Raw genomic sequence first — 60,495 nt, 5'->3', positions numbered from 1 at the left:
TACTTTATTATGTCACATTCTTATAATGTTTTAAACTGTCTTGAACTGTGTAACGTATAAGTTCAATGTCCTATGAATATCATATATTTTGTACAGCATCATGATGCAATTGCATGGTGATGTTTTTTTAGTAGTTAGATTTTGGTTAGAGGAGTGGCTGATTTATATCTTTGCATAATCCCTTGAAATAATAAATCACACAATGCTATATACATTGCCTTGCAAATGTATTCCTATTACCTTCTTCTTGTTTTTTGCTTTGAATATGTGGAGTAGGTTGTGTACAGTATAATATAACAATAACAAATATTAACTACTAGTTCAAACCATAAGGAATGCAAACATTAAAAGGAACTAAATGTGAAAACTTTGAAAGATCAGAATATTTTTTCAAGGCTATATGGTTTAAAATGAAAAAATAGGAGTATTTTTTAGGTATATCAGTTTCTAAAACAAAGGATTAGATAGATTTGCTGTTGTGTCTTATAAATAAATTTTATTAAAATATATAGATATCTAGATAAAACACTATCTATATATAATAGATAAAACACTATAATCAAAATGAAAACAAAATGCTTTTCAATTACACAGTGAAGAACATTCTAAAACACAGCAAATGTATTTCAGAAATGGTTTCAACTATACTTTAACCCTGCAGGCACAGCTTTCCTTAAACTAGATTTTTAGGAATTCAAAGAAATTGAATTTCATATTTCTAATATGAACTCAAAACTTCACATGACATAACGTAAGAAAGAATTAAATATTTAACATTTAATGAGAAATTAAATGTTTAAATAAGAGCTTTAAATATTTTCTTATGTTTTGATTGGATTGGAATTCAAAAGCAACCACAGTAACCCAAATACGTCATTTATTTTTAATAAATTAGTGAAATGTATAATTGATTGCATCTGAGTTCTTCAAATTAGTATTTGAAAGGGCTTGTTACCTTAAAAAAAACTAAAGGGCCTGTCACAATTATATATGAGAAACCTTTTTCAAGTTGTATGCATTGCAACAGCAGAAAAGGACTACTATTTCTAAACATTCCTTAGACCTATTATTCTACAGACCTTATTAGCAGTTGCTCACTGTAAAGTTCCTCTATGCTGTGTAATCTTTCCTTTTAAGTGTTTTCTGTATTCTTTAGAAATGAAATGTTATGGCAGCAATAAATAGAAGAATTTAGATGCCATGAAATATTTTTAAAATAAAGCTTCTGGTTCCATTGTCTATCATATCCACAATTTGCACAATATTTGCAGAATATAGGCCTATAAACTAATAAAAAATGGTTTGAGATGACTGGACAATACTGTCAGTTTACAAACCAAATCTTTGTATGAGTATAGAAAACGATGTCAGATAATTTTGATTCACATTAAATATCATGAAATAATCTGTACCCAAGAGGAATTTTGTTTAGAAAAGCAAAAAAGCTAAAACCCAAAACTGACAAAAATGAAAAAAGAAAGACTTTATGATTCTGTGGTTTTGGAAAGGACCTGCATAAATTGGCTTCCTTGTACTACAAAAGGGGTTCAAATATTCATCCACTATTTATCCACTATTCATCCTTGTATTTGTAGAAGTAAAAACTTCTACAAAAGGTATACAGGCTGAAGGCTGAAGAGGATGAAGTTTCACTTTTAGGCACAAATTAACTTTACTTTCAATATAGAGCTTGAACAAATATCAAATTTTAATAATAATAATAATAATAATTTAATAATAACACCCCAAAGTACTGTTTTTTTATGAACTGGAGATGTCTTGAGTTTTTGTAATGTGGCAATGTCTAACAGAACTAAACTACAATCTTATCTTAAATTAAACACCTTGTTTTGTCTCTAATGTATCCAAATTACTTTCTAAGAAAACATTTTGTTTTCAACATTATGTGTTTGTGTTAGCTAGGATAAGAACACAGTTGTTGACTACTGTACAGTATATTTCTGGAAGGTGTTCATATTTTTACTAATTTATCTTTCTACTTTTACCAGTTTTCAATTACTTAATTACTTTTTCGGAAAGCCCTGTGTGTATTGTGATATTAACGGGCTGATCAAAGCCTGCACACAATGATTCTGAAATAAAAATTGTGTGTGGGGTGAAAATTACAGTACAGTACACAGATTCCAAAAATTCTACAAATAAAGTGCCACAAATTTGCTGGGAAAAAAGGAAAAGTACTGGAGCAGCTCTCATGCAGTTATGTTCCAATTTGTCAATTTTCTATATCTTATACAGTATGTAAGTATGGTATAGTAATTATTTATATATAATTTACTATATAAATAATTAATTTGTATTAATATAAACTTATACAACATAACAATTAAAATAACACACTACTATGGATATAGTTCTTTAAATGACAGTGACAGTTTACTGTTTTGTCATTTTACTGTTTTGTCATTTAAGTGTTCAGCATTAGTAGCATCATTGTCTCACGGCGTGGCAATCCAGATCATCTCTTTGTCAGATTTTGGTTTAGACCGTGCACAAAATAATATATCACAGCATCTTTCTTTGCGCAAGAACATTGAATGGCCATTGTCTTCAAACATTCGCAGGAAACATGATTTTGCATCTAAGTCTGTCAATATGGTACCCTTGTTACTTATCTATAAATCATAACAATTTTAGAATCTTGCATATTATTTTCTGTATTTTTTTATTATTTCCTATATTTTGTCTTTTTCTTTGTTATAGATGTACATCTATATAGATGTACTTAGATTTATAGACGTATCGATGGAATTCATTATTTAGCCTAATTATCTAAGGCTAAAGTGCAAAAGCTTCCAGTGTTTGTGCACACAAGGAAGTAATGTATATGTGGATGCACATGAAATTTTGTTGTAAATGTTACTGTATTTATTCTGTCCCAATATAACTTCCTTGTGCAGTTTAGACATCTTTTAAGGTTCTTCCTAGGACCATTGATGTTTTGCAATTGAGAACTTTCAACTTGGTATTAGAGAAGTATATCCTTTTCTTCTTTTTTCTGCTGAAGCCGTTTTCAAATTTAGCCAGACTGTCTACTGCAGACATTTTTTAATCAGCTGCAGACATTCGGGTTGCAGTCATTTCCTGTGCATTTCTTTGTACATGGTTTACAAACTTCCACTGAAGTCAAAACAGCTACAGTCTGGGTGCACTGAAAAGTTAAGACTGCATTGTTCCATCCTTAAAGTATGTGCCACCACTTCATTCACAAAGTTTGGAAATTAACTGCTTCATTTAGCAACTCTGGAACATTAACTAGAGAAGGTCCTGTTCAATCCACACTGTCTTCTTCTGTTCATCCAGGATTTTGTCCTTGATAACTTTCAAGAGGTCCTCAACTCCACTCCAAGATTCAGCCTCTACTGTAGCATAGAGACAAGGGAGGGACTCTAGTTCCTTTTCCTTTGAGCGACACTTTCTCAGAAACTCGTCCTCAGAATCTAGCTTTAATGGCAGTCTCCTGGAAAAAAAATGATTGAATGATATTTAAGTTACATTTCCCTGTGTGGAATGGTCAATTCAAACTTGACAGATTTTCCCACATCTTTTTAAAAATGAAACCCCAAAAATGCCCATATATGCGTCATTTGGTTCGATCAAAAAATGTGGGATGCATCTTATTCATGCTTATAATGTTCTCTTATCAAAATGACAGCATCTTCTAGAGAGTTTTCTGTTACTTTCCAAAGCTTTGACCTTTAACTATTGGGCTTGTATTTACTGTTATCCTTTTTCCTATAACAAGCTGCTTTTAAACACTGTTTGAGGAAGGATTAATTGACTCATAAGAGAAAAAAGTCCAAAATGAATATCAAACAGATATATTTTTAGTTAAAAAAATAAAAATGAAAAATGTTTTGGGATATCTACAATAAAACAATTGAAGACAGAGAACCTCACTGGAAAAATCTGAAAGAATGCAGGACTTAACCTGAAATGTGTTACAAAACATATGATATGCACCTTTGCTTTACAATTTGTCTACAGTTTAGAAAATGTAACCTTCTGAGGTTTTATTAACATGATGCAGGACTATGCAAGCAGCACTGGCATACAGTATAATTCGTAAACCACAATAGTAACTGGGTTTTTTACTCATGGATTTTTCTCCCATGTTTATAAATGAAATTATTCAAACAGCACAAAATACCTGAATTTCTTGATGTTCTTTTCACAGACTTTGATGTAGATGATGATGGGATAGATTTCCCTTCGGATCAAATCTTTTGTGCAGCTGAGTTCAGCTTCCAACAAGCAATGCTTATTCTATGGAACAAGAATTCAAATCCATTCTTTAGGTCTTTTTTTAAAAAGTGCAAAATCAACTGAGGTAACCACAATCTCCTCACAAGGACTAAATTGAGTGTCAAATGTACATGAGGATACTTGTTGTTAGACACAGGTGCAGCAGCAATCAGTTTTAAAGAATCTGTTTATGTATTGTACAGCACTAGCTGTTGGCCCAAAAGAAGCTACATTGGCAGTAATGCCCTCCTGATGACCACTGGATCACTGGATGTTAAAAGATTTTGGCAATACCTTGGCAGCAACAGCTTCAATGTTTTCTGTTGTGATACATTCATATGTATTGGCATGCTTCTCTTTTGAATATATGATAGGCTCTATCTTTTGCTTCTGAAGAAACTCTTCCTTTGTCAGAATATCTAAAAGGAAAGTAAGGGGACAGACTTGACTGTAAAATAGCAGCAGAAGTACAATAACATCATTGCAAAATACATGAGGACATTATCCCTTTGGAATGTTTATGAAAATCCAAATTAAAGTACCACTATTTTTGAATAACAGTAATAATAATAGTAAGGCATATCCTGGAAACAAATAATGTTAAACATTAAACCACGTTAAACCTAATTAGCCATGCTGGTTCAGACTATTTCTCCACTGGTGTTTAAGGTTGAAGCTTTAATGTCATTTCACATTATGCTATATAAGGGTGGTCCAGCAGTATTTTTTAATGCTTTTATACCACATAACTTCACACCCATCATATAATCATACATAAATCTTTATCCTTTATATTCAGGATTAATACACCATCACATACAGTACTGATGCACATTCTTACATTATTCATTTGATAGTCCCTTTGTGTCTTTTTTAGGCATGTGTATTATTTTGTTATTACCTGGCTTGCATATGTTAAATTCCATGGCTCCTCCTAAATTGAGGAACTTCTGTACAATAGTCTTGGCAAGACTGTTTGGTGCAAAAAGGACAGGTCGTTTACGCTGACAATGATGGGGAGTCACCAAGCTGTATGGAATCAAGTTTAAACTCTTGTTCAGGTCATTCTCTGTGTCCAAGTCTGAAAGTTCAAAACACACCACAAATGAAAACCATTTCTAGGTTGCAAAAGGTAATATCAGGCTGCAGTCTATGAGGCAATAACCTTTGCTAACAATGTACTGAAATTAAAAACTCAGAATTAAATTACAACTCTTTTCAGCTATGCAATTATTCAGATACAAATCTGTTGTTTTTGCATTCAGTAAAAATAAGTAATATAGGAGAAAGTACTTAAAGTGTAAATGTTTTAATATCTGATTTTCTCTGTGTTTTATGGTAAAATTATTTACCAGTTATAATTCAGACACAAGAATAGGCATTGATGTTTCAAAATTAGATTACAGGAGAAAGGTGCATTGTGCTTGAAATCAATACTGTACTGTATGTCCAATAGTCCTCTCTATAGCATTCTCTTTATTTTAAAACCCTTTTGAAATAACCATTTTGAAGCATAATAGGTACAGTCATGCCTTAGTTTGAACTTTATTTGTCACTGTACCTTAATTAAATTTTTAAGAAGTATTTTAAGTAATATATCTTTGATTTAGGACTCTCATATTATTATAAAGGAAGACATTACTCTACAGAAACCTCGGTGTCATTATTCGTACAAAGAATAGTGTTCACAAGGTGCCCAAATATATCTCATCGCTGGGATCGTGTAAGGTAAGGAAAGATTACCATCTGTCTTCACTGATTCAAAACTGGGCCGTGGAAGTGAGGAGGTCCCAGCGCTAACGATCCTCACTCTCTCTGTGCTGTTCATCCTCTTATACTTGTTCTCTGTCCTGCTTACAAACTGAGGGAAGAAAGATTTTTGTAATTCAATTGAAATTGTAATTAGATGTAATTAAAAATTGTAAGCATACTTAATTAAAGAGGGCAACCCTTCCAAACCCCTTCTCCAAGAGAAACAATCTAAGTTTGGTGTTTCCCAAAATTCAGGACAAAACAAAGCTCAGCATAAGTTACCACTCAGACAACTGCATATGAGGCAGCGTCGATTAAAATTCAAGCTATGACTACCAGATCATCTCAACACAGTCCACCACACCAAAAGGGTACCTGCATCAACTGTGAAGTTTTAAAAAAAATGCAGCCCACCTTCACTTTAAGAAGGTGACAGCAGGAATCTCTGAAGATCTATTCTGTGGCTTCGTAAACGGAGATCTAGATTACATGGTGCTCTTACTTGTAAGATCTGACCGATGAAAAAGCTTGCCCTAGACAGACGTGGGCTGGATTTTGGATCTGGGGGAGGTGGAGACTCCTCTGGCTGCAACGTATTCTGAAACAAAAGCAGGGCCATTTAAAAAAAAATTCCACTCTATTATTTAGAGTATATATGAGGACATATAATGTAAGTCTTTAATATGTAGGCACCAGGGAAAGAAATCACCAAGAGAAATACTTCTGATAGTTCTGACTGACTTTTTACTTTTTTAAGTTCCTGTTAAGGATACTTAACATGTTACATCTATTTCTGTACTGACTAAATGGTGATGTATCTAAAGACAGTGAATGTTTTTCCACTTTGCATTAAAAACCCAGGGTGTAAAGATTTCTGATAACTGCATTGAGTTCTTCCATTTTTGTAAAATTGCTTTAAATTTGCTTGTAACATAGTCCCTGTCGTCAGGCTGACCAATAGCAGCAGGAAATTCCCTTACTGAGATCCTGTGACAAAGGATTGAGCTATTGTCAAACTCTCAGCTTGCTAAGAGCTAGGCAAAGTTAACAAACTTACCCTGAGTGTACGCAGATTTTCTGTCTCATCTCTGCTCCCTCTGCACATTAGCTTCTGAATTTTTACAAGAAGCAGCTGCTGAGCCCTGAGGAATTAGGATTAAGTAAAACCTCATTATAGAACATTCTTCTCAATGGTTTTGAGTGTCATACAAAAAATATGATACTAAAAAAACATTTTGGCACATATGCGTTTTTTTCTGTGAAGAAAAAGCTTGTTGGGAAAATATTGTTTTTTAAAAAAGGAAAAATAATTACTTAGTCAATATAGTAATATTATTCTGTCTGATAAACACAGAACACAAAAGCATTTTAACGATATCCAAAGCACTATGGACAAGGCGTTTGTTGAGAGAGACACAGGGAGCTCCAGTGGAAGTCTCGGGAAGAGACCGGACTGTAGTAGAAAATGGTTAAACTCCCTTAATCCTAAATCTCAGGTTAGGATTAAGACATCTAGGAATAGAGGACAGCTAGAAATTGATGATTCAGATTGCCAAGAGCAGGGAAGTTCTCATCAGAGTAATGGCCTTAGTTGTTCCCATGTCTGCTAACTGGTAAAAAGAAGACAGGTGTGGAATGAGACTGGCCAAATGGAATCAACCAAGATTAAATACTTGTCATCACTACTCTAAAAACAGGAAACTACTTGCTTACCTACAAAGGTTAAATTGTGGGTTACTGTGGCAGATTTCCTCCCACACTTGGCTACCATACAGGAGGCTCTGTTACATTCTGTTGGCAATTCAAGGTTACCTCAGCTTGCTTGAACCCAACTCACTCAATAGTATCAGGACAAATGTACACTGCCATATGGGCAGTTCTATTCATAACTATGTGCTCAAGATCCACACCAAATAAACACTTCTACGGGTTGAGCCACCTGGAACTTTTTAGCATCTTATCAATTTAAAAGCAAAGGTCTTTGTGACACACTACCTGGAAAAGCTTGGGATAGTGCCTTTCTCCAGATCCTTGTCTGTAAAGGGGTCGACTCGTGCGCACAGCCATTCACACTTGTCTTGGTACATGGTATCCAGCACATGTACAATCTCGTCGCACTTCATACACATAGAGCAGCTGTCAGACTGTCCTGAGATATTCAGGTTCAGTCGAATGTAGAAGGAGTCTCCAGATACCAGGGACCCATCTTCCAGATCTTTCATCAGCTTCCTGTAAGCTAAGAGGAGAACAGTTTGCTTTAGGCCATCTGAAGTAAAATCAGTAACAGGGGCACTGAAATTGAACAGAAAAGCCTTAACACAAATATTAACCATGTTATTGTGATAGTATAACTTTATTGACTAATTGATGTACAGTACTTAACCAGTTAATTTACTCCTACAGTGGACTCCAGAAGTATTGGTACAGAACAGTCAAAATAGTTTTTTTTATATTTATGCATTTTGCATTTGTGATCATGAGATTAGTATGAATGGTAAGTAAAGTAATCAACATTTTTGATAACAGATGTGAAATTTAAAAAGACATTTTTGTATTCTGTTTCTTTCAACCATTAGGAACACAATTTAATTTTGTGCTATTTTTGCATTTAGGCTGGGTTTTAGGCCATTTTATTTTGGTTGAATTAACTGGATCTTGCTGCTCTTACTTGCTGCTCTTACATCTTACATCTGGATCTTACATTCCTGTCTCTGCTTTCATTCTCATGCATGCAGTACTTAAGAGATTTTGTATCATAGAACATTACATCCCAGAATTTAATCCAAGCAGGTAGCACAGAATATCTGTGTCATCAATCATACAGAGTGCTTTCCAAAAGAACTAGTCAAAACTGTTAAACAGCTTAATACAAATAAAGATACACTGCGTCTTACCATCAAAGTTGGATCTGAAATGCAGTTTGATTGTTCCATTGCACCTCTGCAGTGTCCAGCGAGCCTCTTCTTTAGTACAAGCATCAAGAGGGACCTTCTGGTTTTCTCCTCTTATACAACCTTCAAGCTACATTGCAAGAAACAAAATGAGTCCAAAGGTTTGTAGCTAATACCATAAAACTACTGTACCTAGACTGATATATATACAGTGATCATTAAGAAGAAATTAGTTTTGACTTTGGATAATTATTTACAAAATTCAAAAGACTACAGCACTGTAGTAAATGTGTATGCATCATTATTAGAACAATAATTAAATATAAATTAAGTTTGATAATTCTGGTCCTCTGTACACCTGACAGGTCTGTAGTAATACTTACCAGCAGGAGATGATGGCCCTCTCTCAGCCCAGCCATCTCTGCATTAGAGCCTGGCTGGACAGAGGAGACAAAAATCCCACTGTCGTTTCCTCCAACTAGAGTGATCTCTGACAACAGAGAGTCCCCAGGAAGAGAAAGATCCTGCACAGGCCTCAGGGTATTGCTGACACGGCTGAATGAGGTAACTGAGGGCCTAAAGGGCCTGAAACAAGAAAACATTCAGATAGTTTTGAGACATAACAGGGATTCGCTAAGCATACAGTATGGACTGCATGAATATTTTTTAAATTATTGACAATTTCAGATATTTGATAGAAAATCATTATAAAGCATTTCTTGTGAGGGAGATTATGGAGAGAAAAGTTTAATGTTAGTAGTTTATAATATTTTTTGTATTAACCTGAATTATAGGTGGAAAACAATTCTTTTTTCCAGTACTTCACCTTCATTATTAATACTACAAATAACTACTAACACTATTTCTGATATAGATAACAGTTCTAACAAAAATATTACTATGTAAATGGTTGTTTCATGAACCCTATACCCCATTTCAACACCCAACACTCGAGAATAACAAGGTTTTTCTATACCCATTCTGACTTTGTTCCATATACACATTTTTGTTAATCTGTGTATTCTTCAATTAAATAATTTTATATGAATATTAAAAAATATTGTTCTAAGTTTTAGAATGTTGTAATTGTTTACACCTTTAAGCTTATATTCTCTGACAGGAATAGTTTTAAGAAGGACCTCCACGAAATAAAGTGTTGACTCATACATTTCTTCTTTCCAAAAAAGATAGGAGAGTTTTCTTTCAAAGTGTGCGTGACTCAGTTGAACTTTAAAAACATGTACTACAGTGTTCTTCCATCCTTGTCTGTTGATGTAATTAGAACACAAAAGTTGACAATTACAGCTAAAAGGCTTTTAGTTTTGATGTGAAATTTTAAAACAGGATAAAAATTGATTTAATTTTTAGAAATGCAGGACAGCTGTAAAGAAACAGCTTTTCATAACAAAAACCATTATTCAAAGTATGAATGACAAAACAGTTGAATTAATACAAATTTCAGGCACAGCAATTCAAAATGCTTTCACTTTTACAGTTATTAGACAAGAATTTCTTCTGCTTTTTAATGCAACCTAGCTTGAGAAATAATGATATTCAACATGGCATTTCACAAAGTATGTTATGTTGATTTGTAGATGTCTTTAAAAGTTTCATTTAAGGTTAAAAAGACTTCATTTCTTTTGTCATTTGTTGAGATAAATGACTGTTCTAGTTCTTCATGTATGAAAGCTTACTCAGTTTCACACCTACACATTATGATAATGACTCATACAGATGGTACTGGATTATATCACAAAAAAAGCATATTAAATGTAAAGCATATTAAAAATGATTGTAAAGTGATCATTTTCTTTTTAAAATGATTTAAAAAGAAAAAAAATAAAGCTAAGAATACATATTCTGTTAGAATTGTTAAATAAGGATTATAAAGTTCATTACAGAATCCAATATTTTTAGTTAAAGACAGTATTGTACATGAATTAATTTAAGCCCCAGCTGAAACTACTTTCGGTATGTGCAAACAGAAAATAAACAGATAGCAGTGACTGGTCATGAAAACTGACAATACATATTTGCTGTTAAAATTTATCCTGGCATTTAAGCATATATTGAAGTACATTTTTATCTCCTGATAATATATTAGGAATATATACCAGTGAAACTGGTATAAATAAATACTAATTACTTTTGTTAGATTTTCATGTAAAGTTTCAGAGATAAAGTATATAGCACTTTTTTGAACAAGTGACCTGGCAGGAACAGAACCAAATTGCCAGATTCTGTTAAGGGTAATAATAGGAACCATTCTCTAAGGTTTACATAAAACATACAAAATTAGTACAATGAATAAGTAAATGAGAACAAACTATCTGTGATGCCTTCATACCGTTCAAGTGAAAACTTCCTGAAAATGTTGTTGACTTGCTCTAGGTCATATGAGTCCAGGCCCTCAGATTGATGAGAAGATGAAGAAGAGTGGACAGATGGAGGTCCATGGGAAAATGTGTCAGTGTCTTCATCTGTAACAAAGATGTGGAGAAGAAGCCTGAGACACAGCCTGAGAAATGTCTGTGCATTGTTTGACTACTGTCCTAGAAGTCATGGGAATTTGCATTCTTAGTTTTTCAGTTTAGAACCATTCCCAGTATATGCATTGTGCAGTTGTAAGCTTTTACAACTGTCTTTTAACTATCATTTATACTTCCCTTAAACCATTTATAATAAACACAAATTAATACATGTGTTTCACGATAAACTTACCAAAATAAAATTACCAAATTACCAAAGTAATAGTTCTTAAAATATATACAGATGCAGCCATTTAAAATGAGCGGGGTATGCTGGGGTACAACACGGTGGGCGTGTTGCATCCAAACGCGTCATAATGCATCATTCCACGTCATACCGCGCCCTACTGTATGCAAATTAGATCATGTTAATAGTATCCAGAATTACCTTGTAAAACTGCCAGGTGGAGCTAATAAAGTTTAACTTCTCATGAACAGCATTTGAGCTTTCACCAGAAAACACTCGGTTCTGAATCCCGATCACTGCTGAGGGACAATCTATTCAATTAAGAATTTAAGTTGTATACTCTTTAGACTTTTAAATTTAAACTGTGTATTACAGCATTTTAATCATTATACATTAAAAAGTTGGTATATTTTATGAAAGCAAGATTGCTCAGTTGGACGAAAGTACACAACCTACCACCTTTATCATAAATATTCTAATTATGCAGAAATATTTTATGCATCAAAGTCTTTAGCGAAGATATTACTAACAGTATTAATAATGAATGACCTTGGACAAGCTGTAAACTCAAAGTATTGCCCTGGTCCACATTCTTTGTAACCGTCTTTGTAAACGAAAAGACTTTATTTTTTCATTGACAATAAGTAACACCACAGGATTTTGTTAATCCAATCACGCATTCGTTTCCAATCATACAAAGTAAGTCTTGAGAATCTCCGATTCACCATACCTCACATGCTCATAAAAGATATTAATTTAGGAACATAAACATTACTGTATGTAAACTGTACTGTATATGGCTGGTCGTGGTAGTTTAAAGAAAAAATACACACCAGTATTCCATTTCTACCTAAACATTTTAAGCATCAAAGTCTTACATGTGGTTATTTTGGAAACGTTTTTACGTGCTCCTTCAGACCATATTATTGAACGTTTATATACTTTGTGAAAAGTGATCGTTTTAACCTTTTTTGAGAATATGCTCGTTATCGGAGTAAACAAAAGCATACTTTTAGAATTTGATTAATAGGAAATATAATATGGATTCGTGTATCTAAATAAATTAATAATGTTATAACTATATTCATGTACTGTTGCACAAACAGTAGTATAAGACTTTCCATTGATATATGTATTGCTGTTTCAGTGGTTGTCACATGACTTGCCTTGGTGGCGTGACAGCTTAAGTGACTGATTTATAACCCTGAGGTTGGGTGTCCAAACCCAGCTGTCGCCATGAGTTTTCTTTTAACAAATAAACATTTCTTTGAAAAACTAAAATAACAAATATTATTGGCATTATATTGACATTTTTTATATTTCTAAATATCACAACATGTTGGTACTGTATGTACACAGTGGTACCGCAGGGTGTAGGGCGCAAATCCACGTGAGCCCGAAAGCCCTACATTAATATTGTGCATTCGCCTGGCGCTGCACGGTTTTCGCACTCTCTCTCTCTGCGGGAGTATTGGCTGTGCTGAATTTCACTCCACTGTCAGAGTCTCTGTGTGTACATTGTTTGTAAACAAACTGGTTTCACAGGTATTTTCAAAGTAGAACAGGGCAAGTCTTCCAATGAAAGACACACACTCCACCTTCCCCCACAGACACGTTTTCTTAGAAAAACAGATTCACAACGCGAAGCTGTGTCAGTCTTCTGTGTAAAAAATATCAGTTTGAACACCACGGGTGCTGTTTTTAAGACACTGCTGAGTAAAGTATAGGAATTTTCCTGCTGTCAGCAGTATCTTGTATATAGTTGACCTTACCTGAATGAAAACAGGACATAAAGAAAGGGTTTCAGAAATCAAACAAAGCTTTATTCCTGTGCTTACAGTCTGGGTAATTGGAGGCTACGCTGTTATGCTTCCTATGGTGATATACAGGTTTTTCTTACGATCCCAGCGATCCCCTCGGGTTCCAGTTAGTGCGTAATTACGCATTGATGAAAAACCGGAGGTTTAAAAAAAGAGAATGAGCTTATTGATAGTTTTATGTGCAAACTGTGAACATTTTCACAAGTCATGGTCTTTAAAATGCATTTGGTTTGAAGGCTTTCTTTGTTTCCCTTCCAAAGATATGAACAAAAGAATATGCGAGCGTGGTAAAAAATAAATGGCTTAAAAATGGCATAGTGAAGGCTGTGAAAAAAGTCACAATGTACTTTGTACACACAGCAAGTGTTTTCGTAACTCTAGGAGGTTTAGTGAAAAAGCTACAGGCGTGCCAATATCATTTTTGAACTTCAAGCTAACTTTACCCCAGTGTGGGCACCGCATTGTTATCTCAATCACCTTCTAATTCGTTTTACACCTGGGAAGACAGGAGAATGTGATTGTACTGTATCTGTACGGAATGTGTGTTCCATTTTCAAAATTAAAGTGTTTAAAATGCCTAATTAAAAATTATAAAAAACTTGGAGCTCAAAGATTCCAAGATGATCACGAGGAAGTTGACTGCATGTCTAATGGTCTAACAAAAACTAAAGTATGCTTAAGATTTGTTAAACCAGTTTTTATTTTTTGGCACAGCCAGCTGGCACGAACCACACAGACACCAGCTAGCCTGCTAGAGTGCCACAATTCACACTCAACCACATCACAGATCACAGATCAGTCCCAGTGTATGAGATATTGCTGTTTGGTCTTTGATCTGAGCTTTAATAGAGAGCTTATCTCTATTAATATAAGTATCGAGTGGTATTAAATGCAACTTTTTTGTATAAATGACACTTTTCTAAAATTTATTTAAAAAATAAAAATGATTACACTTTAATCTTTCCACGTTTGATCCCATGAGGAAGTAGTATACGCTCCTGCTTTGTTTAACAATGGTATGAAAAATAAATCTAAATAGTGAGAAAGCTATGCTTAAAGTGAATTAAGGGACTTAGAATGCAAAGATAACGATTTACATTGCATTGTCAGATTGTGAATCAATAAAGGCATTTAATTAAACAAGCGTTAGCAATTTTAATCAAAATGGGGAAAATGGGGTTAGACCATGAGACATGCAATACACTTCCTCCTGATCATCTCAGAATCGTTGAGTAAACTGCAAGGTTTTTTTATACATAGAATTCAGAAATACAATCGAGAATAGTTTTATGGTGTATGCATAGATGAAACTTTTCTAAAATGTATAACAAAATTAAAGACTATTAAAATCTGCAATCTGTAATCTTTCCACGTGTAATGTCATTAGAAAGTACAATAAGTTCCTGCTTTGTCTAACGATGGTATCAAAAAAGAAACCTGTGCTTAATGATAATTAAGGGACTTAGAAGTCAAAGAAAATGATTTACATTGTTTAATTTTAAACACTTAGTTATGAACGCAGACGCAATTGGTGCCATTGTGCAATACTGAGCCCCGCGCTTCCTCCTTCCTGGTGCTACCGCCCCCTCTGACACAGTGAGTGGGCGGCACGCTGTTTTCAGAGCCTCTGATTGGGGAAAAAAGACCTGCTGATCTGTTCTACATACTAGGAAGACAACAGAATATGATTTTTTCTATTCAAAACATGTGTTGTTTTTATTAAATTCGTGTATTTTAAACATTTAATTAAGAAGTAAAAACCTTACAGCGTACACGGTGATTCTAAGCTGATAACGAGGAAGAAAAATTCCCCGTTTTTCGCACATAAAAAGTGGTTATTAACTATCGAAACCTATTTTTATAGCTTTTAAAGTTGTGCAATGTCTAAGCAGGAACACATAATTATATCTCGTTTTTTATTTTTTTTTTAAGAATTAAAAAAAGTGTTTGCCCAGCCTAATTTTAAAGACCTCTACTTCTGAAACTTCATACATAAAACTATATACAAAATACTGCCGACAGCAGGAAAATTCCTATACTTTACTCAGCAGCATCTTAAAAACAGCACCCATGGTGTTCAAACCGATTTTTTTACACAGAAGACTGACAGCTTCGCGTTGTGAATCTGTTTTTCTAAGAAAACATGTGTCCGTGGGGGAAGGTGGAATGTGTGTCTTTTATTGGAAGACTTGCCCTGTTCTGCTTTGAAAATACCTGTGAAACCGGTTTGTTTACAAACAATGTACACACAGAGACTCTGACAGTGGAGTGAAATACGGCACAGCCAGCACTCCCGCAGAGAGAGAGAGATGCAAAAACCACACGGCGCCAGGGGAATGCACAATATTAATGGAGGGCTTTTGGGCTCACGTGGATTTGCGCTCTACACCCTGCGGTACCACTGTGTACATACAGTACGAACATGTTGTGATATTTAGAAATATAAAAAATGTCAATATAATGCCAATAATATTTGCTATTTTAGTTTTTGAAGAAATGTTTATTTGTTAAAAGAAAATTCATGGCGACAGCTCGGTTTGAACACCCGACCTCAGGGTTATAAATCAGTCACTTAAGCTGTCACGCCACCAAGGCAAGTCATGTGACAACTGCTGAAACAGCCATACATATATCAATGGAAAGTCTTATACTACTGTTTGTGAAACAGTACATGAATATAGTTATACCGTTATTAATTTATTTAGATACGCAAATCCATGTTATATTCCCTATTAATCCAATTCTAAAATTATGCTTTTGTTTACTCCGATAATGAGCGTATTCGCAGAAAAGGTTAAAACGATCAGTTTTCACAAAGTATATAAACGTACAGTAATATGGTCAGAAGGAGCACGTAAAAACATTTAGAAATAATCACGTTAGACTTTGATGCTTAAAATGTTTAGCGAGAAATGGAATACTAGTGTGTATTTTTTCTTTAAAACACCAATATCAGCCATATACAGTTTACATAATATGTTTATGTTCCTAAATTAATATCGTTTATGACCTTCAGATGCATTATGCTCCTATTCTTTTTATGCTCAGCTACTAAAATCACTACCGACCAATGCACCAGGAGTGTCCCTGTCAGACATTTTGGCCAGCCAATCACGTACCACGGTATGGCGCGGTGCCTCACACGTAGTTGCGTGTGGTACAGGTTCGTACCGTGCATTTTGAATGGCTGCATCTGTATGTGATTTTTAAAATATTTTGCATCAAATACTCTAGTGCTTTCTTCCTTATGAAGATAAATTAGGGTCTTATTTGATATCTTTTACTGCTTCATTAGCTAGTTTATATACAGTATGTGTACAGTCCTTTCCTGTCTTTCAGCAGTAGTTCGGTCAAAACCTTAATTAAGATGAAGCAGAGGTCCAATATGTCCAATTAGAACAGCGTGTTTTATTGGGGTAACTTGCCTGGCTGAGGAAAATGACAACCCATTCTTAAGAATGTGACTGTCAGAATCCACAAAAGAAACATGAGAGACCACATAACGCCATGTAGAAGAAACTGAATAAGAGCAAGGATAAAGAAAGCCTAAAATGAAAGGTCAAAAGAAAGCTTTATTAGCATTATTAGCTTGATTTCCGAATCAAAGAGAGAGAAAAGTTCAGGACATACTCCGGGGAATACAGTTTGAGCAGAATGCAAAAGGGGAACAAATAAGCATCCTATGATCCTGCTTCTCCACAATAATAATAATAATAATAATAATAATAATAATAATAACTATAATAATTGCTTACAATTATATAGCGCTTTTCTGGACACTCCACTCAAAGCGCTTTTACAGGTAATAGGGATCCCCTCCACCACCTCCAATACTCAGTTGTGGTACAAGGTGAGCATGATTAAAGAGGATTACATTCAAATTTGATGTAAACTTTAAGTATATCAGAGGACCAGCACACAAGGAATCAAAACATGGCAATTGGGATTCCGTGATGAACAGTGATGGCTGCTGCACTGATAAAGAAATGGCAATAAAGAATGTGGTGCTAAAGCATATTAACAATTGGTTACAAATAGAACGCAGTAATACAGACTTCTGCAAATTCATGATATGCCAAGCCTAGGAATAGGGGCGATGACAAAAGGTTACAGATTACAAATCTCTACAGGGAAATCTGAGGAGATTCATGAGGTCAAAAGGACCTGAACTATTTTCCTCTGTAAGAAACCAATGCCTAGGACAGTGCAGTACCTGGGAAATGCTAGAGGTCTTAGGGAGCAGAATTGTTAATGCCACAAGTGGGGAAGTTATAAAAAGGGGAGATCAATAATGAAGCACATTTAACCAGAATACACGTGAGTGGCTATACCTAGGAGGCTAATCCTAAAGTGAGCAAAGTGTGGAAAAGGGGGACAGGAAAAGCGGGCATCTATGGATCCTGTGGAATGGGGAACAATCAATCTTCCACTGATTATCACAATATAGCCAGCCTGGGCTACAAAGGCAGGCAGTCTAAGGTGAAGATTGTGGGAGCACAGCAGGAGTCAGGCAGAAGAGCTGCTGTAGGGATGCTGTTACCATAGTCTTAGAAATATTTCTGAGACAAGTGCAAAAACAAAACACAAGTGAAAACAAAAGTAAATAGGAAGTGGGATATTGATACCTAGGTAGTCAGAAATGAGTGATATTAAGTTTGACCAACTCCTGAACTTTTGTTTAGAACTGTACTAGTCATGCTGACTTGCCCTTTTAAAAAGTGTCAACCTTGAAATAGCAAAAAGTTTGAACAAACAGTTACTTTACCACAAAGATCCACACTGTCAGAATCATAATCCATTAAGCTAAAAAAGAGAAACATTTAGTTAGAATAAGGAATACAAGAAAATATTAACTAAATAAAAACACTAACCAGTCAATTACAGACTCCAAATCCAATGGTTTATAGAGTACATACTATGCATTATACTTAGCATATACAATGTCTGATGAGAATAAAAAGCAGGATTTGTAGTCTTTAGTGCCTAGGACTTTTACAGGGCAAAATGTCACTCACTACAGAGCTCTCTGTTCTGTCTTATGGAAAAAACAAAAGGTCTTTCAGCAGCACAGAGTAATGCAAATTCACCCAGAAACATCAACAAAGAAGCCAAGGAAAATCCCTGCAGATAGAGTGGCACTGGAATAAAGTGTCTCCTGATTTACCTTCTTGGTTGAGTTTCATGATCCCCTTCTTTATTACGTCTGACAATGGAGTCATTCCCTGGTGGCTCTGCGGTTGTGGACATTATACTGTCATTTCGACACCGTAAGAGCTTTTTAGAGAAACAGACGAAAAGAAAACTAGATTAACACTTTTGTATGGTACAACAGGTACATAACCTGTTTTACATTTCTCCTAAAATAATTCTAAACACTTACCAAAAATCTGCTTTCATATTATATGCTGAGTCAAGACTGGAAGCACAATTAATTTCACAATTATGTTCCTGTATGTTCCTGAAAGTTGTGACTAAATTAGTACACAAAGAAATACTGTATATGTGTTTTGATGAGATAGAATGTAGAATCAGACTTCTGAACATTAAAAACAAACCCATAAATAAACCAATTAGAACTCACATGTTTATTCAACACTTCAGATGTGTTCATGTTTGTGGTTGTAGAGGCGGTGTCTGTCCCTGTGCTAGCCCCATCAGACAGTTCCCCAGGAGTTAATGCAGCTAATGCGGCTGAAAGGGATGAGGCATAAAGAAAAGTGCAGCAAAAGTATTATTAATTTTCTTAAAAGACCCCAAAATAACAAAGAAAATTACTTTCTGCAAAACAAAATTTAACAATGTAATGTTTAGTCAAAATGTAATTTCCCATGAATCATTAACTGTGAGAACTTGCAGTGAACTGTAGCTAATTACCTTGAAAATCTGGTGGCTTACTAACAGTGATTGGCGACTTCACTCTTACATTCTGTAAATAAAAAATAAAAGATACATTATATTATACATAATCTTTGAGTATACAATTACAGAAGAAAGGTATTGTTCAAACCATATAAAATATCAAGTAGTGCATCTCACTGATACTCTTAACATTGAAAGGTTACTGAAACAAAAAAAACTACAGTACAATATGCTAAAGTTTATAATGCAAGGAAAAATATTATTGACTCTTTAAATCAAATTTAGACACTTTTTAAGCAGTATAAAGCTGTTGAGATTAAATGGTAATGATAAACATCTCAGACAATACTTTTTTCAAAGTGCAGTTCTATGCACAGGAATCTTACTGTCAGTCCTTTGAGGTTAGGCCTGCGTTTTAGCCGAGGTTCAGGCTGAAAGAACTTATTGTCTTCAGGAGATTCCTCATCAGATTCCTCTTCTTGGCCGTTGGGTTTTGGGTCTTGAGGTCCAAAGGTCTGCGACATGATTGTTATGGGAATGTCTCGGGGTAAACTCTGTGGAAGGAAAAGTGTTTTAAACAAAAAGATTCTGCAACTCACAATTACATCCAGCATTGCTTTTACTATGAGAAAATTTGGTAGGAAAAATTAGAACAGGAAATAGATTATAAGACATAGATTTATTAAACTAACACACCAAAGTCACAACATGTAGAAACTATTACAAATTAAAATGTACAACAGGATAGAGATCACCCAAACTCTTCTGCTAGACCGCTAAAATTGATTAGCTAATGCTCAGAAGAGCATAAATCAATTGGGCTTCAATATACATTGTTAAATATAGTATAAGCCTGCCCTCTAAATTAATGACATTAAAATTAAAGGGAGATGCCCTTTGGTTCCTAGCAAAGGTACATCCAAATAGCGACAAACTATACTTCTTTACTTTAGTCTACGTTATGTCCCTTCAGTGCCAAATACCCGATAGGTTTCTGTTCATCAAGGAGGAATCCAGTGGAGAAAATGTGTTATAAAGCTATAACTCATTGTCTCCTGTTTTGTTGCTTCTACTTTCTTTCTATATTTACCCCTTCTTGTCCTATATTCTCTTTTTATACCACAAAGGCACATTAGCTGCCGGTCATTACATTTCCAGCCTGGTTAAGTGGGCCAGCCATGTGGTTTCTATTTGATGTTTTCTAGTTAAATACTCCAGCATGCAAACAACTCAATACACCCTTTATCAACCACTTTCATTACACTGGTACTTGGGGTAGGAGAAGTCCCTTTTTAAAATAAGGACATTAATACATTCATCCCTTGCTAAATGAGCACTTTACTTACAAGACCTTGTTAAAGAGAGCAATACGTTTACATATGTATTTTTGTTATCGTCAATGTATTATACTAAATAAGGTGCAGAACATTTTTTTAATGCAAAATTCAAAATGAATGTTTATTGATGAATTTGAACATTTTAAATGTGCACTATGAATGCATGGTATCAATATCACCAGACAGTTTGATGCTTTGATCTTATGGATTTTGCTCTGTCTTTGACTGCACAAAATGTATTAACTAAGTAATAAACAATTTTTATTTAGTAAGAATTTTTTTTTAGATCATGTCATTTATTGTTCATGTGTACTATAGAGATCATGCAAATTGTATTTTTTCACATGACTGCTTCATAATACATTTAAACATACTATAGCAGCTTGCATAAAAAATGCTGTAACATATACTTTGCAAATATTCAAATACATCACATACACCTAAGCTCCTAAGCTCATGTATTTTATGTCCAGTTATGAGAACCTGGTAAGAATCAGAGGCTTCTACATGTATTTTAATGGGAATAGTGTAGCTTTTAGGAACTGTTGCCTTCAAGCAGAAGTTTTGGAACTGATTCTGCTTATTTATAAATATATTGGATGAGTATACAGGTATAGGCATTTTAAGACTGAAATTAAATTACATGATATTAAAAAGTGAAAATCTTAGACCACAGTATACTCCTTTATTCTTGCTAACCTGATCCAAGCAATTGGCATCCTTGTAAAGGCGTCGGAGTTTAGACTCTAGGTTGACGATTCTGGCCTCCTTCCGCACAATCTCAATATGCAGCTCATCACTCTTCTCCTCCAGTTCACGGATCTGCTTCCTGTACTTGTCTTTATCAATGAGGCACTGAGAGAACTGGTTCTGGGCTTCATCACGGGCACGGAAGGCCTGAGATTCCAAAGGCAAACAAAAAAAAATATTAGGCTACTTCTCCCAGGAAAATACTTTTATGTTAGTTTCTATTCCATAAAACTCCAAAAAGTCTATTTTTTTTCTCAAATTGCAAATGCATCAGTTAAGACTTTTATGGAACACAGTTTCACATTTGGCAATCTTAGTGATCAGAAGGATCAAATTCTACATTTTAGTGGGACATGGAAGCAGATTCTAAAACATTTATTGATTTATTATGGTGCTCTAGTATTCAGTGAGTCAGGACACATAGCTGAGGATAATGGAAACTTTTAGACACACTATTAAAAAACTAAATATCACAATGGAAAAACCAGATGAGGTGATGAATGGATAGTTTCCTATCAATCACTGCTATATTTATAGATTCCTCTAAAGGACACTCATGACCTAAGCTGTTTATCAAGGTATGTTCAAATATGGTCTGCGCCTTAACCAGTTCCAAAACACCTGGACAGTATTTTCTATGCTTACTTGCTATATACAGTAGCATTGCTAGATTGAAAACATTGAAAAGATCTGAGACCACCTATCCAAAAAAATATCTTGTGATATTTCTGAGGAACACGAAGGGGTTCAGCAAAAGCAGAGATTTTGTACATAACATTCAGTTTTTAAGCTTATATGAGAACTCTCCGGCATTTTTCAGGAATACTTAATGTGTTTGACTCTTTGGCAACCTCATACTTATTATGGTTAGAACCTACATGTTTTTCCTATCAAGCATGGCTTTTGAAAACGTATAATTGTCTGCCCAGCTATCTACATTGGTGAAACAGGAAGGAGACTGGGAGACCGCTTTAGGGAACATGTCAGGGCTGTAAGGATCAAAGATCTCTCCAAGCCCATGGTTTCCCATTTCCCATACTGATCTCTCCGTCTGCATTCCCAAAGAGGGTTTTCAGAACTCCTATTGCAGAAAGACACCTGAAACCAAAATTATCCTGAAACTAGGATCACACCTTCTCCCTTCTCTGAACAACAGACTCATTTCCTTCTATTCCTCCCTATTCATTTGCAGCTTTTGACTTTACACCTCTGTTCACCTCTCTCGCTCTCTCGACTTCACACCACCTGAGAGTCGACTCTGCTTCTCTCCTGCTCCCACCCCCTCTCCACTCCCGGCTTTTGTTCTCCCATGCTTTATCAGCTGTCAATTTTCCTCTCTCTCTCACCTCTGATGAAAGCTCTATAGCCGTTGTGTTCCTTTGCATCCTACACATGTTGACGCAGCTACCTACTTGAAATAATTTTCTGAATTCATCCTCACAGTATCTGTGTATTTCACAGGTGAGCCAAATCACTAAAATCTCCCATTTACGATAATCCAAAAGCAGACCTGATCCCGCTCCCTCTCCACCTCTTCCAGTTGGATCATGATGGTATTCATGCGGTTCTTGTACATTTCGCAGTCCTTTACCAGTGTGGAACATTTCAGCTCCAGATCCTCTTTTTCTTCCAAGTACTGCAGGAATATTGTAAAACACAAACGAGTTGTAACATAGGTAAGACTTTAGATTGACTATGGAGATGGAATATTGACATTATGGATTCCTCATGATATTTCCTGTAATGCACTGCCCACAGTGATGCTTCTTAGTCTGCAACTTCAAGAGGGAGATACACCTGGGTTTGAACCACAGATAGAGAGAACCTGTTAGAATTCCACATCAGGGCCATTTATAAGTCAATGAGGAACGTGCCACATGAACCCTACATCTGATGACAACATGACCAATTGTCACTCATAACAACACAACATAAAAGGATTTGCCCAACAAATTCAACAAATTCTTCAAGACCCCTGACCATTTGAGAGCAAGAAAAATTAATGTGAATGCAACCAGCACTATCGAACTTACAACTGACCTGACCTAGCTGAAAGCATCTGTTTGGCCGAGAGACCATATGCAAAACAGAATTCTGCCCAAGACTTCCTCTACCAAAATAAAAGTTTTGTGGCAAGATCCAAATTGTAGTTTTGCCTGATCAATGAAGTAATACTGTGGAACTTCAGTCGATACCATTGAATATCAGTGAATAATCAGTATAAGCAGCTACAAAATACAGGTGAGCAGTCTTTCTCAGTTTTTCCCCATTTAAGTCTTGACTTGCACAATTTTCCTTATTCTGACATTTCAGGAAAGCCAACATCAATGTAAGGTGGAACTCTCTCTTTTTTCTACTGCACCAGCTTGTCCACCTTAGGCTTAGTGTCAGGATCAACTCTGACACAAACAAGGACTGGATGCTGCGACTAAATCCACCATATTTCTCCCTGTGGGACTTTAAAAAAATCTCATCAGAACAGCCTGGCCAAACATTCTTTGGATCAGTATAAATTCAATTTTTTACATAATCACACTTGAGAATTATTAAGGAACAAGTAAAGGTTTATACCATGCAGAAAAGAGAAAAAAGGAAACACAACATCATTGCCGAAACATTGTGTTTCCTTTCTTCCCTTTTCAGCATGGAATAAACCTTTACTTGTTCCTTTGCAGCCTACGCATGCTGACGCAGCTACCTACTTGAAGTACTTGAGAATTATAATTTTATTACAAAAAATTTAAGAAAGTAACTTAATATTTACTTTTCTTTCGACCACATGATTGTTGAAGTTATTATATGAGACTTACTAAATTATGAGGTTGGATAAAATTATAACAGTCAGCATATTTTAACTCTGTTCTGATATACTGATATACTGTACATCCCTAAATGAGTGATCAGCCAAATTTAGCATGGCAGAGTGATTCATATACTGTATATTTATACCCTATCTTGGCATTTTTTGCATATTTTATTATTGTATTAATAAAATTGGAATATACTGTATTCCTTTAAGTCCTTAGCATTCCTAGTAGCCATAAAGGTACTATTGAGTTCACTCAACAGTATTTAGTAAACTTGTTTATTTAGGATTGCAAAAACCACCTGTACTTCACAGATCAATAAAAAAGCAATAATCTACTGCAATGCTGCTACAGTAACTTTACTTGAAAATGTGACTATATTTGACTGTCTATATACTATGTGAAAGTCTCTTGTTGGCTTTTAGGAGAAAAAAAGCCTGAGGAAGCAAAACAAATATGATGACAACATGGAGAAAAATCTTCATAATGAATGTTTCAGAAGCAAAGATGATTTTTTAGTTTATTTTAATTAAATTTGAGAAAAACACAAAACTAAAAGAGATTATTAAAGAATTATGAACAAGCATAAAACCCAAACAAAAATAAACAAAACCCCTCCTTCCTCTGGGATCTTTGCTTTCAAAGCTTGTTCTATGTTCTATTATTGTAGTTTCAATCAAGTCCAAAAACAATTTAGATATAATTTTTTCCTCTGTGTTCAACAATTAGAACATGTACTTTAACTGTGTCATCCTCAAATCACGTACTCACTTGTTTCACCTCTAAATACAAATGCTCCACAGTGTAACCATACATGGTGAGTGTCCTTATGACAGAGCTCAGAAAGTGTACCTATATGCATTCTCACCTTGTCCCTAAGCTCTTCCGCCTGGCGTACTTCTTCATGTAGGTTATACAGCCTGTTAACAAGTTCCTGTCGATCCTCCAGAGCCTCCTGCCTGTCATGCTCTAGGATATCCAGTATAGCCTTCTCTGAGTCTGGCAAGACCTGCTTTCCAGGCTATTGGGAAAAATAGATAAAAACAAAGAGTTAGGTTAATGTTTAGTGTTTGTCTTCAACTGTCTTTAAGCCTTGTTTGACCTAGAGCCTAAGAAACTCCATAAAAACACACAATGTACCAGAGAGTAAGATTTCTAAATGAAGAAAGCAATTTCCTACTGATATTTTCACTGTGGAGTGTATGACAAATATCCACACCAAGTAATGCAAAATAAAAATATCACAATATTTAAAAAATATTTTAAAAAAATGTATGAATATCACCATTATTGACTCAATAAATGTGAAGAGATAGAAGCTGAAGGTCTATACACTTCATTGTTATTTGTACATTCCATATTTTCACTGAAATGTATAGATATAGTTAGTTGATTTAAAAAACAATTGCAACTTTGAAGCTGCTGTAAATCCATGAACATCACAGCTTTATCTGTAGCTGCTGAACTGGAACTAATCTGGTAAACATACATCAAAGTAGCAAACAAGCAGCAAAAATAGCTTTCAGTTCAACTTCTGTTATAATAATGAATCAGGAATGAATACTGATAACACATAGAAACTTCTCGCATACAACTGGAACAAATTAACAAAATTCATTGTGAGGAAAGTGATCAAATCTTTTAAGTATACAGTAAGGGGCACTGACCTTTTATTCAACAGAAATGACAAAGATAAATTAATTATCTTAATTAACATTTATCGTGTACAGGGTTGATCAACAGGGGGTTACACTGAATGTCACAGGCTATCGGTGTGCATGACTACTGTTGGAAGTAAAACAAGCTGTGTAACTATGGCTCATGCTTTGAACCAGGTGTCTTGTGGGATTCTATTCCATTCATCTTGTTAATCATGGACAAGTATGTGCCTGTTCACTGACCTCTGAGTTCTTTTACTGGTCAATGAACATGTCATCCTAGTTCACTACACACATATTCGATGGGTCTCATGATGTAGGACTTCATGAATGTAGCACTGTGCAATCCATTTGCTATCAATCATCTAGACATTCCTGCCTGGACCATCGTATTTGGACTTCCTCATCACCTGAACTGTTGCACCCAACAATAATTCTCCACATCTTCATTACTAAAAAGGACTTGGCTCCCCTGTTGGAGAGTTCATCTGAGGTTACTTTCTTTTTGTTTTTTTCTCAGTTCTTACCAGACATGACTTTCAGCAGGTTAAATCACCTCATTACCTTAACTTTTAGCTCATCTCTCCTATATCTGGTAAGTCCTATATCTGAATTGAGGTTACGTTTTCATCATCTTGTCTTCTTATTCCTTCAAAGTTTGTTTTCTGGCTGAAAAAACAGCTGCTTAGCATTTTACAACTGCTTCCGCAGCTACAGGCATCTACCCAGAAAAATCTGTTAGTATTAAAAGGCAACATACCAATTTTAAATGGTCACAATGCATGATTTTGGGTTCTTGCTTTCAGGGACTATGCTTTTCAATGTGCCTTTCTGCACTGACACAGACTGAATACCTGTAGAATGGACTGCAGCTCCTGAACCTTCATCTTCAGCACCTCATTCTCCCTCTCCAGCTCCAGGACCTGCTCTTTGCGAGGTCGATTCTCAATGTCATTCTTTAGCTTCAGTGACTGCTTCCTTTCTAGCTTACACTCCTCTTCCACCTTGTTCAGCTTGTGCTTTAACTGGTCAATCTGAAATTAAAACAATTTGCCAGCCTTTGTTAATGGCAGGTACAGACTTTGCATTTTACTGCATGAACATCCTGGAAAAATAACATTATACACTTTGACTCCTAGCTGAATCAAACTAAATATCATAAACTAAATGACAGTGATCAGGGGCAGTTCATTTTCTGGGGCTAGTGGAGCACAGTTCCACCACAGGAAAGTAAAAGATAATGTAAAATAAATTTAGCTTACATCCACAGAAGAGTGATGAAAAGCTGTCTTGGCATATATTTTTCATTTTAAGAAATCCTGGAAATTAAATATTCAGAATCTCATCAGCCAGTCAATTGTGTAATTAGTCAAATGTTTCCTGCATAAAAAATAGTCTATTCATTAAAAAAAGTTTATGTATACTTATCTTCTTATAATTTGGAAATGAATAGTCTGTGGCAACTGTGAAATTTACTTTCATTTAAATATTTCTGTTGAGTATTTAAAATAAGCCAATTAACTCATAGACATTTTCAGCACTCTTTTCATTCTATGAATGACATACAGTAAGATAGTGCACAATTATTCTATACTCCCAATCATAATTTAAACTGCATATTTTCATACAGGTACTGAATTAATCATGCTTCTTGGTAATTAGCTTAGTACAATTATTGATTACTATGGCCTGTGTGTCTACAAAAAGTGTTTTTCTATGTGAAGCAAGCAAAAGTAATATTAAATAGCTCCGTATAATGCAGGGTTAGTCAAAGGTAAGATTGATACTAAAAAATTTGGCCATTAATTATTGCGTGACTTATACCAAATAGTTCCCTTCCATATAGACCTTTCCCCCCCACCTTCCCTATACTAAATACAGCATAGTCCAGGTTTTCTTAAAGCGCTGCACTGCTGCCCTTTCAATTCACTCTGTTGCAGTACTTTATTATAACAAGAGGATAAACTGCTATATTAATCCAACTAGTTAACAATTTAGGAACTGAAAAACTGGTTGCAATGAAGTACTTACTGCAATTGAGTTCACTGGAATTGCTGCAGTTTGAGATGCTCTCATATACACTGATATACTGTATATATACTGTAAATTGTCTATTTATATTATCTGTATAATGTTCCAAAGCGAAAAAAGGAACAACAGCCCGACAGTAAAGCCAATAAAATGTCAGGAGAAGAATTTGTCATTTAATAAAAGAACGCTTTTCAATGAAACAGCATGAGAAACTAATTCTGAAAATGTATTAATTTAAGAATAATCATCTTGGTGTTCTACTGTTTTTCTCAAGCACAGCCTTGATAATTTGCAGGCACTCCTGAGCTTTAGTTATCCAACTCACTGAGGAGTCAGGAATCAACAGGAAGAAGCACAAACCTCACCTCAAGCTGGAGGTCACGGCTCCTCATGACAGCCATGTTCTTCTCCTCACTGAGTTGGGCATAGCGCATAGCCAGGTTGTAATTGTCATCCTTGACTTTCATGAGCTCGTCCATGCAGTTATTCCTCTCCTCTTTCATCTTGTTGTAGCGCTCCTGGAAGGTGAGCAGCTCTTGATTGACTAGACGCAGTTTCTTGTGCTCATCTTCCAGAGTCTGGTGCTTTCCTAAGATTTCCACACGCTGCACATCCTTGGCCTTGGCCTGCTGCTGAAGTTTGATCACTTCGTTCATGAGGAACTGTGTCAGCCCCTCATGACCTTCCTCCACTGAAAATAGTACAGTTAATTATATGACGGCTTTTAAAGTTCTTCTTCTGACCTACAAAGACCTAGTTCTCTCATTTTATGCCTTATGCCATACCATCTGCACACTGATGGGTAGTCTCAAAGAGTCTGAGACTTAAAACCACAAAAAACTAAGTTGGCAGTGTCAGGAGTGTATTGTGAATTGTGAAGTGTATTGTGAGCTGGTGTTTGTTGCATGAGAAAATTCCCTCAGATGGCAAACTGATTGTGCCATTTTAACACTTTACAATACCTAGACTGGAGGACTCCATCCCTGGTCCTGGAGAACTCCAGTCCAGGTATTCCTATAGGTCACATTAATTTATTATTTAAATTTAGAAACAAAAAGTTTAAGCCTTTGACCTATTAAGCAAGCAATTTGTTTAAAGAATGAAACTCTTGCCAGTGAGGACAGAGGGGTAATAAAGTTTTTTTCAAAATAATCTCTAAATTACTTAACTGAACACATTACTTGCTTAATTGACCATTGATCAATTGTAACTGGTCTTTAGAAATTGATTACTTAATGGTTACCTATAAAAATGCTGGACTGGGGCTCTCCAGGACCAGGTTTGGACAACCCTGACTAGACTTACTAAGTGTAGTGTCGTTTAGTAGGCGTTACGTGATGGAGCGTAACATTTAATCTAGACTACATGAAACCACAAGGTCAACATAACTGTTGGCCAAACCCAAGTGACTGACCTTCACTTCTTTCTGAACATCAGCATGTAATGCTATTTTTGTAAATTTTCCTTGCTGAAGGGAGGTTTGTGTTAAATAGCTTACCAACAATAGTAGAAAATCTGCGAGTGGGTTCCTTCCCAGTAACCAGTCTGTAAAGGTCAGGATAGTAAAACTCCAGGCTTTCCAGAAACACCACATAGCCCCGCTGACCCTTGGTGTGCAATATATCCAATAGCCGGCCTTTAAAGAAAAACAATTTTTATTGGTCCTAAATATAATGTGAGGGTTTATAGTAAACATAAGTGTTCAATTACACTATTCAAAACATTCAACATATTCAGTACATTCTTACTAGGGTAATGATGAGTGCACGTAAATTTGCTGAGTGTAGGAAAAAAATCCTCCAAATGATATTTGGTGACTTTATTTATCATTGACCTTAACACCATTAGTATTGTAGCTAAAACGAATACTTTTTTTTAGAAATCACTCTAGTTTCAGAGAATGGATATAGTATTTGTAATTAGTATTCTAATATAGTATATATGATATTTATATGAGATATTCACATTGACATTCAAGTGCACATCTTGGTGAAGAATTTTACATTAGTGTCCATTTTGTATTCTCTTTTTTGAGTGGTAGCTAAGAAAGATACTTGCAAACAGATTGTTAGGATTACCTTTTTATTATGTTAATATGGCTCTCATAATGGCTTACTCTACCGGTCATCGCTTTACAAAGCCAAACAGTAGTCTAAGAAAACTCTAAAATAATCTTTTGCCGAGATACTTCTGTATACTTCTGAATACTTCCCATTCAAGCTCAATGTCTAAATAGATAAAAGCTAATAAATAATAGTAATAGAAAATGGAATAAGTAAAGGTTAATTCCATGCTGAAAAGAATAAAGAGGAAGCACAAAGCTTTTGCTGTCAAGCCTTCATCAGGTATGAACTGCAAAAGTAAAAGTAAAGAATGAAATAACAGAAAAATAATAACAGGAAATGATAAAGAAGTAGTACTGTAAATTCGCTAGGATAATGATAATAGAAGATGTCAATAATACACCATATGTTACAGAACAGGGGTTGGAACCTATGGCACACATGCCATTATTGGGGCGTAATGGGATTTTTAACAGCATGTGCAATAAAAGTCAAATAAGCCATAAAAAAAACAAGTTAAAAAAACAATAAAAACAACATGCTTGACTCTTTACAACATACTACATACTACACATGAATGAACTCGAACTTTGGAGTACACATGCAAGAATTGGCATCAGGATTTTCTGTCAGATTTCAGGATTTCCAGTGTTTTGGCCTGATGTTTTCTTTTCTGATTAAACCTGACGGCTTTGATACCAGTGACATGGATTTTTCAGTATTTTGGTGGATGGGTGTTGAAGATTTTGAAATGCACCACAGTTAAGTTAGCTTGAAGTTCAATATTCGTTCAATCTTTATTTTTGGTACTTCAACAGTATCTTAACAACACCACTAAGAGATGTCAAACGTCTTGCATTTTATTAAAAGCAATTTTAATTTTTTTTTCACAAATTGTCACTTTATCATTTAAACACCTATTTATTTTTGAGACACAATGTTTCAGATGCCAATTTTATAAGGCAAATACACAGAGATTTCAAAGCACTAATGTTTAAAATATTGAGAATTGGGATTTTTCAGCATTTGGATCAACATACCTCTTTAAACATGTATTTTCACATAACACATAAAGTCAGTTCCCCAACCCCACCCCCCACCCCCTTAGCCAGTTCACAATTAAACTCAGCAAAGGAAAGCAAGGATAATGGGCAAGGATCATCAATGGCATGCAAAAATCCATAAAAACAAGGCATGAGCTAACTCCTGGCATGCCACTTCTGAAAGGTTGCCACCCACAAACTCCATCAGTATTCAGTAATTTTAGCATAACTGGGAACAGAGGTTCTAAAGGACTTAAGACAACTTAAATAAATCACCTTTTCCAGGCATACTTAAGGAGTGGGAGATGTTATTCATAAACTCTTAGCTAGAATAGTTCAGTTGTTAATTAATAATGGGAGCAATACACAGACTGGAGAATTGCAAATATACCCCCAATCATAAACAAATGGGAACATAACTGAACCAGGAAACAATAGACCTGTCTGTTCTGTAAATGAAATCCTAGCTAAATTATAAGAGACAACCAACATGTATTTAGAGAGAAATGGTATTCTACAAACAAGCAAACAGGACATTAGGTTTTGAGCTAGGTAGTGACAGGTAAACACAGATGTTTACAGGGTTGCTTACTCTGATCAATTAAGTTCATGGTAAATCATTGGAGCATTAAACAGGCATATATAACACAGAATAGATGACAAAGACAGCCTACAAAAATAAGAAGGAAGAAACAAGGGCAGGAACACAGAGAAACAGAGAGAAAGTGCTTGCTGTCATATTTTATATTAGGAAATTGTGATTTCTTGTATTGTGGAATCCTCAGATTAAAAATGTTTTCTCTAGGCTGGTGTTACATTTTTAGAAAATGGATATTGATTTCCATCCAAAATTTTATTATGACACAGGCCTTTCTCTTTGTGACCTCTTTAAGATAATTTATAGTTACAGGGCATTAATTTTCAAGTTACAGGGCTAGAATACTGGTCTATAGACTTGTGTGTATGTGTTACAGTGCACCTAGTTTAGGTAAAGTAACATTTTGTGTTGTTTATAATTGTTGTTAATAAATATTTGTTTAATTGTCCAAGTTTTAACTCTGATTTATTACTCTTTCACCAAAATTGTGCCATAGAATATGAAGAACACAGGAGCAATTTCTCAGATTTAATATCAAATTAAAGCTATAGAAAATCAAGGAGATATGCACATGGATCAGGAACCAGTGTACAAGCAGGAAACAGTGCACCATTTAAAGATGCATAACCTCCAATTGAGCACATGTAAGCGGTGCACAGCAGTTCTCTATCCTTAAACAAAAACTTTTGTTTACAAAATATATAAAAACATTCTGACAAATTCAACATTCATCACAACACCCTATAAATTTAAATCCTGAATCAAAGCAAACACATACCATGTAACATTTTTCATCCTTTTAACATTTTCCTTCAGTGAGAAGATTCAAAGATGCAATGGTGTTTGAGATTTTAAAATTTCCATTTTAAATTGTTACTTAGAAATGAATGTTATGACAAATTTGGTATACCAGACAATAACATGTTTTGCAATCTTCATGTGTGTTTCACTGAAAAGTATAACTTTGTAGATGTGTATATACACTATTAAACATCAGAACTGCCCTATAAAAATACTGTTCTGTCACAAGATAAAATAAATCTAAAGTATATCTAGAGAAAATAAGTCATTTTTTGTTTAACTGGCTTTCATTTAAGTCAAAGAAATTAAAGGAGCAGGTGCAATTAAATTAATAACAGCATATCAATCTTTTTTGCTATATAAACTTTTGGACCTCCAAAAAAATCTATAGTCTTTACTTCCAATCTTACAATTATTCTTATTCTTATTATTATACTTATTTCAGTATACTTTAGTTTTAAAATATTCGCAGTACTGTATGTAGGGATATTTGTCTTTTTCAATTTAGTTGTCTCAACAAATGCACTCATAATAACTTATTTTCACTACATACTGAATATGTTATTTAATTTATCCTCTTTGTATGTATGTTTTGTTTTTGAATACTGATAACACAAATATTATTTTTTAAATGGCATACCTATGTAAAGTATACTTATATAGTATTAACCAGGCAAAGAGAGATGGGGAATCATCCTGAACAGTTAAATTTTAATTGTATTCACAGTTGTATTAATTATTTAATTAATTAACTAACCACAGATAACCATTTTCTGGATGTATAGATAAAGATAAATGTCATTCACCCAGAAGAATCTACATATCATGGGTTCAGAGGTTCAGTTGCTACAGAAAAATACCCTTTTTTGGTTTCATTGGAATGTTGAGCTTTATTTTGTAGCTTTTCTGCATTAGACTGTTTTGCTGTTTTGTTATGGAACTTGTTAGTGGTACCGTATGTTAGTTGTTATGTACAGTAAGAACTTCCAGGAAGGCATTATGTAAATAATTATGTACACTATGTCCCACAGGCTTAAAAGCCAGAACCCCTGAAGGTGGAACCAATCTGAAGGATACCTTTGGATGATGGCTCAAGCTCATAAATAGAAGCTATTGGGATGGTGCAATAATGAGGCCATTTGCACTAGCTACAGCTCTTAAATAAGCAATAACATCTTGAGGGAAGCCAAGGTAAAAACCCAGCATCCTTGGTGGTTAGGCAAAGTACTGTATGTGGCCAGAATCTATATCCTAAAGAGATTATTTAAAGCTTGGCTATTTTATTCATTATCCTTACCAGTTTCTGATTATCCCTTTGCACAGCTAATAAAGTTTTTACATTTTCTTCCAGTCTTTGTCTGTCATGTCTTCATCTCAATCTTAACTGAGCAAGAAAAAACACCCACGTATAAGCTGGTATTTGAAATATGATTCAAAAGAACTGAAGGACACACAAGATGGCTGATAACAAAGAACAGCCTGTTTGGAAAAGATATGATTATATGTCCCTTCTTAGGTATAATACAACACAACACAAATAGCTTTTTGCTGTGTTTGTGCAGGAATGGTCACCAGATGGATAGATATTGAAGATAGACCGCTAGATATTGAAGTGCTTGAAGTGCAGTATTGGTTCCTTCTGGGATGAATTATTGCAACTGGAGCTGGCTAAGAGCATCAAACACCTTTGTCCGTTTATACCAAATCCTAACATTTTAGAAGAAGGAGACCAGTTTGCATCTGCCTGATGACAGAAGCAGCACCAGACCCTATGTGCAGCTTTAGATCTTGAGTCTTTCTAACAGTAGCCAGCAAACATTATATACCAGGATCTACTATACAGTCTGGAGCTCTCACCTCAGAAATACTGAAGATCCCAGAATCACTACTACTAGTGTTTGAAAGCTCTAAGCTCAGAACCAAAACTAAAGTAATATCAACTACAATATCTGAAAGGATTTTGGAAGTGTGGGAAGAAAGGCCATGAAACATGCAATTGTCATTTTAAAAACCCTCAGAAGTACCCTGAGAATCATACTTCTTAGGAGGAAAGGAACCAAAAGAGAAAAGGAAAAGGTTTGTAGTCAGTTTTGTAGGTCAAAACCCAGCTATGATAATTCAAGATAATGCTCGTAGCAGCATCACCATGAACACCAAATGTTCAAGTAATTTAAGCAAACTCACAATGGAAGGAACCAGGACAACGTGGCAATATTATTATGATTATACAATGATAGACCCTGGTTTGAAAGTCAGAATTATTTACATATAGGTAATTGAGGCTACCCAGTAGAGGTCGCAGCTGTCATGCCCTCTGCAGCCAGAGGGCGCTCCCACTCTGTCCCGTTTCCTGTCCCGTTGTCCCCTAGTTTCCTGTGCTTTGCTCTCCTTGGGGTGTCTCTCTCTGGAGCTATATATTTCCGGGTCACTCATTCCCCTTTGCTCAGCACTGACGTTCGGATGTCCTGAGACCCGCCTAGCACCAGGTCGCCCCACGTCCGCTGCCTGAGGGCATTGGTTTCTACAAGACTCCTGAACTGCTAACCCACATCACGCCGCTACACATAGGGTCTTTTTCCACTCTTCTGCCATTCCACGGTTCGTCCCTTCTGACATCCGTGACAGCAGCCATCACTAGTGTACAAATGTTTACAAGGGAATATGCTCTGGTATGCGGGAGGAGGAAGCTCAAAGTATGAAATGGTCTTGTGGAGATAGCCCATGAGTCCTGGGTAGCGGACATCATCAGTTTGTGACTTTGTGATTCAAAAGGAACACACACTACACGCTACATAGAGGTGACCGATGGTGGCAAGTAAACAGGTGCTGCTCGTGAAGCATATGGCCATGGGGGACCTAAAAAGCTGTCATGTCATAGCAAAACTATATATTATTCCACTCGAGTGAGACATTATTCCCTACAATGTTGGATTGTAGCCTAGATGGAAATGGAACTGCAACTGCTGAAGGCAGCCAGTAGTGACCCATTGTAGATGGCAAATGTGGTCGCACAACCCATCAGAGTATGCAGGGGGTGCCAGTTTGCACCGTGCAAGCCTTTCAATAGTGCCATTTCTGTGGTAAGCAAGCCTGATTATAAGAAAGAAAATGGATGTCTTTACATGCAGGTGTACAGGAACACCAAAAACACCAGAGCAACACAAAGCGAATTACCCCACACAGAAAAGGAAGAGCTGCAGGCAATGAGATATTTTTTTCTATCACTTAGGACCATCTGCCATGTGACAGTAGTTACATGTTACAAGTACAGGATCATTTAAGGGAGGGGATTCCATTTGGTTACATAATTCGATCTGAAGGAATGATGCAGCACAAAGATGGACAAGTCATGGGAAAATCCCACGATTCACCACCTAAACTGAATCAAGAATTATTCGCTGACAGATGTCCATAAAAACCAAAGATACAAAGGATTTGAGCGCATGGACCAGCAACCAGAAGATACACAGCAGGATAACCCCTGTGTCAAGCTGAGGTGAGACAACTGTCCCTTCCAGAGAGGACCATTCACTTGCTAGCAAAGTGAACAAAGGAGAAGATATATGTGTGCCTGGCTTCTACCGCACTATCCAAAAGTGTTCAGAACAGTGGTTCTCAAACTGTGGTACGCATACCAGTTGTGGTATGCGGAGCGCCGCCAGGCGGTATGCCATATGACCCTGGAACATTATTGTGTGCACTGAAAAATTGGGATGGGTTTTCATATTTTCTATTTTAATAAAATTAGTTTGTGTCGAATACGCAGCCTATGTACTACAATACAGCACGCGCTAATACTTGAGTGGACACAAGAGCTACAGTGTAATTCTATACCATTCTATAGGAATGCGTGCTACAAAGTAAGTGACCAATTGTATTTAAAAAAATATATCTCCAGCAAATAGGGAGGTAGGAGAATGTGCGTGATTTTGGAACAATGCCAATGTTGTAAGCACAGGAAAGCATAGAAATGTGTACTACGAACGCTGGGAATCTTGTGAGCACAGGAAAGCGTGATAGATAACAGAATAATATTTAAGAACTGTTCTAGGTTAATATGAGAAAAATACACCAAGTGTCTCTGTGTTTCTCTCCCATGCGCATGAAATAAAAACTTATTTTAACTAACCCTACACTACTTGTGAAGAACTTTGTTTACCAAAAGAGCTGCCACATATTACAGTATGTGTGGAGAGAAAGCTGCTGAACAGCTTGACCTGCTGCCCCCTCCAAAAGACACAGTCACTCACAGAATTATTGATATGGCGGATGATGTAAAAAGTACGCTGATAGAGCACGTTAAGAGTAGAGCACATATTTCAGCTTCTGAATGAACTGTTTGTACAGACAGTGCTAGAGCAATGACAAGCCAACACAGCGATGTAGTCGCATGAATTAGAGAGGTTGCTCCAGATATGAACTGCAGCATCCACCGTGAGGCCTTGGCCGTCAAGAAAATGCCTGATGATTTAAAATCTGTTAGACTCTGTTGTGAATTGTATCAAGGCTCGACCAATGAATTCCCATCTGCTTTGTTCGACTACACAGGCTCACCACTCTCACTGTAATGGTGCTTTTTTATTGTTTATTTTTAATTGTTGTTGTTCCTTTTGTCATTCTGTAAAGCGCTTTGAGAAGCCACCTTTAAAGGCGCTATATCAAATAAAGTTTATTATTATTATATTTATTATATGTGTGAGTGTGTGCACACACGCGCACTCATGTTGGTCATTGAGATTTTCTGGGGTTCCTATGAGAAGATGACTTGTAGGTGGTACTTGGATGCTCTGGTTTGATCAGGGCTGGTACTTGGTCCAAAAAGTTTGTGAACTACTTGCCTATAACATAGAGGACTATTTGTCTGTTTGTGTAAAGTCTGTACTCATGTTCCCCTGTAAAAGTAAACTTTGGAAGGGGGCAGGGTGGCATATGGAGGAAATGGTGTTTATTAATGGTTTTTATAAAACACAAATGTTTCTACAATGTTCTGTTTAATAACACAGCTTTGTTTCTTTGCTTTGTTTCCCTGTTTCAGAGTAGAATGCTCTTGTGTTGCAGTTAGTAACTGCCCTTGGTTAGACATACTCAGTGATGGCAGTGATGGAGGACACACATGAGGAAGGGAAGTTAATTTTTGTTCCATTTGTTGTCTAGTAAAATAAAAAAAGTAGAGAAGTTTTACTCTAAGGCCTCATAATGCCTTGTGCATGGTAGAACTGATGTTTTTAAAAGAATGTCTGCTATTGCTTGGAATGGTCCTGACACCTGTTCTAGGATGTTATGGAAGTAGTCATGTAAATTATTACTGTTAAGTTATGTATGAACATTCAGAAGCCATTAATTCCATAATTCAATTTCATAAGTCCCACAGACTTAAATAAGGATGGAGTTGAAACCCAAGTGGTCAAAACCAAACAAAATGGATCTTCCAGGCTCTTCTGGAAACTGCCCCAAGCTTAAAAATTGCAGGGAAGCATGCTATTGTTGTTTGTAACTATTTGTGGCTGCTACAGCGCTTACATCAGGAAAACAGGCTCAATTGAAGCCAACACCATACTTCACAAAAGGTTAAACATTTTAATTTAGATGTTTGTTTGCCTTTTTAATCAGTTCTCTACTAAAGCACACTTTACACACCAGTACAATATGACCAGATTAATCACTATGAATCTTACTGTGCTAATGCTATTTGCAATACTGGGCATAGCAATTATTCTAGACAAGTTATGAGCAAATTCAAAAAAATTTACAAAAAAACAAACAATTTAATGCAATGCTTACATACAAAAATATAAATTCTAGAAACAAAACATTGTTTTCTTCCTTTCCCATGCATTTTTGGTTGTAGTGTATAATTTCTAGAGCGTGCATGTTTGGGGTACCAGTTTCAAAAGGAATACACTAAACTGGCCTGTTCTGTCTCTGATAGTGAATTTCTCTGCAGATTCTCAGAGCACACCAACAGGCCACTGAGAGTGATAGATGGATCACATGGCAATATCTGATACTTTACCTGTCCGGTTGATTTTGGACACCAGCATGTGCGAGTGCAGCACCTCATCTTCATCCTGCTCATCGATGACTTTGCACTGGCGCAGGTAGGGGGTTAACTTGTTGGGGCTGATATAGCGAGCAAGGATATAACGATTGTTCTCCACATTTTCCCACAATGCCTCTTCATCTTCCTTCACTGTCTCTGTGCACCCACTCTCCATCCTCTGGCACCTTCGCAACCTACTGGAAAAATAAATTACCTTATATTTGCTGCAGCAACACACTGATCTTTATTGTATTAATATTTCACGATATGTCTGTTTCAACTGGATCTTAAAATACCACATCTCTTAACACTGGCTGACGAACTTCATTTTATTATTCAGTATTTGCACCTGAATTAAAGATTTTCTCATTTAATTCCAATTAATAAAAATAATAAATTAAAAACATATTTTGTTCCAAATTTAACTGAACAATCTGTATTCTTATCTTATTTGCCAAAGTCAAATACAACTAAACAGCACACTGTACATCTTTCTCTGAAGACAATATATTTTCTAAAAGGAAATAATGTACCCAGAAAATACAGAAGGCAACCTTATATCTGCTGCTTAAGCACCTCAACAGTTGTTCCTTGATCACAGGGTAGGGATAATATCATGCTTAGTTCCCCAGTTTAGAAAGCTAGTCAGGGCCTGTTTTTAACTTATAACCTTCAATCTGAAGACAAATAAATGACAGTATTTGTTGTATTCCCTTTATTCTTTGTCAATATAATAAGCCGTTTTAAAACTGGCCATGTCTGATATCAGATACACCAGGATTTCAAAATCATCCAGGAGTCTCCTGGATCTGATTAACACTCCCCTGCCAGCTGAGAGTGTGAGCAGGCCTCCTGGATGTGAGTGTGAAGTCTGCAGAGGGGAAGCGGATGTGCGTAAACCCAACCCTCCACCACATCTATCTCTGCCAGTAAGCAGCATATGCGCAGAAGAGACCCCCCACCCCCACTCCCACTGGTGGTGAGCAGAACACCGTCAAGGGATGGGGTGAATCCAGTAGAAATCTAGGTTTTAAACTTGAACTGTCTATGATACTGCAATCAATATCAGAAACCTTTTTTTTCTAGGGGGACCTGCACAAAAATACTTGACCTTAAATCACATTAGGGGAAGTAAGGAAAAAAGGGAAAAAAAGCAAGCTGAGTGGGGGACAACAATGTCACGGCAACAGTTAACAACCTAGCAAATGTTCTGGCATCCCCAAGTGATGAACGTCTTTTTTGTTTCAAATCTGGGTGAAATTAAAAACATGAGCAGGAAACACCAGAGCAAGCACTCCTCCACATGACGTTAAAAGGTAAACCACAGGCAACTGCACATGCATGCTTTATCACAAGTACAGTAGAGACTTTTTGTAAAAAAGCATTGTCCCTTGACAACTGGGAAAATTTATTTCCTATATTTGCGTTTCAATCTTCCTAGCTGTTGCAGAGTTAGACTAGAAGTGTTACTCCACTTTAAGTGGTATTCCAACCACATTCTGAAGATTAAAAAATATAGCATGTTACACAGAAAAACAAAATATAAAACTAAACTCAAATATGAGTCTTCATAGTTCATGCAAATACTCAATGTTGTTATTGGTAAGGTTATTTGATTTAAAAAGTAGTCCTGTCACTTACTGGCATTAAACTACACATAAATGAGAGGTTCTACTTTTCCCCATTAACTACACACATGGAAAAATGTAAACATAGTATGAGTAAGATAAAAAAAACATTCTTAATGATTCTATTTTTTTTCAATGAACTTTACAGCTTGTGAATGTGAAAAATTATGTGTATAGGCAGATTTTATTAGGAGAGTCAATTCATACATGTATCATATGTCAGAAAAAATCAACAAATAACAGCCTCTGAGCAGAAAGAGAAAGCAGAAAGAGCAGAAAAGCCTCTTTTGCATATTCTACACCTCACCTACAAAGATGTACATAGCCACAGTTTGTGGTTCATCACCTTTGCAGGCACAGTCCCTGCTTTGTTTTTTTTACTTATTGCAACTTTGCAAATAAAAAGATATCTGATATCACCCAAGTTCCTACAATGGCATTTGCATATGACTTTCATCTTTCATTATCTTGTTTTACCAACTTTAAAAATCGAATGCTAGCTGATGAAGTTTGCTAATTATGTGGAGACAAGTGCACCTTTTTCCATCCTCAGAGCCTGGCTGTGAATGGCTGTTAGTTAACTGCAGTCTTGCTCACTTCAGGTATGTTCCTTTTCAGGCCATAAAGGCCCATGGGGAATGGGGGGCAAGGGCCTTCTTTGACCACCCGACACTGGACATAGGGCCTATTACCCCTGGAAAGATTAAGCCCCCGGTACTCACTTGGAAAGCAGGCTGAGTGGACCTGGGAGCCGTCTGGAAGGAATTAGAGCAAGCTACATCGCTTGCCTGTACCTGAGATTGAACCTAAGACCTCCAGTCAGGAGCTAGACAGCCTTGCTGTCTCAGCTACCATGGCTCCCTTGCTCACTTTAGGAGGTGTATATTTATAAATATAGCCTGCACACTAGGGTGGAACTCTAAAATCTGAAAAAAAGCACATTAAAAAAATCCCAAACTGAAGATTAAAGATGTGCAATGCAGAAATTGTGGCCTTACACAGCCCTGTGGGGGAATTCTCACAAGGTGACACAATGCTGGTCCTTAAATTGGATTTTACCTGTTCGTCACCTTTGTCAAACATACAAGAGTTTGTTTAGCTACATGTGGTGGTCTGAGGTAAAAAATAAATTTTACAGTTGCATTTAAAGAACAAGTGTTAAATTTAAGCAAATAGACCAAATTGTCACTGCTGTTACTTCATGTGCATCTACAGCACATTTTTTTTTGGTAAAAAACATTTATGTATGCTGAGTGTCTTGTGGTATGCGATGTTATAGCCATTGTTAATCATATTTGGTACCATGCTAATGATGTCCTTGATGAAGCCACAAAAAAGTTTGGGCATCTCCTTTTATTCCTTATGCAACACAGTAATTACAATGTGATAAGAGAACAATACTTTGAAGATTCAATATTTATTTTCATCTGGATGTGAAAACATTTTTCATAATAAGGGTTTTTAACTTTTCACGAGATTTCAAACAATATTTCACCTAACATACTGTATTAATAACATGCCCTGTGATTCACTTTTTGTGACAAATATTTTTACCAAAAGAAGCCTATTGGGCAGTCTACATGTAGCCATTAAGCATAAATCTGTATTGAATTAATCTTCCTTTTACAAAATATTTTTTCAGTAAAATAATTTCTTATGGTATGATCTGCAAATTTTACATTGATATTGCTATATGTCAAATTCTATTGCAAAACATGAGTTTTACATAAGGCAACTTTATGTAGAAATGTTTTATTTGTACAAGCTCAGTTTTCATTAGCATTGCAAAAACAGTAATAGATGATGTTTCAGACAAATCAAAGATCAAAATTTCAAGCTTCATGTTAGATTTCTGGTTTCATCATGCATACTCTTGCCCTTAATAACAGTATTTTCCCAGTGGAGGTGAAAAAGCACTGATAGAGTAAAATAAATTGATAAATTGACATTATGATAAATCTATTTTACATCTAAAGCAATTCACAGACCACCGAAACAGATTATTAGTTTCAGTATCCGATTTTATATACATATAATTTTTGGTATAAAGCTCAGTTGGCTCAAGGGTACAGCAACAGTGTCTCGACATTGGATATCCATCCTTAACCCTTTTGGAGACGTCTAGTGCAATAACCATTTTTCTACACTGTAGCTCATCATAAATAGCATACTGTGGCAAAATAAGTGTAAATCAATTTCTTAAATTAAATTCAAAGAAAAAAGTGAAACTACATGCAGTAGCCCTGATTTTTGTGCAAATTATGTAACAATAAATAAATACTGTAGCTCATCAGTGTAAGAAATGAGAGCACTAACTAATTTCAAGAATGCTCTGTGTCCTTTGAGGTAGAAAAGAAAGCTAATAGACCACAATTAGGTGGTAATCCCAGCACCTTTTCATTCATAAGATAAAACTGCTCTTGAGCATTTTAACACTTTCATACAGAGCCATATAGTACAATGATCTAACTTAATTAATTTCCATATGCATCTGGCTTTGAAGAAAAAGTATTCAATAAGCAGAAGAAGCATGCATAAAAGCAGTAGAAAACAGTTTTAATAACAACTAATTATTATTTATATCTGAGTAATCACAGCCTATCTTAAATATCAATTAAATTGATGGAAAAACAAGAAATTATGTCTGCAGTATTCTTTAACTAGATTTAATTTAGCGTTTTCTCTAGTAACACATGAAAAATACATGTAAATTTAGGCAGATTTTAAAGGAGCTTTGTGTAGCTAATTCCTAAATGTGCATGTCACAAAGGAGTGTAGTGGTTGCCACAAAATCCTGTCTCCACAATAGGTCCAATTTATGCCAGGTTTGCAAGTGTTCACTTGCCCTGCCATGCAGCTGCAAGGGCTCATGGTAAGATGTTATCTGCTCTTATTTTGGAATAAGTGACTAATGAAGCCGTCTTTAGTTCCTCATTTCTTTAACAGATGTGTTGGCCTGTCTTAGCCAGCAAAGATTTTGCAGCCCACAAATATGGCATCCTGTGTGACATAGTGAATCAGAGTTCCAAAGAAAGAATAAGAATAAAACATCTATTCATCTGATACATATAAATATTAAGTGCTATTTTATACCAAATGAAGAATATTATCTAAAAATCTATCAAAATCAAAAACAAATCATGCTTAACCAAGCATAGCAATGTGAATGAATAGTGACAGATCCAACAGGATAACAAGTCAAGGCAGCACTACCATTGCATAATACAAAGCATAACTCAAAATTAAATATAGTTTATCACATAAAGTGAATTGCACCTAATTAGATCTCATTAAAGATTCTGGGTGCAAGTGCTAAGAAGAATTCTTTAAAATAAGAAGACATGGTTTGAAGTGTTTCTATATCTCTTCCAAAATCTTCCATTGCACACAATGAATAAAAGTCTAAACAACTCTTCTGTGTAATGACCGGGTTGTATAAACACAGCGACAAAGGAACACAGAGAGTAAGGCTGCCGGAAGTACCTACCATGTGCTCTGTCAGCCTGATCTGATTATAGAACAACCACAAACCAACAGCAAGTCTGCAGCCAATCAACTTTGACTTTGCTCTATCTGTGACTTAAGAGGAACAGCATAGAGCCTTGGTTTTATGCAAAAATAAAATATCAGTGTATATGAACTAGGAGTCCATGTTCCAATCTGAGGTTTACAACAGTGATCTATTGTAGCTGTTACGTTATACATAATAAATTAAAACAGAAGATAAAAGTCATAAATATAGTCTTGAACTAATTAACTAATTTAACTAAACTTAAATTAATTCAAGTCTGTCTTTTATATTTCTACATTTTCTATTGAATATAGTAGAAAATATCTAAACATGAGAACTTGCAAAACATGAAATGAGTGCCACCAAAAGTGTTAAACAATTAAATCAAATCAAATCTAATGTAATTTCCTTTCAATTTGCAATTACAGAAAATTATGCAGTATTTAAAAAATTAAATGGCAAAATAACTTTAATAAATTTAAAAATAAGTACATGGTGGAAATTATATACAGCAATACTGAAATTAATATTATGTTTGTAAAATGTGTAGTCCTTTAAAGTTTGGTTCAGTATTATAATACAGACAGTTTATAGTAATGAATGTACATCACATTAGCAGATTTTATAGTAAAATTTAAATTTAGAAAGGTCATAGTCCTCTATATGTATTTCAGTTGGTCTGGTATCTGCAGTTAATCAATTTATTCACAAGAAATTTATAGTTTGTAGTACTAATGGCAGCATGGCCCTATATCTATTTTGATGCCACTTAGATCTTGGTACACTTCCACTTTGCAGGGAACTATGCAGAAAATCAAAAACATAAAACTTAAACTAAAACATATTCACAAAATCATGATCAGGAAAAAGTCCAAATCTTTTTTGGCACATTTACTGACATTTAACTGAACAGAAATGACAAGGTAAATTAACTACAATGACAACAAATCAAGTGATTAATAGGGGGTCAACTGTGAAAATCACAGACTGCAAATGTGTGTGGTCACTGTAGGAAGCAACACAAGAAGCACAGCTATAGTGCATACTATGAGATTCTGTTCCATTCCTCTTGTAAAGTCCGGACACACCTGTGCATGTTCAATGGCCTCTGAGCTCTAGATTATTTCGTATAGCTCATGCCATGCAAGTTCATTCAAGTATGACGAGTTCAAATTCCAAACCTGAATGTGGATGCCCTGGCGAGGAGGGCATTCACTGTGTAACCTTTCACATTTTTCATCTTGCAAGAAAGCTGTTATTACACAAACAGGAAAACGACATATGATGTCCTGCTAGATTGTTGTAATGCCAGGGTAACCTTTCAGAAAGGGCAGCAAATGAGCTTCCAGGACTTGATCAATGCCATCAATCACTGCAAGTAGACACTCTTGCCCTGACCAAATTTGAAGACCATGTGCCAAATTTGAAGATCTTTATCAGGGTGATGTACACAACTGTGATTTATTGCTTAAGAGAACTTGGCTTGGCTACTGTCGAGTCCACTTCATGTGTTGCTCACACCACCTTATTCTGATGCATTGATTAACATTGGTAAGAACTGAACCCATATGTAGACATCTACACTGCAAAAGATGACTCTTTAGCAACCTCCACACAGTAGACCTGCTGATGCACAGGTTGTTGCAACCTGGCGTGTATATGACAGTGGAATTGGTAGTGCAAAAATGATCATAAAGATGGAACATGATAATGAGTGACCTATCATTTGATTGGCTGTAACATCTTGCCCTATTAGAAACTGTTGATTGTGAACACTTCAGTCAGTATCCAGTAGTCACTGACTTAGTTCAGCTTCCAACATATTGATAGCACAAAGGCATTATTTTCTTGATAAGAATATTGGTTCCTTTCTCTGTCCTGCATTATTTGATTGTCACCATGTTTGATATCCAACAGGTTAAATCACCTCATCCCCTCATTTCCCCACTAATGAGATGATCTAGTGGTTATGGACTTAATAACTTGAGTGAACGATCAATTAATCAAAACATATGCATTAGGAAAGAGATATGTTCAAATAATGTGTATATTATGTACAGGGAGATGGATCAATTCCATATGCTTCAAACGTTTGGAAACACCACAGAACAGGAAAATTGTTTTAGCAGATTCCATAATAATTTTTCACCCCTGAACAGGCCACTATATTATTTAACAGCCTGCTCGATAATATATTATAGATATTGATATATATGTCCTCAGTTTGTCCTCCTTTTACTAAACAACTTGTAATCTGGGAGGATAAACAAGGATCTTCTATCATCTGAGAGCCTTTGCATGTTTAATAAGCCTGTTTCTCTATACAGTTACTTTTTCTAAATAGTAGATATTATTTCTACATACTAAGATTTTGAAGTCTGTAGAAACGCTGATGTCTATAGTTTTTAAAGTAGAAACGAAAATTATTAGATAACATGAAATTCATGAGATGCACATCCATAAAAATCTTTATGTAATATAATATACTCATATTTTGAAAAAACCTGGAAGATCTCCAACTTTTAAGCTAAAGATTCTTCATTTTCTGTTTTCCTTTACTGTTTTCTCTCTGTACATTTGATTACCTAGAACCTGATCAGGGATTTCCTCATTAGTTATCAGGGCTGTGTCAAAATTCAGATGTTTAGATTTATATAGAATTTAACATCACCTGCAAGTAAAAATCGATCTATTAAATATTATTGAAGAGATAAATCTCACTGTTCAGGACAAAATTTGGACCAAGTTTGTGAATGTTATTTTTCTGTCTTGGAAGCAGCAAATAATTAAGATAGAGCCAGGGGGGGCTAGCAGGGGATACAATAATTTGAGAAGTGTTTTTAAACAGGAAAAGGTGGTTCTCACACTTTTAGTGTTTCAGTTTTAGGATAAACATGTATGAGAAGTGACAAATGAGCAGTCCCATGACAGCCTCTATTAACACTTTGAATAGCCAGTGTGAAAATGACACACTTTGCATCTTAGCCATCTTTCTCCAAAGAGAATGCAAGACTTCTGAAAGAGCACAGAGCATGCCATCGGTAAACACTGACATTTAACATTAGCCTCCTCTTCTGCCCAGCCTTACTGCAGTTCTTTCCAAGCAAACAGAAAATTGAAAACCTGTTTGATAGCACCATCTACAACAAAATAATATCCTGTGATAGTTCTGAACTAAAAATCATTCACCACATATAGCATGTAATTCTGTTTCAAAGCTGCAGTAACACCTTCATTTGACATCCTGTAATCTACACATGACTTTATAAAAAGACACCAAATACACAAAAGATGGCAAAACACAAAAACACAATGTCCAGCATTAGTGTACTGAAACCCATGAGAAGGTCCACTATGCATAATGCCTGCTCCTGAATAGTCCATTTCAAATTTCTCCTATGATTGGCAAAGAGGTCAAAAGGTTTTACAACTCCATAATTCAGGAGAAAAAGATGATGTATGTTCTCAACAAAATATTCAAAACAAAGACTCAGTTGTTCTGAGAATCTGCTGCATCCAATAAAAGCCCACACAGATACCTGAGTGGTAAACTAATACTGTATCCTTTCTATGCTAACAAACAGGCTATTGTTACGAGATCAGGTCAGCGGAACTTCTAAAGGGTTGTGCCTATCTGATAGAATTCACATTGACAGAATGGAAACCTCCCTAAAGAAAGGTACTGGAGCTTGTGGTGATCAAACTAACTTTTCCTTGACAGACAATACTGAGGATTCTGATCCACATCAATTCTTAGAAAAGATAATCAGTACTTAGCATGACACATATTTATACAATTAATATAATCATAGCTATATGGAGCAAACAGTCTCCATTCAAAGTTACTTTTTACTTTGTTACTGTTATGTTCATATACAGGGTTTAAATGTTTTCTCATTCTTATGAATCAGTTACAAATATGACTACTACTGTTCATAAATCAGTACTTTGCTCCAATTACAAATTTGTACTTAAAGTCAATTAACTCATACTGAATATATTATTTTTTTCTTTGCCTCTAGTCAGATTTAAACACAGCATTTTAAGTCATTATTTTATACAAAATCCATCACACAGCTGCTCAAATTGTTTTTGTATTTTTAACAGATGGGCAGTTAGTTTAGTAGCTGTGCTGTTCATGTTGGAAGATAATTTGTCATGAGGAACAACATCTACAGTATGCATATGGAAAACAAGAATAGGAAAGAAAAATACTGAAAGAATAAAGCATACCGTACCACAAGTAGAATGGGTAAAAATGTATTATTTCAGGTCCGAAAACATATTTTATAAAAAAACATTTTATACCTTTGATAGCAGTCATCACAAAGTGCTTTACAATATGGAAACATCACTTTGCGATGATTTCTTTTAAACATGCCATACAAAATAAAGATGATTATGGTATCCTGTTTATTAAAAAGATTAGATCAATAGTTGTACTGTTTTTAGTTGGTGTTTTATGAACTAGTTAAAGAAGGAATCATCAACTATTTCAACTCTGTCATCTGCTAATCTCTTGATATGATGCACTGGACTGGACAAGTAGATTACAGCCTTGACTACAATGGGCAGGAGCAGTTTATTGAAAAAGATTGTTTTTAATTTCTTTTAAAGAAGGTTTTAAAATGCTTCTAAATGTAACATCCTTTTTAACTTTGAATCTGCACATTGGTTGTGTACAAATAGCCAAAAGGATGTCAAATAAACTTTTTTTTCAGTAAAAAAACTAACAGAACTATTTTAAAGAATCTGACAATAAATCTGAACCTTTGCTAAAACAAAACAGAAATTAAGAAAGGCCCAGGCTGCATGCAGGTGTGAGTTGTGCTACCAATGTGGCTCAGTGCTGGGGCTGAAAGCATGACTGTATAAAAGAGGAGTGGAATCCACATGTTGATTCATCGGGCAAAGAGAATTTAAACTTTTGTAATGAAATTCGGGTGCTTCCTACCATTTGGACTCCTGGAAATAAAAGTTCATCAAATGAAACACCCATGGCTAATTAGGGAGAAAACAAATATTAACTGCACAATATGTCTGAAAGGTGGGATCCCTGGGTCCAGAGAAAACGGTGGGCATAAAACTGGCTAAAGAGCAGGTAAAATGCACAGTGACCTCTTCTACTGCAGATGCAAGCAAAACCAAACAGAATACAGTGTGAAAAATGTTGTGGCACATGCTCGAAATCTAGGTGCATTTACCGTAGATGTACAGTATATAGTATTTTAGAGAAAGCTAAAGGAGACATTTGATTGGTATAAGCAATTAGCTATACTGTAAATCCCGAAGACAATACCTGTTATAGACTAATCTATGTAATGCTATAGTTCATAAATTGAAGTCCAAATTGTGTAATATGTTGTAGTGAAATTACCTCAAGGTCACGTTCAGCCATTGCTTTAGAGGAGTGATGGTTTATGCATCCTATTTTATCTTTAACTTTGTCAACTGCAAGTAACACTATACAGTATATTGAAATTATATGTCATTAGCTAATTTCCTTTGCAGCTTCTATAGAGTTTCCTAATCATCTTATTTACTATCATCTGCAAATTTGGCTAATATACTAATTCCACCACAATCTAGATCACTTAAATAAATTAGGAAGAACAGCTGTCCTAGTACAGATACCCTATTCTGCTAATCACATCACATCATTGGAACATTTATCCCTTACCTGTATCCTCTGTTTGCTACTCATTAACCGATTCTTAATCCAAATACAAGCATTCCCTTGAATGTAAATTGATAATTCATCTTTTTTGAGGAGTTTAATCAAAGCCTTCAGAAATCTAAATACCATATCATATTATCAGTGCATGACCTGTTCTGCTGTTCCTTGTTCAACAGAGCTCTAACAACTTATTAAGTACAACTTATCTATTCTAAATACATGACCATCCCCAGGACTTTTATTTAAATTAGATGATCCTTTAATTTTGATTGTTTCCATTATCTTACATGTAATAGAAGATAGACTTACTGGTTTGTAATTACTTGGTTCAATTTTTTCTTATGGTTGGGCACTTCATGAACAATATTCCAGTCCATGAACTGGGGACCATCCCTGTCTTGACTGTTACAAGAGCTCTGTTAATGGCCTATGAATAATACATAATTTTACTTAAGCTACAGTTGATAGAATACCAACAGGCCCTGAAATCTCTGTACCCAAGTATTTCTGCCCCTTAGGCAGAAGACATGTTAATACATATCAATATATTATTTGTCTTTCCCAGGTTAGAGGCATGTTGATGATTTCTTCCAATAAAGTCTATATAAATACTTATATAAATTGCACCTTCTAGTTTCATATACTGTATACAGTATAGTTAGCTTCACTGTCACTATAATTGAAAAAGAAAAAACAATTAAACAAGGAATTTCAAATTATGAATCATTAATAGCCATGCACTGAATTGTACATCACAGACAGCACATTCCAGTTCCTGTCATATCAGAGATCAAAAGTTGTTAAGATAACATGTATTTTTCCAAAGAAAAAAAACTTAACCAAAACTTTCTTTGCACTTTCATTCAACAGAATGATAGAGGGCAAATACTTTCTTTTTCTTATGGTTCATGCAGTTGTGTTCAGCAAAGGACAAAACATTTCCTTTTTACTGATACAAACCTCAGCCCATAGACTAGACAATAAAGAAGTTCTAAAAAAGTATAAAGTCTGATAATGCTCCAAATTATCAGACAGAAAGGCCAACAGGCACATTATGGTATTGAGATTAGGCACTGTGCCTGTCATGTAAATTAGAATTCTGTTATATGCACAATTAAAGAGTGTTTAATTTCGTAATATCACAAGTTAATGAGGAAAACCCTGTTTTATTTGTCTGTAGTCTATTTAAAAAAAATACTGAAATATCATATTGTAATGCATATGGCCGTCAGTTGAGTGTAAGAGCCGGCTTACCAGAGCGGTGACGTCACCGCCCTTCCCTGTAATAGCAGGACTACAACCACTGGCCTCTAGAGAGATCTCTCTTTAGCTCAACAAGCTGGGTCCCTGTTGAGTGATGCCGGAGGCCTGGGTTCGCGTCCCCCACAGTGCGGGGCCGACCTGTGTAGGCAGAAGACAAGGGTGCCCACCTGAACCCTGTTGCATTACAATATTTTAAATGGAAACCGATAGGTGGAGTTCTAGGGGAGCAGTGTGGGCGGTGCTCAGCCCCTTCCTCTATCATTCAATTATCTCTTTCCTATTTAAACCCTTACCCTGGTAACACACACGTCTAGAGGTTTTGAATTCATCTTACTTGAATTCTGAGCGCTAGACCTACAATGGCTCACAGACCTAATTCTCCGTCATCTCCAGACCACCTTCCTCTCCTACAGCACCTTGAAGATTCTCCATGCCGTTTGTTTTCCACTGTTTCGCCATCTCGACCTTCTAATTTTCCACCTAATTACACCATTCAAACGCCGCCACACCACCTCGGATACGCTGACTTGACTCTTTTACAAGGACTGGTCTCTTCCAAGGCTCCTCAAATCACTGTTCGACAGATGTATTCCTATTCCTCCTCACTCTGACCGTTTATAGCCCCTTTTTTCTACTTTTATGCATTTCCATTTCAGCTCAAGCAATCCTCCATCCTTCTCTCTCTACAGCAGTACCTGCAGCTCCGCCTTCTGCAAATCGGACAGCTCCTCCTCCTTCTCTCAACTCTCCAGTTCTGCCTTCTCCTCCTCCACAGCTACCCAGCTCTCTAGCAGATTCTCTTTCTCTGCAGATTTCTCAGCAGCCTTCTCAAACTCTCTAACCAGTTTCTCGCTCTGTAGCTGATATCAACTCCTGTCTGCTCAAGCTTGAAAATTCCCTTTATTCTGCTCTGCCTCTTTCAGCCCCGCCTATCTCCAGTCTCTTTTTTTTCCCCACCCTCAGTACAGCTAAAGACTCAGACTCTATGCTGCTCTCAGGCCACCCTCATTTTCGCCGCCAGATCCTTGAAGGTGAAGATGTCAATTCTGTTTTTCATAACCTAGCAGTCTCACCCTCTTTAGACTGATCCATCCAACTGCTCCAAAATGATTCTTTTCTTTCAAGTTCATACACCCATTTGTATTCACATCCTGGGAAAGCGCCCTTCAGGATCTTCCCTCCCATGTTGTTAACTACCTCCTACATGTTCTTCAAAAGGTTTCTACTGGCCTGTTTTTAATTCCATCTTATTCTTGTCCCAATTCTCAACTCCTGAGCCTGAGATGATTGCCGCCTTGATTACAGCTGAGCTCCGAAAGGTTTTCTCATTGGCTCCTAGAATCTCCTCTTCGTCATTCTGGATCACCCCCTTTTGGCTTTTTGTAAGCTTTCCAGCAGAAAAGCCCTATCACTTTAGATATGGTTAACTTTGCAGTACACATTCCTCCCAACAGCTGTCTCTATTTTCATTTCAGATTTTGAAATTATCACTGATGTGACTTGCTATTCTAGTCGGCGCATTAAAATTATGATATCCGTATTCTATCTCAAGCCAAATCTTTCTCCCATCTTCTCGCTTTTTACAACCGTCATCTCTCAATGTCCATGTTTCTATTTCAGCCGACGCTCAGAAGGATATCAGACTGTGGATCTCTACTCCGTCTTGAGAACTGCCTCTATCTTCTACAAGAATTGGTGTTCCACTCTGCATGACCTCCCCCTTATCTCTAATGCTTCTGTCAGTCTTTCAGGAATATTCAATGCCCAGTGGTTTTCTCTCTCTCCTTGTACAATCGTCAGCCCTTCTAGAGTTCTACCCTATTGTTGCTGCTATCCATGTCTGTGACACCTCAGAACCAGTGATTAATCTTATTTCTGATATCAAAACCACTACTTCCATTTCCGATAAAGGAAGATCCTCTTCCCCTAATTTCAAGTTTCCTTCGCCATCTCACCTGGATTTCCTTCAGCTCTAGTGAGGATCACCTCCCTGGCTTTTCCAGTGCTACAATCAATGCTTTTTACCATTCGCAGTTACCCAAATCCTGCATCCTCATGTCCATCTCAGCTCTTTTTCCCTTCAAGGTCTGAGTTCTGCTTTCCTTTGTTTTCTAGAAATCAAATCTCCACCCAGCTTCAATGGACATGTTACTAAATACTTTAGCCCATCTGTCCACACAGCCTACTCTTCTGCCAGGACTGCATGCTCTACCTTTCCCCCATTCCACAGGCCACCTTTATTTCCATTTTAACCTCGCTCTTCTCTTCTGTTTTCCAAGTGCAACAGGATCTTACCTCTGGGATTCAGTTCTCCCCCACATTTCAGTCTCTTTAATGTCCTCTCTGCTTTCTATTCCAGCACTCCATCTTGCACTTCGTGGAATCCAGAGACAGCACCTCTAAGAGTTCCTTCCAGGAAGCCTATCTCCTCCAACATCCTCCACTTTTTTCCATAGACAAGGCCATTTTACCCCTTCCGTGATGCTCTTATGGATGCAATGTGTTTGACTGCCGCAGATTCTAAGAAGCACAATTTACCAGTTTGTCTGTATTCCGTTTTCCAGAATTGAGTGACCTGACTTGTATCCCAGCCTCTCATTTTTTTTTCTAGCCTGATCCACTTCGTTGTGGATACTTCAGTACTCAGACACATGTTTTCTCCTCAGCTGTGAGTTTCAATCTCCAACGTTGGTCTCAACCCTCAGTTTACTCTCCTCGTTCAGAATTGGAGCTGCCATCTCCAGTGCCCGAGCTACTCTGGATATTCAACTTATTTAAACAACGCGCCAATCGTCCTCTTCTGCAGTCCACCTTTACATCAACACCACTCTCTCAGGCATTTCAGCTGCTTATTATCTATTGCTAGTATGCCCGGAGTGGGGGGCATCTGTTCTGCAGGGGGCCACCAGAAGTTTTCCCCTGAATTGGCATGTACTGTAGGGTTTTTTTCCTCTCCACTGTGCGGTCAGGCTCACACATAGCCTCTTCACCTTCCTCTCCTGTTCTTTTCTCATGTTTGTTTTAATTATGCATTGGCACACACTTTGTTTGTCCTCACGGGTGTTTGGAGGGAAAGTGTTGGTCCAGGGTCCTTACTTACTTAGGGGGTAAGTGAAGCTCACTTCCCCGAATCTCAGGATGGCACGGCCACCCTGATTCCTCCAGTCAGGGGTTCTTTCTCTTCCCCCTTGAGGGATTCGTTCCCAAGGGCTATCTCCTCCTTTCTATTCCCTGAGGGCAGCGCCTGGTCGTGAGGCAGCGCCTCTCAAAGCGAGTCAGTGGAGTTTTCTGCTTCCTTCCCTATACTTGAGGGCCTAGCTCCCAGTCGTGAGGCAGTGGTTCTCAAGCGACTCTCAGCGAGTCAGGGGTGTTTATGTTTTCATGCCCCGGAGTCTGCCGGGTCAGCCAACCCAGTCAGCCACCTGGGTTCCCCCCTGTGTTCCAGGTGATCTTTTATCTACTTTACTAACCCATGCTTCTCCCTATGAAATGTTTTTGTTTTTTTTGCCATAGGTATTGTATCACATAGGCATCTCAAATCCAAATGAATATTTCAAGTATCAACAAGCATCAGACTCAGAATTTAAGATTTAGATTACGTTTTAAAGATAAAATATTACCAATTTTTAAATATTCTCACTGTGATCAAATATATATTCAAAACTATATCTCCAAACAATTAGTCAGAAATGCTTAAATATTGGAGAACTATTATATCTATTATATATTATATCACTCTGCATTGTGTTTTTGCACTTAAGTTTTACATTTCACAGATTGTACTAATAATACATTGCCTTAGTTACTGTAAATACATAGGCTTTGTCATAATTAAGATTTTGTAATATTTTAAAATACTAGTTTTAGCAATAACAGTTCAAAAGTAAAGAAGTCACACTATTAAATGAGTGATATTACTTTGAACAATAACCTGCCATAAAAACAGCAATTATACAGTCTTGATAGTTCCAAGGATACAATCTTGATCTTGGTGATACTATGTAAACTAATTCAATCCTTGTTTAAAATCCATTTTAAAACAATCTTAATTATTAGTCAACCAAGGGTACTGTACACATTATATGTCTGCCTTCAATTAAGTATTATTCCAAAATCAGTAACTTAGATACTGCAGTGTTTACATATTGTATAATGCTAAATCATAAAGCTTCAATATATAATTTCTGAAATATTTACATGATATTACATTTCATTATACCGCACAATGTCACAGAACAGGAGATTTACTGTATATAAACAAAACACTCATTACTCGTTACTTTTATAATAACACATTATTGATATACAGTAGGTATATAGCAATATGTAATACATTTGTACTTATTTTTTACACTGTTAAATCTAAATATTATTAATTATTCATTATATTTTAGGAATATATGGGTAATGGTAAATATATTAATATAAGACAGAAATACATTTATGTTTCAGTGCTTTTTATGTACTTGAAATAGACTTTAAAGCAGTTGTTATTGCACTTATTGATTCTTTAGGAGCAAAATTATTTGTTCTAAATTGATTACATTTACATTCACTAGGTTTGTTCTTACAATATAATGCCATCAAAAGTAGGACCCACATTTGCAATAGCTCAGGGGTTATTCTGGTTCAAAGAAAGTGTTTTTGTACTATACAACTTCATATACTTCATTACTTCATTACAGTTAGCTTGACAAAGTATCTGTATGGTGGTATTTTAGCTGTTTTACAAAGAGGGAAAGGGAAATTCTATGGAAAGTAAGAATTTATTATCTATAACCAACGGAGAACATAAGTAAAATCACAATAAAGAACATACGGAGCATTGAAAAAGCGAAGACAAGTTCTTGCATATCGTATTACACACTAACCACTTAGTTTTCACTGTGCTCTGTGACACAGTGTGGCAAACTACTGTAAGAAACATCATGAAATTTTGTAAGTCCAAGAGACTTTCTTTCATCTTGTTTAGTGTATATGGTAATAAGAATGATTAGTAAGCATTTACGGGTAAATAAAGCTTATGTGTTATTGAAGATATAAAATACTCGAGTTTCAATCGGAAACTACCTACGTCTCCAAAATGAAAAGGGAAGTGAAGGTGCCCCTCCTCCTGCTCCTGCTAAATTTAGCATCTGCAGCTGTAATCATGGTAGCAAAACGAAGTCTCTCACACTCCCACTACTCTCAAATGTGAGGGTGCGTGCACAACACTCAGTTTTTCCCAGGTAATCACAAGTGAAATGCACACAGAAAAACATCTATAAAAAGTTCAGAACTCACAAGCACTTCGCAGTGAGCTCCACCAGGATTAAAGCACCTACTCAGGATTAGTTATTCTTCTATCATTTTATGTAAACTGAACTAGAGGATAGAGTCCCCATGCAGAACTGTAAAGGTACCAAAATGGGACAATTTTTTTTTCAGAGCTTTGGGTTCTACCCTGAAGTAGAAGAAGTGTGCTCCTAAGTTTCCTAGCTAGATGGGAATATGCATCCAGCACTGTCACTTGGGAAGTAGGAAGGGGCTGTGGAACTTACTGTTTCCCTACTGGACAATTCATAAGGAAAAGTCCTGGAGCTGGAGCTGCTGCCCCAAAGCTGCAAGTTGATCTATGTTCCAGAGGGAAGAGAAAGTTCCTACAAAGCAAGTGCATTAAATAGTATAGTATTGACTACAAGACATTATGAAGAATTTAATGTATATAGTGTTCTTAATTTCTTTCATTGTCCTTCATTTGCAAATCCAAACTGTATTTATATCTGCCAGAGCTGCTATTAGGCAAAAATGTCATAAGTACAAAGAGCAAAAAAAAGAAATGAAAACACACCAAGAATGACAAGGGTGGAAAATTATTTACTGTCCAAAAAAACTCGGGCCTCTTTTCCAGAAAACTAAATTCCATTTTGTTATCACCTTAAGAAATGACATTACTGAAAGTCTTTAAATTACTCAATCTGACAAAAATTAATGAAAACCAAAGATCTTTTAAGATATTTCAAGAATATACATTGAACCGTATTTACAGTACTTGCTTTTCATGGTTAGGGTATGGTCTAAAGGTTGAAAGAACTGAATCTTTCTAATCTTGAGAAGACGATGAGGGGATCTGGTAGTGTTCATAATCCTCCATGACACTGACTAAGTCAACCCAGCAGATGTCTTTAGAAAGAACAGTGAAACACGAACCAGAAGGCTCAAATGGAAACTACTTTAAAGTGCACTCAAAGCTGAGAACATCAAGGACTTCTTTACCCAAAGGGTTGAGGGAATATAGCCCAACATATCCAGCCAAGATTTTGCACCAAGCCAAGTTGTAAGCATGTTCTTTCAAATAATTATGTTGTATTTCAAGAGAGTAGGTAAATTAGAGAGAAGATGATATCCTAGTTCCTTTCAAGGAACAGCTGGATGAGATCTTTGGATCAATAAACTACTAATTACAAAACAGGCTAGATGGGTCTAATGGCCACTTTTCAATTTTAAACTTTCTTATATTCTTACTGTACGTCTTTATGCTAATGCTGATAATGATTTTAATAATGATCAATGGTTAGTTCCTCCAGTATGTCAAAGTTATTAACATCTGTATAGTTTGTACTTTGATCTCACAGAAGCTTACATCTAGAAAACCTACATTACGATACTTTCTCCTCCCCTAACCCCCTCTCACCATATTCTGTGAACAGAACCTCACCACTCCTAACCATCTTCCAGGAAATCCACAAAACTGCATCTCGTACTCTAACTCTCTGCATTACAGCTTGTGCTTTGTAACCAGCATGGTATTCTCCACTTCACAAAACAGGATTTCACATCAGGAGCAGTTTTCGTGCTCAATTCATGTTGTTCTGCATACTTTTTGCTCAGATACTGCACCTTGCAGCATTTGCAGTGACTGCTTTAGCCTTATCTAAAATATTTTTACAAAACAATACAAAACACTGTGGTAACTAGCTTCTTCATGCTTCTGTTCGGTTTATGTTGCATGCTTATATGTAATACCATCAATTAAGTGCACACATGGGTTTGAAATAATAACAAAATTTTGAATTAGTGTTGGGATCTGTAATATAACCACTGCTCTTCCTAATTTATATTAAGTATCTAGACTTTGGTAGAGTTAGTATATTATTAGCCAGTTTTCCTGAAAATACCAAAACAGAAGGATTAACAAATGTTGTAAATGAAGCTAATGAAATGCAAAAAAATTTAGATTAAATTCAAGACTTACTACCAATTTTGGACACGATGTTACAAAAAAATATGTCTTAGAAGAGCAACTAGATACGTTCCCAGGATTAAGTGAATGTACTACACAGACAGACTAAAGGAACTCAATCTTTTTAGTCACGAACAGGGAACACTATGAAGGGACCTTGATACAAGTATTCAAAATTATCAAAGGCATTGACAAAGTCAACCCAATGTGCTTCTTCAGGATCAAGAGTGAAACATGAACAAGAGAACACAAATGGAAGTTGTGGGGAAGATGTCTGGAAGTTTAAAACCAAAACAGGCAGCACTTCTTTATGCAAAAGGATTATGAGAGTATGGAACAAGCTGTTATTGAAGTCCGTGTCTTGGCTTCTACTTAAGAAACTGCTGGGTGAGAGATCCTTCTGTCAAACTGCCAAAGAGAAAATTCTTCAATTTTCTGCAATTTTAACTGAAGCTAAACTTTAAGGCCTTGGAGCAATAAGTGTAATCAAAGCAATTATAGCCCACTCCCACCAAACCTGCTCAGTACAAGTCACTCTTGTGTTATCTAGTGAATGTAACCTATTAAATCTTTCCTCCATAGTCTTTTGGGCTTCAGATATTACTTTCATCCTAGATGTGTTTGTGTTATATTGCTACACTTACAGCCTTGCTGTTGCTTATAATTCCTGCAGGGAATCATTTTGTATTTTTGGACAAAGTGCTTAACACTACGGGCAAACACAACTGGACTTCAGCAGCTTGAAAAGGTATTAATTTTATTCACATTACTTGTCAAATGTTTAATAGACTATAGTGAATTCTAACATTTTAGACATAAATATATGAAACTGAACAATTAAACTTTGAATTTAAGCTCATAGTTTTGAATAGCTACCACATAAATTATACTGTATCTTAAGTGAAGTGAAACTACCTGAATTGGTGAATGGTAACAAAGAACAAACTTTTTAGAATATAATGTACATATATTTTACAACAGGAGAAAGTGAGCATTTTGGAAAGGAAAGAAATTCACTTCAAATTAAAGCAAATTATAAATTTTCAGTGTAATTTCATGCAATCTTTTTTACGCATTTCAGAATCGCACATACAGTATACATTAGCAGGAACCAATCACATACCAAAACAGTTCAAGAGATACAGGGACACACTAATCCATAGAATCTTAACTGTTCTGCTTTCAAGGGAATCGGGATTAAATATTTTGATTCTTGAAGATTAAGATTAAAGTGTAAAAGATGTTGCAGTTTATGAAATTAAAAATATTATGAGCAATTTAAAAGTCCTATTTTAAGATTAATCAGTTGGGTTTTCAGAAATGGTAATCAACTATTTTAAATGGTGACGGTTATTAAAATCATTACATAATTAAAAGTTTTAATATTAAGACTCAATTACCTGTTCCTTCCTATAAATTACTGTTCAATGTGCTATTTTATTATGGAAAAAATAACTAAATAGAAAGTAAACTTTTATTTTTTCTGTATGTTTCAGATATACTCGACATTAAATGTTGCTAATAAGGAAAGTCAGCCTACTGTATGTTTCAAACTAGTTTAGCTACGCCCGCTCTTCTTCTGAACTAGAGTGTTCAAAGTTGGCTTCAGTTCTCGCGCGGACTTGCACTACTGCAGTTAAAGTGGAAAAGTTAATTTAGCTACTGTACTGAAATATAGCATAATCGTCTGAATGTACCTGCTTCAAACTTTCCAAGATAATTAATTGACATATTTATATTCAAAATATTAAAATTCTGATAGAAGAAGATGAGATGAGGACCTGCAATAAGTTTCTTTTCTGCTGTAGAAAGAAAAACGCACTATTTCCACTTTTCTGTTTGTGCGAAAAATGTTATCTGATAATTTTATCACAAGAGTTATACTTTTGTGACCGGTCAGCTAGAAAAAAGTGACATTTACTGAAAGTGAGTAAAGTCTTTACGAGTATGGGAAAAATAAGGTCTTCTTACCTGTTGCTAGAATACTTTCTCTTCAGTTTGCTGTCACGATCAGTGGCAAGAGTCGTCCATTTTTTAAACATGAACAAGGGGCGTTGCGTTTCACAAGAAAATTGCCTTCTTGTCTCTGCTAATTTCACCTGCGCAACATAAAGCTACATATTTGGAAGCACTACTGTCAGAATCTGTCAAGCTCTGCTGGCGCAGAGATGGTGATGGGCGTGGAAATATTATTGGGGCAGAAAAAAACTGCCTTAGTACATATAGAAGGGCACGAGTGCACGATTTCCATTCTTAGAAATAAACATAAAAGTTACAAACGAGAAGATACCAATTTATTTTGTACATTTTTGTATCGTATAACCTTTACAAGAAATTAAAACGTGAATGGTTTTTAAAACAACTTAGTTGAGCGATGGTCGATACAAATAGGGAAAAAAGTACGCTACATTTAATCCATTAACAATATGTACGCCGGTTTGCAAAACGTGATATTTGAAAAAAAAACATGGAGCCATGACATGATGTGTCCATACTCCACATATTCCTTATGACCTTTAGGAAATGTGTGGGATCGGGAAGTGTATGATGTCCTCGATAAGAGTTCGTGGAGAATAAGTTAACTGCTTTTGTATCTGATGATAAGTGTATGTGGTTATCAAGCATATATCAAAAATATATTGAGGAAGTGGGGTTATTGTAGAAGGTCTCGTCTTATTCAACTGCCTTGTTGGTGCGTTCTCATTTTAAAGGCAGCATTCACAGTATGTGATGTACCTCATTTAACAGTGGGTCAGCACTGAAGCC

General features: G+C 35.9%; 1 protein-coding gene across 2 annotated transcripts; it reads right to left on the bottom strand.

Moving 5' to 3' along the window:
* Positions 1-480: 480 nt before the first annotated feature.
* card11 (caspase recruitment domain family, member 11) lies at positions 481-59,835 on the bottom strand. Of its 2 annotated transcripts, none has more exons than XM_088936753.1 (24): positions 59,701-59,835; positions 38,402-38,625; positions 29,382-29,519; positions 28,249-28,574; positions 26,707-26,886; positions 25,063-25,215; positions 22,898-23,023; positions 21,337-21,534; positions 19,687-19,854; positions 19,316-19,367; positions 19,023-19,132; positions 18,606-18,715; positions 18,207-18,244; positions 11,254-11,386; positions 9,290-9,491; positions 8,910-9,036; positions 8,011-8,251; positions 7,073-7,157; positions 6,518-6,613; positions 6,007-6,124; positions 5,165-5,344; positions 4,558-4,682; positions 4,169-4,284; positions 481-3,478 (listed from the first exon to the last, which is right to left on the bottom strand). In XM_088936753.1, the coding sequence occupies exons 1-24, from the start codon at positions 59,769-59,771 to the stop codon at positions 3,274-3,276; spliced, it is 3,522 nt and encodes a 1,173-aa protein (XP_088792879.1). In that variant the 5' UTR covers positions 59,772-59,835; the 3' UTR covers positions 481-3,273. The 2 variants fall into 2 exon arrangements, with proteins under 2 accessions (XP_088792879.1, XP_088792880.1); XM_088936754.1 differs by having other exon boundaries at positions 38,402-38,622.
* Between the last annotated feature and the right edge of the window lie 660 nt (positions 59,836-60,495).

This window comes from Atractosteus spatula, chromosome 18 (assembly GCF_055471065.1).
Source record: "Atractosteus spatula isolate fAtrSpa1 chromosome 18, fAtrSpa1.hap1, whole genome shotgun sequence".
Classification (NCBI taxonomy): Eukaryota; Metazoa; Chordata; class Actinopteri; order Semionotiformes; family Lepisosteidae; genus Atractosteus; species Atractosteus spatula.
This window is presented reverse-complemented; position numbering and strand designations above follow the sequence as displayed.

Excerpts from the sequence above, each read along its gene's own strand:
- card11 (XM_088936753.1), bottom strand. The coding sequence starts at position 59,771 with ATGTTTAAAAAATGGACGACTCTTGCCACTGATCGTGACAGCAAACTG. Across the intron at positions 11,387-18,206 it reads TGACAGTGTGGATCTTTGTG|ATGAAGACACTGACACATTT; the intron begins GTAAAGTAACTG and ends TCTTTGTTACAG. Across the intron at positions 6,125-6,517 it reads TCATCGGTCAGATCTTACAA|TTTGTAAGCAGGACAGAGAA; the intron begins GTAAGAGCACCA and ends TTCTTCCCTCAG.